Source organism: Polypterus senegalus, chromosome 2, assembly GCF_016835505.1.
Source record: "Polypterus senegalus isolate Bchr_013 chromosome 2, ASM1683550v1, whole genome shotgun sequence".
NCBI lineage: Eukaryota > Metazoa > Chordata > Cladistia > Polypteriformes > Polypteridae > Polypterus > Polypterus senegalus.
In genome coordinates, this window is record NC_053155.1 from 120,182,558 (window position 1) to 120,243,505 (window position 60,948).

Consider the following 60,948-nt stretch of genomic DNA (forward strand, 5'->3'; position numbering starts at 1 on the left):
ACTGTAAGTTTTAAAAATGAATGTTTATCTGACCCTGAGTGAGAAACTTTATACATTTTCAATTAAGTTAAAGTCGAGACTTATCAGTTTTTGCACTTGCCTGCTACCAGTTATAGAAACCTTATTGTGAGTATGTTAATCTAAAATGTTTTCTTTCTTTTTGTTCATTTGGTTCATTTGACAGAGTTGTGATTGAACACACTGACATGTTAATATAGCAGAGGTTTTGCATGTGGAGGTACGCAGCTGCATAAATTCCTGTTTTCAAACAATAGCTATTTTTGAAGAAACATAACTTTAATGTCTAGCTTAATATTTAATTATTTATGTGTAGTTTTTTTAAATAAGGTAAACATTATATAAAATTATTCATATTTAAATGTATAATAATAAAAATATATTGTTTAAAGCATGTAGACAAACTGAGTTCTTTCATTTAACTTGATTTCTGAAAATGAGGCACATACTGTATCTATTGTAATTGTTCAGCATTTCACATTAAGTTCAACTTCTTGACGTCATTAAAATTGAGAGAGAAAAGTTTAATGTTCTCATAAAGTGAAATTAATTGAGATTACATTTTTATGTAGTTTATAATACATTAGACTGTATTTTGTAGTTTAAAATAAAAGTAAGAAATTGTTCAAACTCCATACATCCATGCACTGAACCTGCTAATTACATTTTACTGTCATGGAAATGTTATATCCTTTTTAGAAAAAAAAGTCACAAACTTCACTATTCAGACAAACTACAGATTTCTTTTAAATTAAAAACATTTTTGGCATAGTTTTATTTTGTAGCTTGTATGTAAAACATTTCTTTTGCAGGAAACCTTTATATTTTAATAGACTTTCCTACATAAGCCTCAGGGAGAAGGCAGAGGTCACCTTGATAGGATTGGTGACTGGAGATCTAGGGAAAGCCCCTTCTTATCAGTGACAAATCTACATCTATGATCTCCTACTATCTGACAGTGCACAGTTTACTGGCACTGCCCTACAGCTGTCATTTGTGTTCTCACAAGAAAGTGATCTTATGTCCATTAATTTTCAATTTATTATTAATATCTTTGCAAAAAAGAAAATGTGTATATCACAGTTAAAAGGCTTTTACTTTCTAAATGTAGCCCAAGTGCCACAGGATGAAATTCACAAAAGTTTACTGTATTTAACTACTTCAATTTCATATTAAAATTATGTTTTTGTGGATTAACGTCATCTGTTAGACTAGAGGCAGCTTTTTTTAACTTGACTATATTGTAATACTAGTATAGTGTAAAATAGAAAACCCAAACTGAAACAGCCTGAAGCCAGCTTAATTTTTTCCACTTTGTATATACTGTAATTCTCTTATAGTGTTTATTTATTGATAATTTTTCTAAACATAAGTATTCTAAAAACCTAATTCACTTTCCTAGATTATACTTTTTCTCATGTAGGGAAGGGCCATAGGATTCACTAAAAGCTATTAAAGAGTGGCAGTATTCCTCTGCAAATGGATTTTGAACTTTCTAGCTGGCAAACCCCAGGATGTGTGGATTAATAACATTACTTATTCATCAATGCATTCTTCCACAGAATAGTGTACTCATCCGAATGCTATATTCCTTGTTTACTTTTGACTGTTTTGAAAAACACATCTCTGACTCCAACATTAAATTTAAATTTGTTTTCCTTCTAACACAGTGGTGCTTGCAAAATATTTTTTTCATTAGTGTTATTAAGAGTAAGAAGCTAGTTTTAGACCTCAGGAGGCAAAAAGCAGACTACACTCTCAACAACATTAGATGGGGATACAGTTGTGTGGGTATGCAACTTGAAATGTCTTGTGGGTCTATTTTTATTCAATTTTATTTTCAAAAAAACCAGAACATTCCAATGACATGCTACTCAAACAAAAAAATAATAAAAAACCTAAAAGGTACAACCATTTGAATTCAGAGGAGAAAAACAACAAAAAGGAACAATAAGCAATGGTGTGAAATATACAAAACATATCATGAAAGCTTATTAATGCTTTAGTCCCATAGTCATTTGAGTATGCTCCAAGGTCACTGTTTATGCTCACCACTGTGTATAAGTTTAAAGAGAAGTCCATAATAACTGGTTGCATAATATCCTTTTATGACATATGCTTAGTTACTATCTGTAAATAAATACAGAGAGCTATGAAGTTGGCACAGAATATTACTCTTCTATGGCTGTGTTCTGATAATAAATGACTTAGAAAGGCATACTGCATTGTATAGACCTTTGTCTTTCCATCTGGTGAGCAACACAGAACCGTTGGCACTTGCACCAGTAGATTTATTTTTCTCCCCAGCCACTTATAGTCACAAATACTTGGTCTTGTGTATATATAATATGTATATATACTGAATGTAAAATAAAATATATTTGTGGTATGTTATGATTGTTATTGTATTCATTGTGGTTTATTTCTGTTTCTGGTATCGTGTTACTATCAGTAGTCTGAGGGAGACTTACAAGTAACACTTTCATTGTACCTATGACAAACCTGTGGCTTCTCGTTGCACCTTTCTCTTCGTCTCCTTTCATATTATGTGTGAACCATTGATGTCAATCTAAAATCTGGTTTTACACTTAGTGTCTGTTGCCAGCCTACTCAAACACACACACATACACACAACATTCTACTAGGGTTAGATTCACCAGTTGCCCGAATACACACATCTTTGGGAATATGAGAGGAAAAAAGAGGTGCTCAATGAAAAACTCACATAGGGGTGGGAAGAATGTGTAAATTTCACATGGACAATGATAGGGTACAAGGTTGAAAACTGGACAACAGAGCTAACCACTGTCATTTTTATGTATAAACTTTTTGGTTTTTTTTTATATATATATATATGATAGTTTATTCAAAATGTAGTTGCTTATGCTGTATTCAAATTACCTCTGATGTCTAAGTTGGGAATGACATCACACTTGTGTTGACTGCGTTCCAGTAACATATTCGGGAAAACCAATTGTTTTTGTTGCTGTTTTTGAATAATGACAACTACTGAACAATGCATCATGTGGTATTTTGCACATTCAAACACTGCAGAAACATGTCCAGAAGTAAAAGTTAGATAGTGCTACAGCTTTCACTTCTGTTGATGTGCAATGCAGCCATTTTGGATTTTGAGGTCTGGGTTGGTGGGGCTCTACAGAATTTCTGAGTTGGAAATCTAATTTGTGAGAGCATTCCAGTTAAAACTTCCTACTGGGAACCCATAAATTTCAACTTCCCATTTCAAATGGACCTCAGCATTCTTGTTCTAACCTTTGTTATAATTATTACAAAAAAAAAAAAAAACAAAGATGGGGAATGATTGAAAAACAAAGATGATACGTTGACAAGCATTCAAATTCTAGCATAACCATTACTTTGTAGCCTCTTCATATTCTCCATACAGTGGTGTGAAAAACTATTTGCCCCCTTCCTGATTTCTTATTCTTTTGCATGTTTGTCACACAAAATGTTTCTGATCATCAAACACATTTAACCATTAGTCAAATATAACACAAGTAAACACAAAATGCAGTTTTTAAATGATGGTTTTTATTATATAGGGAGAAAAACAATCCAAACCTACATGGCCCTGTGTGAAAAAGTAATTGCCCCCTTGTTAAAAAATAACCTAACTGTGGTGTATCACACCTGAGTTCAATTTCCGTAGCCACCCCCAGGCCTGATTACTGCCACACCTGTTTTAATCAAGAAATCACTTAAATAGGAGTTGCCTGACACATAGATGTAGACCAAAAGCACCTCAAAAGCTAGACATCATGCCAAGATCCAAAGAAATTCAGGAACAAATGAGAACAGAAGTAATTGAGATCTATCAGTCTGGTAAAGGTTATAAAGCCATTTCTAAAGCTTTGGGACTCCAGCGAACCACAGTGAGAGCCATTATCCACAAATGGCAAAAACATGGAACAGTGGTGAACCTTCCCAGAAGTGGCCGGCCGAACAAAATTACCCCAAGAGCGCAGAGACGACTCATCCGAGATGTCACAAAAGACCCCAGGACAACGTCTAAAGAACTGCAGGCCTCACTTGCCTCAATTAAGGTCAGTGTTCACAACTCCACCATAAGAAAGAGACTGGGCAAAAACTGCCTGCATGGCAGATTTCCAAGACGCAAACCACTGTTAAGCAAAAAGAACATTAGGGCTCGTCTCAATTTTGCTAAGAAACATCTCAATGATTGCCAAGACTTTTGGGAAAATACCTTGTGTACTGATGAGACAAAAGTTGAACTTTTTGGAAGGCAAATGTCCCGTTACATCTGGCGTAAAAGGAACACAGCATTTTAGGAAAAGAACATCAAACCAACAGTAAAATATGGTGGTGGTAGTGTGATGGTCTGGGGTTGTTTTGCTGCTTCGGGACCTGGAAGGCTTGCTGTGATAGATGGAACCATGAATTCTACTGTCTACCAAAAAATCCTGAAGGAGAATGTCCGGCCATCTGTTCGTCAACTCAAGCTGAAGCGATCTTGGGTGCTGCAACAGGACAATGACCCAAAACACACCAGCAAATCCACCTCTGAATGGCTGAAGAAAAACAAAATGAAGACTTTGGAGTGGCCTAGTCAAAGTCCTGACCTGAATCCAATTGAGATGGTATGGCATGACCTTAAAAAGCGGTTCATGCTAGAAAACCATCAAATAAAGCTGAATTACAACAATTCTGCAAAGATGAGTGGGCCAAACTTCCTCCAGAGGGCTGTAAAAGACTCATTGCAAGTTATCGCAAATACTTGATTGCAGTTATTGCTGCTATGGGTGGCCAACCAGTTATTAGGTTCAGGGGGCAATTACTTTTTCACACAGGGCTTGGATTTGTTTTCTCCCTAAATAATAAAAACCATCATTTAAAAACTGCATTTTGTTTTTACTTGTGTTATATTTGACTAATGGTTAAATGTGTTTGATGATCAGAAACATTTTGTGTGACAAACATGCAAAAGAATAAGAAATCAGGAAGGGGCAAATAGTTTTTCACACCACTGTATATTCCTGTAGGTTTTGTCTAAATGCTCTAGTTTACTCTTACTTCCCAAAGATATGCAGATTTAAATTAGCCCAGCTTGATGGTGTACGTCTATGTGTATGTCTGTATACTCTGAGGTGACTGGTATCCCGTCATAGTATCTAGCTTGTGCCCAGCATTGCTGGAATAGCCTTGGGCTTCCTGAGAGGCAGTAATGGAAATTGGTCAGGTAAGTATGTTCTTGTCTCTAAAATTAAAGCAGTGTCCAAAATGTTGCTTTTAGTAGTTTACCATATTGTGTATTTTGATTAGGAATTTATGGTTCTTTTAGTGTAGAGCAGTTCAAATGCTTCTATTAATAGGTATAAATATAAATAGGTATTTATATATATGTTTTTAAATTATAAAGATGATTATTTAAATATGCAGTATTGCCAAATAAAAGTGTTCATTTTGATTGCATTAACAGAGGAATGAAAAAATTGACAAATCTGGTATATGGATAAATAAATTGAATTGATCAAGGTTTTTTTTTTTTTCTTTTAGTTAAATCTAGAACTGCTCAACTGGCGAAAATAAAATGGGTGGTGAACATTATGTTTTATGTGTTACAGGTAAGTTAATGTGTGTGAAATATTATACATGTAGTCAAAACATAATGGCAGTATTAGCCAGGTTGGCAGTCTCCTCAATAATTATTATTCACAAAGTTGATTTCAGTTTAACTTCTAAAGCAAGTTATCTTCCTCATCTAAATATGTTGATAATGAATATCAAATGTAAGAAACAAGATAAAAAGCAGCATGAAGTTTTGGGGCGCCAAAGTCAAACCCTGTATAAACAAAATAAAAAATTCTTTACTACAAGCATTAAATAAGTCTTCTCAGACGAGAGTGTACTTGTGACTGCCAAAAATGGCGGTTTTTTGGCTTTAGGTTTTTCCGGTAGGAAGCGGTGGGTCCAGGTGGGAGGACACCGGAAGTGGCATCAGTGGTTGAAAGGCTGTCAATCGTTCCAGTCTACAGAAGGAGGAACAGAAAAGTAGTCAATAAACTGTGCAACCTCCTGGACTGGCAGGGAATTACCAAAGTCCTTAAGCTGTTCCCTATGTGTATGCGTGGGACATAAGTACCGTAGATCCCCGCGTATAAGATAAAAAAATCTGCCTTAAAATTCATTCAAAAAAACAGGGTTGACTTATCCTTGGGGCAACATAATTTTCCATAGAATTTGGGTAATGGCACAGTGCACAGTGCTTTTATTTAAAACAGTCAATCAAAGTCAGTGTTCAATGTAAACAGTGCAGTGAGTCAAAAGAATTCATTAAATAAATAATCCATAAAGCAAACGTGGAGGTTTAAAAATCAATAAAATAGAGAAACAATCCCTTAAAAACCCGAGGTTAAAACGATGCTGGAAGCAGTCTTTAAAATCAATAAGCCTGGTGCCTCTTTTAAACTAGCGTCTCACCTGCTTCTCCCGGTTGGGCTTTACAGCAGGCGAGACGCTCTCTCAGCAGCTGTCCTTTCTCTCACACACTCAGGTCTGGAGTCCTCCTGATCCTGGCTTCGGTCTGGCACTCATCCCAGGCCTGAGACTTGGAACCTTGGCATCCAGGACGCCCACACCAAGGACTTCACCTCCAAGCCTCCCGACTCCCGCTGCCGTCCTGGCCTTACGCGGACAGTCTTTTCTTCTTTGGTCACTCCACTATACATGATCACTCAGCGGGAGCGACTTCTACTTCAACTCCCAGGTGTCGGCCTAACACCCAGGCTTCCACACATCTGTCTGTGAGCGCTCGTTTGCTCACTCGACCACTCGCACTGTCTCTCTCTCTCTCCTGCTTTCTCCAGCCACCTCCGTCTTTCTTTCTCTTCCTTGTTTTTTTTTTACTCAGATTTTCCTTCGTCTCTAACTGACTCAGGCTTCTCTTTATATGCATAGAGGACATAGCAGCTGCAGCACATTAGCCACAGGAACAATCATGGATGTGGGCAGTCCCTCACCTGTGCACTAGGTGAGAAACGCCCACACCGCAGATCGCCCTGCGGCGCGCTACAGCCACCATGCCCCCTCGCTAAGCCGCGAGCGGTGATTATTTATTTAAAAACTAAAACGGCCTTTGCTAAGAGAGCTGTGGACTCATAACACCACATAAGCCTTTGTTGGAATTTCAAGCATCGGCTGGCTGGTGTACGCGGTTTATGAACAGATATGGGCTGTGCCTTCGTCAGCGAACAAAAATTACGCAGAAGCTGCCGAAAGATCTAGAAGAAAAGGTCAGTTCCTTTCATAAATTTATTATCAAGCAAAGACAAATTTATGACTTTGATCACAGTAATATTGGTAACATGGATAAAACGGCAATGGCATTTGATATGCTGGGGAATCGAACTGTAGCAGGTATTGGTAAGAAGACCGTACTTATTAAGACAACGGGCCATGAAAAAACCCAAGTTTTACCCTCGACTTATACGCGGGTCATAACAAATTTCGTAATTTTCGGCTTTAAAATACACTTGACTTATCTGCGAGATCGACTAATACGCGAGTATCTACGGTAATGTGTTACATATAATTTCTCTTTGCTGTATTTTCCAAATGCATAACTAAATTAAAGGGAGAACCTAGTTGATTAAATATTTTCTGAAAATCATTTCCAATGCAGTAATATTGATGCACTGTTAGACCAGTAAAAATTGTGGCGAAAGCAGGCCATTCAGTCTAACAAACGTGTCTATCTTATTTACCATATTGTCTAAATTAATATCAGTTCAAGATTTTAAAGTCCCTAAATTCCAACTCTCCAACACGCTATTTGGTAATTTATTCCACATGTCTATGGTTATTTCTGTTAAGAAACACTTTCTATCATTAATGCAAAATCTGCATTTGACAAGTTTCCAACTGTGTCCCCTTTTCCTTGTGAAAGAATTTCTTTGAAAGTAACAACTGGTGTTCACTGTACTAATTTCTTTTATGATTTTAAATGTTGCAATCATGTCACCTCTTAATTTCCATTTCCTTAATCCGGAAATGTTCCAAGTCCACCAGTCTCACTTTATAGCCTATTCCTCCCACACCTACAGTGAATACGAGCAACACATACAGTAGCAGGGTCAATAATACATAACAAAACCCCACATCTTACATGACTTTGAAAGAAAACTGAAGCACGCTGAGTAAACCCACCAGAAAAACATGCAAATTCAAGACAGAAAACACCTGGGACCCCATTGCTGCAAGGCAGCAGTGCAACCACCACGCCCCCACATGCTTTAATACATTTAAAGTTCTGAAAACTCTGAGGACTAAGTTTATAACTAGTTTTAATTTCACAAAGACATTTATCGTGTGGTGATTGGTTATGTGGAGAAAGAAAAAGGAAGGATAGGAACTGGAGGTTTAGTACATCAGACAGAGACGGCACGCATGCAATAAAGAAAGCCCGCTCAGAAGAACATCCATTGAATTCTGCGTTCGTGTCTCCGATAACCACATTACGAACGAACATTTACACAATATTTAAGTTAAACCTGTGAGATACCCATTCCTATATCCAGTTTTTTGGAGCCTCGTCACATCTGCCATAAAGTTCTCTACACTGAACATACACCTAGGGACCCCTTAATGCAAAGGAGCAGCACTACAGCCACACCACCGTGCCAACCCGGCCCCCATGTTTAATATATGATTTAATGCATTTCATTGTGAAAAAGTAATCAAGTATTTATCTTAGTATTCTGAATGTTCATAGAGCCGGAATATCACGAAGTCAATGTGCGGTGATCGCTGCCTGCACCTCTCAGTGCAAGTGGAAGTCTGTTTAAGAAGCGCGTAGAGATTAACAACAGGGTCGAGGAACACTTAATATAAAGCATTTAATGCGCTACATTAATTTATGACGGGGTTTGAGAAAATCTAGTAAGTTAAGCCTTCATTTTAAGATTAGGTTTAGTTTGTGAAATTCTACTGACAAAATAAACTACTAGAATAAAGTGGAAATGTCGACTTTAATCTCAACATAAATGGCGAGAATAAAGTCAACATATTGACTTTAATCTCGACGTACATGTCGAGAATAAAGTCAACATGTCGACTTTAATCTCGACATTTAGATTTTTTTTTTCTTCACTGTGTCCGTATTTTTTATTCTCACCGTGGCCCTAATACGCTTCCATATTATGGTAATTTCATTGAGCAAAATTGCAAACTGCATTGTGTTTTGGTGAATATTGTATTACTTCACTGGTATTGATCAAGTAAAAATACATATCCAAGTAATGCTTGTTTAAAATATAAACAAAAATCAATTACTCATTCCTTTACAGGTGCAATGCAAATCTGGTAACTGGTATTTGTAGTTCAGTTTTAATGGAATTAGACCTCCAAAATGAAAAGTTTTCTTTGGAATGTGGAACACCACAACTCCCAAGAAAAGAGATGATTGTGATGTTTCCTAAGTGCTAGCCAGATATAGTTAGACTCACCACAAGCACAACACTGCATTGATCATTACTCTTAGAAAGACCTTAGAAAAGTTTGAAGATACTCTCAGATTTGCGACTTTGTGTGGTTCATTTGGATTTTATGCTTTTGGACTAAATAGTTAATTTAGTGTAACTTAAGGTAGCAGAATCATTTTGATTGTGGTTTGTGTGTGTACACCTAATATAAATATTCTACCTGTTAGAGTAACTGAGTCTGGTGCAAAATAGGTACAACATGTTTACTGTTTTGTTTTAATTGGAGGTACAGTATATGCTAATCTGGAGAATGGCAGAGACACTTTGAGGGCATGTGTAAAACTGTGAAGAATGGTACGTCTGATCTGAATTGAAGTTATGAATTGCCACAGGTTGTATGTGGTTGTCATGGACTGTTCTTAACAGATGTTGTGTTTAAATATGTTAAATGTTACCAGAACATTTTTGGTCAGAATACTGCAAATTGGGTTAAAAGGGTCCAGGTATCAGACGTGTTTAGTGAAGTTATGCAAAATGATTTTCAGATTGCCCAAAAAAGATTCTGGATTACCCTCTGGTTACTACAGCAAGGTACCTGGGACGTCTTTCATGTTCCCTTCCTAAAAAGTTAGATAAGCACTTAACTGAGGATATTTTTGAATGGTTGAAGGAGCACTTTAAGAAACAAATGTAGCTGGAAAACTGTCTCTTCACAGAGGAGGTACTGAGAGAAGCATTTACGAAGACTGGATCAATGTCATGGTTGTGAATTTCTGAAATATGATAAGGCTGTGAAGGTGGATAATGTATGACTAGAAATTCTTAAGGTATAAATATTATTGACATGTTTTAATCAATGTGCATTATCAAAGGTACATGACAGGTGGAAACAGCAGTTGTGTGCTTTCGTCAACAAGGCTTACACTTCTGAGCTCCTTGGGAAAGTCTGTCCTCCAGTCAGCAGGTCTTCCTGGGACTGAAATAAAACAGTTCAGATTCCATCCCTTCTGTGGATTTAAGGACCACTTCTTTGTCATACGACTTCTCTAAGTCCTCAGATGGTATTTTTAAATCCACAAGACCCCTCAAATATATTTGAAAAGGCACAGTAACCCAAGTAGGATATGTTGCCAAAGTATAGGTTTCCCAGGATCACTATTGTTTGGAATTTAATTTCTGTAGTTATGCAGACAGATTTATGTCTGCATAAAGATCTATTTTTTGTGGCTGCAATGCTATAACAAAGGTGTGTCATGTCTCCCCTCCTGTGTATGATTTCTCTTCAGTGGGATAGTAAGATACAAATAAGTTATTAGCAATTTGTATGTTTTCAGATTACGTTATATTTTTGTCTTTATCTGACTGTAATCTCCAGCATGTGCTGAAACAGTTTTTAGCAAGATGTGGAGGCGTGTGGATATGAATCAATATCTCAAAAGCATCAAGAGATCATTATTCTCTACTGGAAAAGAATGGCTTACATTCTGTAGGTAATAAAAGCAGAATTTAAATATTCCAAGTGTAGTTTAGTTGTTGTTTGTTCTAGGCCACAAGACTGTCAAATGGATTGCTACTGGTGTACTGTAGATATTTTACCAGTGGGTGATGGTGGTGAAACATGAGTGAAGTCCTTGAACAATGGTCTTGATTTACAATTCTACATCTGCCTCTATTCTTACCTTTGGCCACAATCTTTTCAGTTAGTGGCCAAAAGAAATAGATTGTGAACCTGTATTCATGTGGGTAGTTCAGAGGCATACTATAAATAATAGCAGCCAATTACCAGTCTGGAGGGACCTCACACAGAATCAGTACACGGCAGGCAGGCTGATTTAGTTATGTAGTAAGGAAGGCTCCTGGGCAACTCTCTCAACAAGTGCACTGGTCAAGACCACTGGTACACTTGAAGGAATGTACATTATCTCATAGGTGGCCTTGGAATTTCAGGAAATTATGTACATTTTTTACAATGAAATTCTTCTCATTATCAAGCACAGACTGTTGTTTTTACTTACGGTTACAGTATATTTAAAGCTCAAGGTAGCATTGAAAAGTAGGAGTAATGTATGTTAACATTCACTTAAACTAAGGTCTGCTTCCAGTAGAAAAGATGAAAATATAAATTTAGTCTTAAAATGCAGATTTTAAAGAAAACACACCCGGGACAAAAGGTATTTTAGAATAATCAAATCAAAGTCTGCCTGACATAGGCAAACTTACTGTACATAAGTATGCATCATAATCACAGCAATTACTGCTTTTATTAAACATCAGCCATTAACAGCAATACTGTCATGTCCATATATTAATTAGTGGTCTTTCTCCTTTAACTGCTGGAACAGTGAAGCATCTTTTATATGTAAATAATTTGATAAAATGTGGGGTACAGCATCTAATGCCTTTGCATCTCATAGTAGCTTTAGTTGTGTGTTGACTGTGTTATGATTTCCAGGACACACAAAACTCATATGAAGGCTTTAATCTTTCAAACTTTGCCTTACTTTCAAAAACAGTTCTGGCTTTCACCATTCAGAAATAGGTTTTTTAGCTTGCACACCAAAAGATAAGACAAACTTAATATTCTCAAAAAGGAAGAGGGCAACCTTTAAAAAATAAAAAAGCCAACAATGTAAAATAGTGACTTTTTAATGTGTGTAATGAATGTATTAAAAATTAAACACAAAAATATAGGAAGTCAAACTGATTACCAGAAATGCATGCCAATAAGTTAACAAATGTAATTCCTAAAATCACAATCCAAATATAAAAAGCAAAGTCTAGAATCAAAGGATCAAAAACAAAAGTACAAAATTTCACTGCCTATAATCCAAATTCAGTAGAGATCTGAACAAACAGACTATTAGCAACACTGTTAAGATTTCTGCCAACTTTTTTAAGAATTGAGGCCAGTGTCACAACTACAATATCAGGATAGCACATTCATTGGGGTCAACATACAGAGGACTAGGAATATATCTCATAATATAAGCCAAATGTAAAAACATATTAAATACAATAACATAAATGTACAAAATAGTGACTAACATATATGCAAAAAAGAGTGAAAAATAAATTGCAAAAAGGAGAAAACATTTTTAGAGACATAATTTACAAATGAGCACACAAAGGACAATAAATTGAACCCATAAAAATAAAGATAGATAGATAGATAGATACTTTATTAATCCCAAGGGGAAATTCACATAATCCAGCAACAGTATACTGATACAAAGAAACAGTATTAAATTCAATAGTAATAAAAATGAAAAAAAAAAAAAATGAAAAAAATTAAAATAAAGGACACTAGAGCCAGGGAATTGGAACCTGGTTACACTATAACAGAAAGTATCACATAACTATTTTAATTTTTTCTGTTAAGAGGGGCCAAACAGGTGATAGACAGTTTCTCATCAAATAACACCAACACTGTTGCTTAATGAACAAAATAATGCAATTTACTCATACTACAAGGATTATGGAATTTGAATATAGACATGTTAGAGTTTAACATAGTTTTTGGGAGAAATACTTGGACTTTAATAGTTCAGGCAAACCTGCACTCTTCATTTTTGTAAAACACACAATTTAAATATCAAGATGAAGAAAATTGTTTTTATGTTGTCTTAATACATATTGTTAAATACAGTAGCTTAGAATTAACAAAGCAGCCCTTTAATAAAGTCTGAATCAATTTTTTAGATTGAATAAACCTCTTTAAAGGTGAAGCCAAACAGACACAAATATGGCACATCTTTTTAATATCTAATGCCAGTTCTTTTTTTGTGCTAATTTCTATTTTCAGAATCTACAGTTATATTTTAAGCAGTCAAAATTAAAATTATGGGTGTCTTTACCATGTGTGATTTGATGATCTGTAAAGTTCCATTTTAGTTAACAATTATAGACATATCTGATCATAATTTGACTATCTGTACTAGTCAAAATATAAATACAAATATACCTACCTGAAAACTCTTTGGAAGTCTTTGAGTAAAGTCATATTGCACACTTGAAATGGCAAGCCATTGTAACATTTGATGCTTTCCTTTGACTAGTCATAATTAGATTTTTCAGAAGTCAAAATGACCTCTTCTCATCTGATCAAAATGTATTTCATTCATCTTATTTGGTAAAAAAAAAAAAATGGGTATAAAATTGAAGGACATTTGGAAACATAAATGAATGTTTCATTTTGAGCATTTTGTTAGCCATTCACCTCTTCTGCCTCATTTCCTTATCTATAGTTAATAATTGTTGCAGGAGTCATTGATCTTTCTCAGATTAATAGAATCACTTAGACAAAAAAGCTAAGATTAAGAAATTAAGTCCTCTCTTATAGTCAATCAGTCATTTTCCAACCCGCTACATCCTAACACAGGGTCACGGGGTCGGCTGGAGCCAATCCCAGCCAACACAGAGTGCAAGGCAGGAACAAATCCCGGACAGGGTGCCAACCCACTGCAGGGCACACACACCAACACACCAAGCACAGATTAGGAACAATTAAAGATCGCCAGCGCACCTAACCTGCATGTCTTTGGACTGTGGGAGTAAACTGGAGCACGTGGAGGAAACCCATGCAGACACTGGGAGAACATGCAAACTCCATGCAGGGAGGACCCGGGAAGCAAACCCAGGTTTCCTTACTGCGAGGCAGCAGCACTACTACTGCGCCACCGTGCTGCCCTCTCTTTTATAGTCCAAATTGATAAAATCTGTCATAACTGAACACACAGAGAAATCAAAAATATTCATAAAATGAGTAAGCGTAAGAAGAATGGAGCTCCCGTGATGATTAGGGGAGAGAGAGAGACATAAATAAATTCTAATGTGTTCTTTTTGGTTTTTGCAAGTTGAGTCTCTACCTCTACCTTGTATGATGAATGGTTAGTGCTGATGTGAAAACTAAAGATACAAAATCTTCTTGTATTATTAACAACACTGTCAATAATAGCTTCAATCACAAATTCTTTGGCTCTGTTGGGGTATTTTCTTTGCATATGGTGTATTCAGGATTAGCATTTTATCTTTTAGCATCAACAAAAGTAAAGCTGAATGCTGAACATCTAATCCATATTTAAATTAGTGGCCTGTGAACTGAGCATTAAACTTTTGATATATTACATATTAGTGTAACTCAATCACTCTGTCTTGTAAAACTTGGTCTTTTGCTGGTATAGGCAGTTTTCAAACACCAGTAGGAGCTGGGGTTTCTGAGGCCACATAAAAATTCTTCAAAGAATGTTGCCTGCCCTGTTCAGTGTATTGTTCCAAACCCCAAGAAAATCAAATGACATCATATTAGTGTAGTAGCCAAACTAAGCCTTGAATAAAACACACTTTTAATTTTTTTAAAAAGAGCTTCTTTATTCCTTTGTGCATTGAATGTATAAAATAAAAATCAACCTGTAGTGTTATGGAGGCATTAAACCTGCAGAATCTGCTCTGCAAAAGACAACAATGTAGCACATTTACAGTGCATACAATATTTGCTGTTTCATTAGTGCATTGTTTATATTTGTGTTTTAAGCCCAGTGGCTCTTCATTGCATATTACCTGTTATTTTTAAAACTATTACCTGAGGCAAGCAAGATATAGAAAATACATAAGAGCAGTATGGTTTGTATAGTATATGGAAATAAGAAATAAACTGATATATGGAGCTAAAGTAAGGTTTCATCTGAAGTACCAAGGTCATCCCTACTCCAGGCAGCATTTCAAGCTTAACATCTTGTATAGTGTAGAGAGTGTACAGAGCCATTACAAAACTTGGTTCAGTGTGAAGTTTCATATTTGTAGGCTTTATACTGAAATTAGTAGTTGACACCTGTTAGACAATAAAATTGTGGAAGATCCCAATTAGACATTTTAATGACTTACATAATAAGTACCTAAGCACAATGAATCTTTTCTTTTAAATGGTTATGATCAGATTTTGCAACAAATTCCTGGGTGTCTAATAATCGATAATGCCTTGTACAAATATATTTTTTGGAAGTTTTAGTGGTCAGAATATTAACATATATTTAGCTGTCTGTAACATATATTATGAAATATTTTTGTGCATAAATGTTATATAAGTAATGTGCAAGAAATGTAAAACGTCATCAAAAGTTCTGAACCTGAAAATGAAAGGGGTCTTCAATGATGTTGATTTTGCAAAAGACCAAAGATTAGGTCCTGTTACTAAAATATGTTAATTACAAGTTTTTAGCATTTGTTGTTTTATAATATACAGTTTGTTGAATGATTAAACCATACAATTATTATGCTGTCACGGAGTTTGTAAGATTACAACAATGTACCTTCAGAGATTAATTCTCGGCAACCAATGTTTACTAGGAGTAGTCTCCTTCCCTGCTAGAGCCAGGAAAAGGAACTGCATAATTCTGTCATGAAAGGACATATTTTGAAGAAAATTGAAATTGAGGATCAAACAGTGACAGTGCATGAGGTAGCAGACAATGTATGGATTACTATTGGGACAGCTGCATCTATTTTTCAGGAACAATTTAACATGATTAAGGTCCACACTTGTTAGGTTCCTAAATTACTGACAACTGAATTGATACATTTTCAAATTCAGAGTTCGAAAAGAAATTGTTGAGCTAATAATTTGGGCTACCAAAAATGTAGGAAATATTTCATAGCTAGGAACAAAGCTTAGATGTCCTAAAGGACAACAATCATAACATTGGGAACACAGTGATTATGTAACACCAAAGGAATTCAAGGTCCAATACAGTGCTGGTAAAATTATGTACACAATTATGTATGATGTTGAGGGTAGTTGATATTTTTGATCACAAACGCATTATATCGATATCTTCCTATACAGTATGTGAGTAGCTATAACTTATCTGCACTCAGTCACGTCCGTCAGTTAAGGTTCATGCTTTGGAATGTTCATACCAATACATTTCACACTTGAAATGACCATGTTATACACTCTTGTGATATTTTATCATTTCATATGTATTTCAAAATGATAGTCAAGCAGTATTTTAAAAAGTGTGGAATTGTTCCAAGAAATAGAAAAAGATCCACAAAGAAAAAAAATACTGAGGGCAAAGTGCATTATTAAATAGGATTTGAATGGAGCTGGTATAGCCTTGTTAATTAGAATAAATAACATTAATTAGAATTTCGTGTGATTAGCTGTGTCATCAAAAAATAAGTTATTGATGAAAGCAGTGTAAGTGACCCTCATAGTGAGTAGGCAAAAATAAGAGTTATGATGTAACAGCAGAAGATGCCAGATGTATTAGGGGTTTGTCAGAATGCATATAGTGGTTTGTCACCCAGTAGAATAAATTTGTTTTTTTGATTTTCTGCATATGTGAAATCATGTATTGAATAAGTTTCACCATTAAATACAGATCAGCAAAAATAATGTCTGTTAGTTTAATATAATTTGTTTTTTGAATTATTATTAGTGACTTGTCAGTTCTACTACTACGAGAGATGTTCAAAAAGTTTCCACACTTTTTTTTTTAATTCTATTTATTAAGAACTAGCAAAATACCCATGCTTCGCAGCGGAGAAGTAGTGTGTTAAAGAAGTTATGAAAAATAAAAGGAAACATTTTTTTTTTAAAAATAACGTAACATGATTGTCAATGCAATTGTTTTGTGACTGTTGTTTTGGGACGCAGGCCGCAACACGCAACCATCAACCCCCAACCCCACCTCACACAACGACCGAGCTGCAGGCTATGGACGTATGTATGTACGTAAGTAGGATTCAGTTATGATCGTTACACTTAGGATTTCTAAATGAAACCTGCTTAACTTTTGTAAGTAACCTGTAAGGAATGAGCCTGCCAAATTTCAGCCTTCTACCTACACGGAAGTTGGAGAATTAGTGATGAGTGAGTCAGTCAGTGAGGGCTTTGCCTTTTATTAGTATAGATTTCAAAAACAAATTAGACCACTTTTCTACATAGTCACCATCATTTGCGATGCAGTTTTCCCAGCGTTGTACCAACTTTTTAATGCCCAATTACTACTTCTCCAACCTTCACCATTTCCAACGAAAATAATAAAGTGTGCAAATGTTTTGAACATCTTTTTTATCTTTGATTTATATTAACAAATAGTGTAGTTTATTTTGTATACAAATCCATTATTACTATGCATCTAGCTGTAAATGTCCCAACAATAGTATATTATTTGTTGTTTTCAAGAGCGTATTATTTCTTTTCTGAATGGAAAGTGTAATTTTATTGAATATGTTAATGTTACTATTTCATTTTTTTAGCTATACGTGTCTGACAATTACTTTGACTTCCCTAGGCTACTTTAATGATTTCTTTAATATGGAAGTATTATGCTGATCCGGTTACTGTTGTACCAAGCAAATGGATTGCTCCTCTTGAACGTCTTGTTGCTTTTCCAAGTGGAATAGCAGGTAGGTACATTTAAATTGGGACATGATGAAAAAAATGCCTGTTCAAATTGACTTTAATTAAGCAAATTATTTGAATTAGAGTATCATCTAGACATGTGTATGCATTTAAAAATACAATTAAAACCGCCATTGATGTTATTGCAGAGTAATAAATAATTGATTAATTATACACTTTGTACTAATTTTAGTTGTATTGTGCTTATAATAAATTAAAAAAGTGGTTTGCTATGCCTTATTGGCTATGTTTGACTTGCTTACACCCTATGCTGAACTGTTTTCTTGCCTTATTCTAATAAGTGAGTAGTATGCATACCAAAACTTTTGTAAGATATTGTAATTTAATTTGTAAAGTATTTACTAAATATGTTTAATATTTCCAGGTGGTGTTGGAATAACATGCTGGCTTGTTGTATGTAACAAAGTGGTGGCACTTCTCCTTCAGGCTTTTGGCTAAGAGGGGGTGAATGCCATGTTATCTACCTTCTGTATTGTATGTAAGGCAGAATACTCGAAAAGCCAAGAGTTCTATAGTTTGACAAGAACAAATAATTTAAACGGCAGTTGTTCAGTAAACACCTCTTTCTGGATGCATTTGAAAGGGAACTGTTCGCTAGTTCTTGATTTTGCTATAAAAACTCTAAACAATGAGTATAGTAATTCCATGTTTATCTTTATAAGGGAAATGGTCACAATAAAAATGTAAAATTAACTAGGCATTTTGGGGAATGCTTTGCATTTTTCATCAACATACAGTATAGTGACTCTGTACAGTATTCTGACTTTTTGTACTTACACACTCTGGACAAATGAACCTTACAATGTAATTTTTGTGTAAGTGCACTTTAATTTTGTTCTAAAAGTGTTATTCATTAAATTATTCAAAACAAATATACCATATGTTGATGAATTAAGGTATTATGGTAAAACTGCCTGACCAAATGTGCACTGTTACGAAGCAGTTCAGCTTTAGATCATTGAATTAATGTAATACAGACTACTATACTATATAATGATTCTAAGATAAGATAATTTTCAAAATACATGATAATATAGAAATATATACTAAAGCTATTAAACTTTCTATTTCTGTTTCTAGTGATCTAGCCAGTAAGTGCAAAGGCTATCTATACATATTGCAATGTTATATAAAAATGTTTTTTTTGTTTTTTTTTATATTTATGACACTTAGCTCAAATTGTGTTTGTGTACTGTGTGGCTATTAAATAGTCAAAAGTAAATTTATTTATTGTTTGTTTTGTTTTCAATAAATCTTTTGAATCCCAAAATGACTGAAACTATGTGAAATTGTTCTTTTGTCAGAAGTGCTTCTTTGATGCCAGGAAATTCTAGTTCTGCCATTAAGCATTGTTGAAGCATTGCATCAATAAACCACATCTAAACAGTGTTGACTGATTTGTTCTCCCAGTTTAGTATGGGATTAACTCACTATGATCCTTCTTTTTTTTATCCCCGGTGCAGTGTGTTAATTGAGTATTAGCAGTGCGTTTAGGCCAGCTTCTTCCTAGTCTTTAGTCCTTTTGCATTGTATATCTCCAAGCTGCCGGGCTTTCTCTGGGCAAAACAAAATGCATTTAATAAACATGCTGAAAATATGGTTTAAGACTGCTAGAACAGCATTTACCTCTGTGAAATTAAAATACACATCTATTTACCAAAATGTTCTTGCTTAAATAACTTAAGTTTTCTTGTGTAAAGAAAAAAAAGTGAAAACATTTTCTGTCTTATGATCTTATGCAAGCACATCATCATAAAAATATACTATAATATACAGCATCATCTACCTGAAATAATCATTAACGGGTCTAATTAACCATAAATATGTAAGCATTTTTAATACCTTTTTATTCCAACTACTTTCTGTACTTTCCACCAATTTAAATAACCTTTACAACACATAAATTCACATCATAAATATTAAATCTTGATAAACAGTAACAATTTAACGACAAATCAAAAGGTTGTCATAATTCTCTGGGTTTATTAATTTCTTTAATTTTATATATATTTTAATGGAGGCTGTTTGTTTACTGCTGCCATGGTGGTTGATCTGAGACTTTGGTTAACTGGAGTACTAATGTTCTGGCTAACTATATGGGTAAGTCACTGTCAAGGCTGGACTAAGTCCCCCTTGGACCAAAGCTTTCCTATACCTCACTACTTCTACCAGGACCATGCATAAACTCAGACATTATTAACATTACACATTTCAGTAATAAATAAGGTACAGATGTTAAAGCAGAAAGCAGAAACTCCAGGACTTTATATGTGGATCAAATATGATAATAATACATTTTATTTATGACACACCTTTCACAGCCCAAGGGTGATGTACAAAGCATAACAGAAATAGTTAACAATAAATAACAGGTGTTATGAACTTGGAAAGACAATTCCGCAATTCACCAAAGTGCTCCCTGGGGGGATTTACCATCAAACTCCTGCTAGATATAAAGAGAAACACAGGAACTTTCTAAAATAAAATATTTATTTTCACAAGAATGATCTTCAACATGAATGAAGCTCCATTAGAACACAATAGGCAAAAAGGATTTGCCTAAACCTATAAGGCAATCCAATGCAAACAAAGTTCACAATACAAGAATCCATAAGGTGGTCAAAAATCCAGTAATCTCAAAAATAGAGACTCAAGTAGACCTACCAACTCCCTAGCACATTTGAATGAACTGCCAGGAACTGTGAGGAAACCCGAACTTTTATAGCGCTGAGGACAGTCCCTGGCTCTGATGGGCAGGTGGTCCCATCTCTTGGGGAACCGCCCACAAGACACATAACAAAGACATAGGAAACAAAGCAGATATTTATTTAGGTTAATATTACTTTTGTTAATTTACGCAAAAAATGAACAATAAGGACATAAAGCAAGAAATTGAACCACAACCAGGAGAGGAACTGTAGCTGAAATATAACAAAAAGATAGCAGAAAAGTATAAAAAAAAATAGATTTGGCAAAAAGATAAGCTTTAAGTCTATTTTAAAAAAAACTGGAAGTGACTTCATTACAGAGTCAATGCCAGAAGATATTTAGTGGGTTGAGGATAGGATGCAACTGCATTTTCATGGGGGGCGAATTCATGATTACAGTACCAATAAAGCCCAAATTTTTGATTCAGAAGAAATATCCCTGAAAGTGCATAAGCAACAGAAACAAGAACAGCACTCAATATACAGCACTGTGCAATGGGGTGTAAGATGTGGAAATAAAATAAAATGCATAAAATCAAACACAGTAACAAATAAAGTAAAAAGAATAGTTCATCCTACCTCTGCATGCCACTATAATAAGCCTTAATACTTAGCTACCTAAACTAATAGTGTAACAAGGCTGTGATATTGCTTAGTATAAAGACAGTTGGTAAACCACTGAACTTACCAACAGAAGAGATGAACGTGTCAAATCAAAAACTAACCTCATCTGAAGTTATATCTTCAAAATCATGGTGCACAAACAAATAAGTGCAAAATAAACATGCTCAATACTTTTTAAACATTTATGGTCAGTTAACCGCCTCCCCTCCATAATAATTTCTCCATTTAGTGTAAAGCATGCATATAAATATAGTTTCAGATGAATACACCACTAATGAACAATGGCTTTACCACATAATCATGCATTGGAAAGATACTTTAAAACATAAAATGAAAAAATGCAAGAGGAAAAACAAATCCATGTAAATAAAAGGATACCTGTACTGCACATGCAATGTATAGTGCCACCTTTTGTTCAGTGTCTCTTATAAAATGTAATAAATGAGTGTTGCAGGCAGTGATTAAGCTAGATATATCTTGGTTTAGAGGCAGTGGACAAGGCATAAGACGTGAAGCAAATAGAATTTTAATGTGCAAGCAAACTAGTTCAGTGTTCACTAAATTAAATTCCTACAGTTTTCCCCACAGCAGCTGTTAGAGATTGATAAACCAAATTGCAAGCTGCACCTTTGGGTAGATGGTTTTGGAATTTTGGCAGACATAAACTGTGAAAAGCCGACAGTAAAAGTGAGGCAATGCTTTGAATGTGAGCATATTTGTTGTTGCATGTATTTTTGTCACAGTTTTATCCTCTGCTCTTAGTTCATGATCCCCAAAATCTCAGTGAATTGGTGTTCAGGATAAATGCCACATTTTACATTTTTCACTGAACAGTATTTTGTATTCAGTTTCTTTTTATTATTTTTTTAATGTAATACACATGCATTAAAATGTATATACGCAGTCAAAGTCAAATTCACTGAGCCATTTCAGGATGGTGAGAATACCTTTATTTGACACTTGCATGGAGTCACCCAGTGTCAAGAAGGAGGTGACTGAATTACAGCTGTTGATTACACTTCTTAAATACTCTGTTAATTACAGAAGTACATGATTAGTTTAATTTATGTCCTTTCAACTTACTGACAAACAGAGCCTTAGTGACAGAATTTTACTGTACTTGATTATATTGGTCCTATTATCAGCACTTAACCTTGCAGAGAAGTAGCAGCATGGCTGGTTCATATGTCAAGAGGTTTTAATTAAAATGCTTTCAACAGCTAACCAGGATATACGTAACAGTAAAAATCAACTCTAACAGTACATACTGTATATAAACTATTCTTATGAATTTGTTTATGGGAGGGGCAAATTTGGTTCATTAGTAGATTACAATGAAAGTAACAAATGAATTGATGAGTGCAGCATCATATCTACAGGAAGTAAACTTTCTTCTCCTAGCACAGTGAATATCAATTAAACATTTTTAAAAGGCGTATGCCACTTTGTAGTGATAAGGTAATATGCATTATGTTGTGTTTGGGTTCATATATTTAAATATACCAAAAATCATTAAAGATCCTTTAAGGATATCTTTGTTTAAGTTTAGTGTTGTTGGGTGCGTCATATCTCCTGCACTGGCCTCATTGTCTTCCACATTGTTGTTTATGTCACTGCTTATTGCTGCTATAACTACTAGAAGCAGCATTATCATCTTTTGCCTAAGTGACTTTAAGGTCAGGTTCATTAGACATCATCATTTACAGTTTGTTCGAATCATCATTTAGTTTTTTTTTTTTAAAGCTACAAATGTCAGTATAGGTATTAATTTCGGTAGAATACTATTTATCTTTAATTTTTCCTTTGTCTGCTCCACTGGGCTCTCGCATTAGATGACTATCCATTTTCTCTTTTGAGGCATGGTAAAACATCAAATGTGAATTCTCTTAAAAGTGTCCTATTAGACCATACCCATTCATATTTTTGTTTTGTTTTTGGTCTGATTGGGCAGGTTTATAATCGTCAGGATTGAAGTGGGGTAGAGATGGGTGATGCACAGAGCCTGTCGATGAAATCTTTTTCTGTTTTTTAGGCATTTTTTCTTAGATATGCAAAGGTACCTGCGCAAACAAAGCCCAAGGGTGTGCACCCAAGTCACCCTGATGGTAGATCCGGCCATGGTCACTGTTGACATTTTTGTCACATTTCTGGTAACACCTGTTTTTATTTTGGGCTCCAAAAATTTCAGAAAAGCTCACCGCCAAACTATAGACCTGAAAACTCAAGGTAGTTGGGCTCTGTTTCTCAAAAGTAAGTTAGGGGTCTTCACTCTCAAAAATGCCTATACAGTGATCCCTTACTATATCGTGCTTCGACTTTCGCGGCTTCACTCCATTGCGAATTTTAAATGTAAGCATATATACAGTAAATATATATTCACAGATTTTTTGCTGGTTCGCAGATTTCTGCGTACAATGGGTCTTTTAATTTATGGTACATGCTTCCTCAGTTTGTTTGCCCAGTTGATTTCATAAAAGGGACGCTATTGGCCGATGGCTGAGAAGCTACCCAATCAGAGCACGTATTACGTATTAAATAAAACTCCTCAATGATATACGATATGCTTCCCGTGCAGTGCTTCGCACACTTTAAAAGCTCTAACAGCCCGTATTGATTTTTGATTGTTTGCTTTTCTCTGTCTCTCTCACTCTCTCTGCCTGACGGAGGGGGTGTGAGCAGAGGGGCTGTTTGCACAGAGGCTGTTTGCTTAGAAGATACGGACGCTCCTCAAAAAAATGCTGAAAAGACTACCTTCACATTGATCCCTTCATTGCGGCCGCTTTATCGCGGTGCTTCGCATACATAAAAGCCCAACAGCCCTATTGATTTTTGATTGTTTACTTTTCTCTCTCTCTCTGACATTCTCCGCTCCTGATGCGCACTTTGAAGAGGAAGATATGTTTGCATTCTTTTAATTGTGAGAAAGAACTATCATCTCTGTCTTGTCATGGAGTAAAGTTTAAACTTTTGACTAAAGGGTGTTATTTCATGCCTAGAGGGCTCTAATAATGTTAAAAAAACATATTTAGAAGGTCTTAAACAGGTTTTCAATGCTCTAACTGCGAAAATATTAGATTTATAAATAAAGAAGGAAATTCTGTCTGGAGCGGATTAACTGCAATAAACAAGGGTTTACTGCATAACTATGCGGAGAATATTTATAAACAGTGTGGGAGAGTTTCTAAGGGCTTAAAATATTTAAAAATAACCATACAAACATATGGTTTCTACTTTGCCTATTTTCACCTATCGCGGGGGGTTCTGGAACGCAACCCCTGCGATCGAGGAGGGATTACTGTAAATTCCAAATAGAAAAGGAGAACCTGACCTCCAAGAGAAAAACTAATACTCTTAATAGAATATCTATTAAACAACAATTCCAAAAAAATATATATCCAAATAAAAGAAGCAAAATGTGAAAACAAAAAGCCAGATTCAAATAACCAAATGAAAAAACTCCCTAAAGAAAACAAGAAGAGTAAAAACAAAGTTTTTAATATCTGGAAAAGATTTGGGATTAAACTGCTTAGAGATCTTTATATAGACAACGTCTTTGCATCCTATGAACAATTAAATTCCAAATTTAACATTCCAGCTACAAATTTCTTTCACTATCTTCAAATTAGGAACTTTGTTAAACAGAACCTGCCCGATTTTCCTCATCTTACACCCTCATCCATGCTGGAAAAAATATTTCTCAATTTCAAGGATTTAGACACCATCTGTGCAATATATAAAATCATTTTACAGTCCCTCCCTTTCAAAGATCCAAGAGGTCACTGGGAAAAAGATCTCTCAATTAATATATCAGAAAAGGAGTGGAAAGTAGCAATGCAGAGACTTCACTCGAGCTCCATATGCACATAGCATACAATTATACAACTTAAAATTATATATCGAGCACATCTGTCTCGTCTAAAACTCTCCAAAATGTTTCCAGGGCATGATCCAACCTGTGAACGTTGCAACCAAGTCCCAGCCTCACTGGGTCACATGTTTTGGGCCTGCACTAAATTAACATCATTTTGGATCAAAATTTTTAAGTGCCTTTCAGACAGTCTTGGTGTCACAATCCCTCCTAACCCATTAACAGCTGTGTTTGGTGTTCTTCCAGATGGGTTTAAAGTGGAGAAGGACAAACAAACTTTGATTGCATTCACTACACTTCTGGCATGCAGACTTATTTTGCTAAACTGGAAGAATCCTAATTCTCCTCTTTTAAGTCAGTGAGAAAAAATCAAATACTCAGTTAGAGGATCTGTGCAGAATGTTTTCAAAACCTGGCAGGATCTAATCAGTAATATTTTAGAATAAGCTCTTAAAGCACTGAGGAAGCAGTTATCTCAGTATTTCTTTTTCTTCTCCATTCATCTCTATTGGTCTAGTAAACTCATCAATTTAGGTAAGTTTACAAGCCTTAAGTTTCACCCCATTGGCCTTGCTCTCTCTCTCAGGGATAGTGGTCAACTTGTTTTTCAATCTCAGTCCTATTTTTTGTAAAAATTGATCGATTTGTATGGAATGATTACAATAAAATTATTAAAAATAAATTAAAAGGGTCATAAAAAGTCAGAAGACCAACAAAAAATTAAAGTTTCAACTAAAAGAGTAACAAAACTGGGGACCGGCCAACACATGTAGAATAGCTAATTCCTCAGCACTGGCCTGAGGTATCCAAGGCCTACATAGGCAGTCAGTTCAGCTGCAGTGTCAGGAAGTCCCACTTCCTTGGGCTTGACATACAAAAGGCAGGATAAACAATAAATAGCACAGAGATGATAAAAAGATAATTACATAATAATGAAACAATTTACGAAAATAATAAAAATGGACAACAAGGAACAATTCTCAAAAATATGATGAAGATCTGACAAAAAACTATGACAACATCACACTTCCTGGTTTCCATTGCAACAAAGACCTTTAAAAGAGGTGTTTGTGAGCATAACCTTGCCTAACATATTCAGACCAGATACCTGTATTTTTAAATGATTTAAAGATATGTTCAGATAATTTTTCATCTTCAAGGAGCCATTTGATTTAGCAGATTGTATAATCCAAGCTGTTATTTAAGGATACTGTATATTTGAAAAACTTAGCAGATGGCACACAAAAGAGTAGCCCTAGATATATTAAAGAACCCTTCCCTGGTTTTAGCAGAAACAAATGTGGTCAGATGACGCTAACAGTAAATCTCTAAGCCGGGGTTGTTTAATTTTGTTAATGCTGTAATCTGTTTGCACTGAAGAGAAGACATGCAATATTCAATAGGACAGTGTGTTTTTAATATGCATCTGTATGTTCACACAGACTACTTCAAGCTGACACATGAGGAATTTGTGGAACAGTACCTTGTTGCAGATGCTCCTGCAAAATTTATGATGCAGCACCTGATGAAAAAATGTCAAAACTATTGTTTATGTTAGCCATACGTCAAAAGCAAGGAACCCCTCTATCCATACCTCAGAAATCGTTGCTGCTCACATTGCAGATAACATGGAAGAAAAGTCCTCATAAATTGATGTGAAATTACTACAACAGATGGACAAATCATGAAGATCATGACAGTGTACACTATATGACTACTTTTTCATGTGCTGTCCAGTAGATGTCTTTACTATGCTTTTAAAGCCATAATCACATTTCACAATTTCTAGTCATAAGAAAAGTCAAACTTGACAACTGCATATCCTGATCTCATCACATACGGATGTCAGATTACACAACCAGCTATTGCAGGGAATGACAAATTAGATGACTCTGGTAAAGCTTTCCAAAGTATTGTGAGCTTGCTGCATGCTGACAAGTCAATTATTGTGCTGCCTGAGTGCTATAAAATGTTTTTTTTAAATATGGTGGGTTCAACCACAATATCTTTCTTTTTTTCATTCCACACAACATCAGACAGATGAGACTCTATTCTTTTTGTTTGGTCCAAAACACCAGTATTACTTACTTTACATTACTTTACATTGCTGCATTATATGCTTAGTACTTCCAACTGAGTGCTCATTAGCTCACAAATACACACAGGTCCACCCCTACAACTTAAGACAAAATCAAACCTGTTCAACTTTCTTGTGGAGAGTTGCCGAGTATGGAAGTCTTCCTGACCAACGAGCATGGGAGCGAGCCATGACTGCTCACTACGCTTTTATAAATGAAGTCTACAATTTGTAATCTCTGGAGAAATTGTGTAATCTGACGGAGTCTTAAGGATATCCTTGAAGGAATTCCAGATATAAAATGGAGCAGCGCTATGAATTCAAATGTAGCAGCTGCCCCAAGCATATTGCCCTGATTAAAAGACTGTAGGGGGCACTGGGCCTGCTCGGGACAAGAAGGGCCAGTGGCAACTTTAAAAGAAGGCCGACTAGGCTGTAAGAAAAAAAATGTCCATTGTTTTGTGTTTGTGTTCACTGTTCTGACTCTCCATCATCTGTCTTGGACTATCACCACCTGTATGGATGTATGGACTGCCTTGTGCCTGCCTGTCGTGTGAGTAGTGTGTCAGATTTATCATTGCCATCGTTGGAGGGAGCGTTTCCTGATCACACCACCCCTCGCTACATCAGGAATACATTTCTTACATAAATTATGGATTTTATCAAGTCACTGCTCATTTAGGGATATTTTAATATGGTAGCAGACTGACACTATTCCACATATTTCTCTCATTTCATGATTTATACCTCACTTATTATACATGTTAGAAAAGTTTGAAATATGGCTGGGTGATAAAACAATAAAGATAATTATTGTGAAATTACTTCTCCTTGATAGAAATACAAGACATGGTCAACAGAAAGACAATAGAACTTGTTCCATCCATGTTTTGACAGATAACACGAAAAGCCAATGATATTGAGAATAGGGCTGCACTGAACGAATCATGTGGCTGGAATAGAGTTACAGCCACATCAGGTTAGGTTGACACACAAGGCACGAAGAGTAGCAGCTGGCAACAGCACACGTGCTAATATTTGTGCTACAGCAGCCGCATTCACCAGTACGTCAGGACTGGGAGCGAAATAAAAGAGAAAATGATGTCAGAAAATATTAACAAAAAATGACACAGTTCAAGACTCAAAAGACGAGGACATTGTTGAAAAGAAGGGTCAGAGAAATTAAATAGTATGGAAATATTTTGACTATTTAAATTCCAACAATAAACAGAGTAGCATGCACTGCTAATTATGTCAATAGCATGTTCGCACAAAGACAGGCTTTACCTCTAATCTTTTGTACCATCTCAATTATTGCTATTCTTTGGAGCATGCACAATGAAAGACTTTGCAGTCCCAGGCCCAAGCAAGTGCTTAACTAATGGGGATTCTTGTGCCTTTCAATGGAACATAAGCTGCCCACAATTGAGTGAATATGTCAATTTTGTTTATGCTCTCCTTCATTTACTTTTGATATCTGCTTGGGTTTGTACTGAGGATATGTACAGAATGTTTTTTGTCTATTTGTGGCTTTGTTTCTCAACTATCTAAAACAGTTTGAATCTATACAAAGGAAAGGATACAGTATAGAGAGATTTTTTTTGAGATTTTATTTTGTAATAATACCTTCTTTATTTATTTTGAAATGACCAAAGAATTTACTTTGTGTTCTCCTGTAAAGCTTGAAAGCTTTAAGATTTTAGTTTCAGATTTAGGATTTTGGAATCTTAGATTTAAGTTTTATTTTATTTATTTGGAAATACGTGAAAGCTTTTGACTTAGAGAAATGAAACAGGATACATAAACCTTATTCAGAACTTTTCTTTAATATCATTTTTTTCTCTATGTTTGATGCTCTGGTTAGATATTGGGTTGCATAGCTTCTGTGTAATGGTGGACAATGAAAATAGAGTTGCTACATAAAAACGGGTAGATTCATTTACTCTTTTTAAATGGAGTAATGTCGTATCTTCTCAAGAGAAGCTGGAAGAATTGTATACCATAACCATTGTGGCTGAGTGCAGGAACAAAAGATTTCAGAAGGAAATTTAGGATGCCAACTGGGCTGTCCCATTTAATGAACAAGCAAAATAAACAAACAAAAAAAAACCCACCAGTTTTGTGTTGTTACCCTTGTCTTTGGACGAAAGAAAACATGGCTTCTTAGCTGTGGGGCCAGTTTGCTCTTGCCAAAATGACTCATCCTTCTGGGAAGCTAGGGCCCTTATGGACATAGTACCACAAGAGATGGAGTCAGATGCCGTCACTGGGCAGTTTCTCTGTGCTGTAGAGAGAGAAGGAGAAGACAATATTAGCAATAGCGCCCCCTCTCATCCAGGCGGGTTATTACAAACCTTGACACAGCCCATAAGGAGGTCCTTCGAGGTGCATATATGATAACACCTTTTGGATAACTTTGTTGTTGCTCAATCATATTTTCATTCAAAGAAATGATTCTCAAGCGCCATTGTTATTGTAGAGGTAAATTAAATTGACTTTACTCAAAATGAGGAAGATGCAGGGACTTATGTATTTATTTTTAGTGCAACTGACATAAATCTCTTGGATGCCGCATTAAGAAATACAATTTATATGGGAAAATATGAATTAATTTTATTGCTTCAGATGCCAGCATCATTTACAGAAATTATTTCTAGAATATATTATGTTATATACTATCTGAAACTGGAAAAAATCAAATTCGCACTTAGAGGATCTGTACAAAACTTTTTCAAAACCTGGCAGGATCTAATCAATAACATTTTAACAAAAGCTTTTAAATTGAGGAAGCAGGTCCCCTCCCCTCTTTTACTCCATTTATCTTTGTTCATTTATTCATTTATCTATTTACTTATTTTTACTAGCTTAAAGTTTTACACTGCTAGCCTAGCTCTCTTTCTCAGGGGTGTGGGTTGATTTGTTTTTGTAAAACTTGATTTATTTGTATGGAATGTTATTTGATTTTAATAAAATCAATAAAATAAAAATAGAGTAGAGTATATTGATATTACCCAGATGGTCAAAATGAACATGTTAAGCTTTAAAATTGATGTTGAGAGAATTTACCATGACACAGCTTACTTTAGGTTGATTCGACTAAAAATGAGAGTATTTGTAGGTTTTATGTACTGTAACTGTTTTTAATACCATTTACCTAATTCTGACGTCATTTTTATTGGATGTCATAATAAGTCAGTTTGTTTATGTTCAAGTCAAAAAGTCCCAATGGGCGGCACGGTGGCAGAGTGGTAGCGCTGTTGCCTCTCAGTAAGGAGACCTCGGTTCGCTTCCCAGGTCCTCCCTGCGTGGAGTTTGCATGTTCTCCCTGTGTCTGTGTGGGTTTCCTCCAGGTACTCCGGTTTCCTCCCGCAGTCCAAAGACATGCAGGTTAGGTGCATTGGCGATCCTAAACTGTCCCTAGTGTGTGCTTGGTGTGTGTGTGTGTGTGGGCTAGAACTCTGCCTGGGGTTTGTTTCCTGCCTTGCGCCCTGTGTTGGCTGGGATTGGCTCCAGCAGACCCCCGTGACCCTGTAGTTAGGATATAGAGGGTTCGATAATGGATGGATGGATGGATGTTGCTAGTTTCTTTCCAGCTAGTGGGCAAGGCCCTGTTATCCATGTAGCATTCTATAACTTTGCATGTATGCATGCACATGCTGCCTATGATCATGATTCTTTTTTTCCCATTTGTTCCTTGGCTTCTAAAATGATTTAAGTATAGTTTCTAGGGGTTTTGAAGGCCAGGGTTTATTGGTTATTTTTATAAGTTGCTCCCATGGATTTTTACCAGTGTTACATATTATTCACATTCTCTAGTTACACTATTTTGTTTTCTTTATGGGTGGCACCATTCTGGATTGCATGCACTCTTTTTGGCGTATGGAAACTGCTCAATTCTTTGACCACAATGCTGGCAACTTGTGCTTAACTTTTGTTTATTTAATATTAGTCTTTCCAGTTCTGACCCCTGCTTGAATTCCACATAATCTATCCATGTCATCTTCTGATTGCATTCTCTTTCTCTGAAAACTGCTGATGCCCTGTTGTAAGCATTACAACCTGAGCTTTCGATTAAGTATTGTAGCCTGTAGGCTCGGACGCCTTATTTTCAGCAAGAAAATGTGTGCTGCCATTTTTCGAATTGCATGTTAACACTTCTATTTTGAGTTTTTCCCAATCGAGTCCAGGTGGCCCAAGTCAGCATCATGAGCCCTGAAAACTCCTGTATTTTTTTTGCACTGTTGCCATAATAATTTGAGGGTGAAAAAAATCAGGAATGCTTTAAGCTTAAGATGACGAGCTGATCAGAAGCGGGCTGAGCATCATCTTTTGATCTTCACTCAGCGGCCTTACAAAGAAGGTCCACTGTCCCTGGCTGGTGGCACTAAATTTGAAAAAAGCCACCAAGGAATGCTGTACATGTTCTTGTTTCACTTCCTCAGAAAGAAGCCAACAGTAGACAGCCCCAACTCTTGAGTATGATGCCCGTTTCCATGATACACAGAGTCCTGATGCAGAAAGAACAGGAATGTATTGGTACAGAGTCTCAATGGTTTGCCAGCTTTATGCTGTCCAGCAAAAATCAGGCCTCACAGTGGTCAGGGCTATTAAATCCTATGTTCAAGTCATGCAGTGTTTGTAGTCTGCATGTTCTTTCCATGTTGTGATGGGTTTTCTATTTGTACCTGAAAGTCTTTTAAGTCTAAAATCCCCTGATTTATTCCTTTCCATTGAGAATGGTGATTCAGTTGCGATGGCACCTTTTGTCAGTCAGTCATTTTCCAGCCCGCTATATCCTAACACAGGGTCTACTGGAGCCAATCCCAGCCAGCACAGTGCGCAAGACAGGAACAAATCCCAGGCAGTGCGCCAGTCCACCACAGGGCACACACACACACCCACCATGCACACACAAGGGACAATTTAGGATCGCCAATGCACCTAACCTGCATGTCTTTGGACTGCGGAAAGAAACCGGAGTACTCGGAGGAAACCCATGCAGACACAGGGAGAACATGCAAACTCCACGCAGGGAGGACCTGGGAAGTGAACCCAGGTCTCCTAACTGTGAGGTAGCAGCGCTACCCACTGCGCCACTGTGCTGCCCAAACTAGCAACATCATGTACAAAAACAATTTCACATACCAGAAAAAAAGCAATATTATTAAATAAGAAACTACACTAAGAAATGACTAAGAAGAAAAAGTTAATTTGCTATAAATGTTTTTGTAAGGAGTTAAATTACTAAGAGAAGCTTATCGCTTATTTTGCATAACATCACAATCTAGTGGGCCATTCCCTATTTTCTAATATTCCTAAACAGACTTTATATTAAATGCTGTCACTGATACTTTTTTTTTTAACTTTGTTTCAGGCCTTTTAAACTGTGGGATGCATGCATCTTGACCTTCAGAGTCATCTGCAATAATATAATGAATAGACAGTATACTGTATATTTCTGTTTAACAGCTTGTGGGCTGTTAGAGAAAGATTACATTTACATTGGTGTTTTAATTGTATGAGCTTCACCAAATCAAATTCCATGCATCTGATATTTTATGTTGTTCAGTAGTTCAGTTCATTACAGAAAAAATCGTCTTTTTGAAGCTTATCCCAATGACACACAGTGATCAGTCTCATCAAGTCTGGTTTGATTTCTCATGCATGATGTTGAATTCTGAAGAGAAAGCCAGGTTAGAATGAAGTGTGTAGCTGTTTTTACTCTGTTGTTACCTTCAACACTGCAGCCGTTTTAGGTTTTGACTTTTTCTGTGTACATGAAAGACTAAAAGTGAAACTATATAGAGCAATCCCTGTCACGATGTTGAAATTAAAGACAAAACAAGGTGGTGTGTACCTGTGTCTGTGTTCAGTAATTCACCCACTCGGCTGCTTCTAGCTCCCCATGCTGTAGGATTCAAACTTGAGCATTTGAGTTATGGAACAGCCCTTTAAGCTAGTGGAGCTAAAGGAAAACTCATTCAGCCTCAAAGGCCAATCGGGCTTCTCCACTCGACCCTCCCATTACAGTGGTTAAAGGCATGCTTTAAAATTTCCTTTACCTTTGCAATCATATACTGTAGAATGTTCATTGAATTGTCATATACTGCATTCTATAATGTCACAAAAAATCAAAAAACAGCACAAAGCATACATATGAGAATGCTGTTGCAAGGCTGATAACAAAAGCAGTTTATTTAATTTTTTTTAAATTTTCTTATTCATGTTCTAATGCTGTAAGCAGTATTGTAATGTTTTTTTCTTTAAATGCATCAACACCAATCAAAGCTGCTTGTAACATTTAGTTATTTAATTTTGCTGAAGATATATATTTTTTATTTTCATTTTTGCTAGATGCAAGTGCATTTGACTTAGATAAATCTTCCTTCTCCTTTAATAGTAGTGTTTCCTAACTACTCACTTCCTTGTTTAATAGCTTCAGTTTTCTCAATTGTCTACTGTTCTTCCTGTTTCCACTATGATAAGATGTGGGTGTTCCATAGGCTGGTCGACCTTGATGCATATTCTCAAAAGTTTCCTTGAATGTGTAGTGCTTCCTGGGTTTTTCATGGACATTGTCATTAACAATGGTGGGATCAAGCAACTCTTGCACTTCTGATTCTTTGTCACTGTCTTGTCTTTCTTTTGTTAGACTAAAGTCATCCAGTTCTTCTTGTTCATCTTCACTTTCCTTATATATTTCTTCAAGGGTGTTGTGTGGAAAATTTTCTGTGTAATCTCTCTCTTCCTCTTCTTCTAAGTTGCTTCCTTCGATCTCCTGAAGAATTTCTTTCTCTTCATCAATGGCTGAAAAAAGGAGAGACACATTATTCACAGTATAATAGTTCTGAATTTTCTAATATACTAAAATCTATAATAAATTATAGATATAATAAATAAAAAGATGTTGATTTTTAGAGGGTGGCATGTTGGCCCTGTGGTTATTTCTGTTGTGTTTGAATCTAGACATGTTCATTTTCTTTGTGGAGTTTGCTCCATGTTTTTGTAGGATTTACTTGAATTGTGTGGAAGTAACCCTTGAGGAAGACAGGGATAGTTCAATCAATCAGTCTTTATTCAGTCACAGATGAGTACATGGATTCTACGTTTCATGGCAGAAGAACAAAGTTCCCCTGTTTCAATCGGCTTTTAATATTCATTTTCCTCCCTCCGCCTTACTTATGAAACAGCATCTAAGCATTTCATCTTATATTATGCAAATCGGCCAACTGTTTATTTTTTGTGTACGTATCAAGATGGGCCCCAAAGAAGAAAAGGTAATCTTTCCTGTGTCTAACAGACACGTTCCTAAAGAAGGAAATTGTCCAAGGTCAGTTTGCTGCAACCTGTCTTATGGCAGACGCCTGTATGAATAACCTACTGTTATAATAAAACAGCTTTTAACCCTTAGTAGCTTGCAAGCAGTTCATTTTTTTAAACTGGTACAGTTTTCCAACAGCATCCCAAAATCTCGTAGACTGGTTCAACTGGTGACTCTTAATTGGTTTGTAAATGTGCCTTTGTCATTCCAGGTATGGTTCCAGTTTTATATCAGATATTTAAGGGACAGGTCTCTGAATCTCTGTAACCCTGATCTGCATTAAGTGAGAAGAATATATTGACAGATCAAGGAAGGATGGACTGATTTGTAACAATGTTACTATAGAAACATATTTAAAAGGAATTAAGAGCTTTCTTTGTTTTAGCTAAAGATAGAAGTGTCATGGGGAGACAGGAACCTTTATTTTCTGTGCTATTTTTCTCAGTCTTCATTTTGACAGTTTGTTGAACAACAGCTGCAAAACATTTCCCAAATCTAATGATATCTGCATGCAACTGCCATACCCCAACAATAACTGGATAATGCTAATTGTATAGAACTGAGTCACTGGGCTCTCTGTTATTTTAAAGACACAAACAGGAGGACACACTTTCACAGAGACAGAACTGCCTTGGGACTGAAGTGAGTCTGCACATTGGCTGCCAGCTGCTGGACTTGAAGATGTCCCAGTAATTACAAAGATAAAACAGCAAGTGGAAATTTTGGAGTTTGAGAGAGGGAGTGCTAGATGTTGATGGAGGCAAATGGTGGTGGCCATTAGCTTTTTGGGGTGTAGATTGCTAGAGGAATGAAGGAGGCAAGCATTGGGATGCTGTGTCACCCACTGAAGTGAGTGTCTGTTGTCACGAGGAATGGTGGGGATGAGCTAAATGAACTTTAGATCACTAGAGCACGGAATAAGGCAAGCTTGAGGACGTTGGATCACTGATTGAGGTGAGCGTCCGTCAGCTGCAGGAATGAAATTTGGCTTAGGCAGCTCAATGAGTGAACAGAACACTGACCTTTGTGTTTTGACAGCCCACATTTTTATCATGAAGTTTTTTTTTTTGTATTGATTCATTTATGGATTGATTTTATCCCCTATGATGAGCACCTGTTTTCTCATAAAATATTTTTATATTTAAAGAACTGTACTGCACTTTTGTTTTTGACAGTATTTGTTATGGATAAATGCACCCAACTTCTTGTTGTTTGAATCCTCATTGAACTAGCTCATTTTGGTCTTTGACTATCAATATATATTTTGTATATACCACACGTACATATACAAGAGAGGATCCAAACATTCTAGGAATTATTAAAAAAACACATTTATTATACAACTTACAGCTCTATCCTCTTAGTCACTGTCAAATTACTCACTGTGAGATACAATTAACATGTCCCAGCAGTTCTTCTATGCCGGGAAACATTTTCCGTACTCATCTTTTGTTATCATGCTTGGAGCCTCCTGTGATTTCTCTTCCTGTATTTCTAACACAGTAGCAAGTCATCTTCCCTTCAGTCTCAATTTTAATTTTAGGAACAAAAAAAAAGTCACAGGGAGCAAGATATGGCAAATATGGGAGGTGTGAAGCGGCAACCACATTATTTTTGATCAAAAACTCTTTGACTTATAACTTGGTGTGTGCAGAAGCGCTGTCATCAAGCTACCTGGGAGTGTTCACCGGCATCTTGCTGTTGTTAGAAGGACCACATAAAAATGTAACTCACCCAGGTTGTATGATTCTATGTATCACTTTATATTTGCTGTTATTGGTTTTGATTGAAATATAGTTTGTGAGTGAAACTTGAAAGTCAGTTTTTCTGTCTGTTGCTAATGGCCGGGAGGTTAGATTGTTCATTCCTTGTTTAACTGTTATCCCTTAAAGACACAAAAGCACCTTTGTGCAGTCCTCTACTGATGGTAACATGAGATGAAATAAAGGTTTGAAAGTAAACGTAGCCCCAGTCAGTAATCAACATAGTCCCAAGGGCGAAACACATGGGGAGCAGTATGGACTGTGAGACCGCTAAGAGCATACAGGTAACATTACATAGTTGGTTACAATATTTCTTCCTATCCCCCATCTAGAAAAACACGTAAGAGGTTAGTTGGTAACTTTTGTGTTGGTGCATGTCACAGCTGATCTGATAAAACATTGACACAAGTACAAAAAACTTTCACAATCCTCCACAATATGCAGTAGGATCCCACCAGTATAATATGGGGACCCTTCCTTCTACCACCCACTGCCTGTCTGACTCTCCACTTTTTTTTGTTGATCTTTTGCTCTCTGCATAATTACTTGTGGGACACTCCATACACTTATGGCACAAAATCACTGGCTGCTAACTTCACTTTATCTTACATTGTATATCCACAGATATACAAGGTATGCAGCCTTCTGGTGACTCTTTACACATTACGTCTTTTGTGGGCTCCTTTAACAAAGTAAGGAAGGTACCCAGTCTGTTTCCTTTCTGTCCACTTCCTTCCCATTCTACCCTTGGCACCTTCTTGCCACCGTGTCAATCAGACAGAATTGCATCTTTCACAGCAAGAACAATTAATTTCATTCAACTTCATAAAGTAATGTATGGAGGTAAGCTTTTACTTATTTGAAACACATCAGTGAAATAATTAGGTTTAGCATTCTATAATTAATTTACTGTTATCTTGCTCACATTCTTTTACTTCTTCATGTAAGTATTCTTCAGCTTCTAGTTGCTCTAATTCTTTCATTTTCATAACATTGTATTCAGTGTTGGCCATCTTATTTATCTGTAAAAAAAAACAGTTGGCCAGACTACTTACAAGGAATCTTAATGAGAAATCCAGCAAAAGTAATTTATTATACAACAAAATTAGTTGAAAGGTCAACCCTGGTCAAAGCAACATGCGCTAGCAATTACTAAGTGATTTAAAATATGCACAACATATCAATTAGACTTTTTATTTTGTTGGCTATAACCCAGAGATAGGACATGAGAGGCTCCTGGAACATGTATATCATGAAAGAATCACGGATTATGAAGGAGCACCACACCTAAATGTTTCTTCACATAGGTTCATTATACAGAAGGTTACTTGGGTAGACTGACTGTACTTGCAGAAGGAGGGAAGAAAGTTTGGAGAAAGACTAAAGATAACTGTATCCTGCACTATGCACAATTTAACTGTAGTTATTGTTTTTGTTAAATGGGGTGGCAGAGAACCTCTGTTGTATTGAATATCATTCTATCCATTTTATAACCCAATTATCAATTTCAGGGTCTGAGAGCAAGAATCTGTTTTGCCAGCATTAGGTGCAAGGCATAAACCAACTCTGAATGGCAGGCCAGTCCATTACAGTGTCATTCACACTGGGTTAATCAGAGTCACAAATGAACTTAATATGCATTACCTTGAAATGAGGGAGGAAAACCCATACAGCTGTGGAGAGAACAATCTGCACAACAGTGACAGGGCCAAGAGTATGTAGCTCTAAGACAGCAGTAAAAATCAATGCACCACCCAGATGTCAACATAGCTTTCTTTTATTTTACAAGAAATACTGCTGACATGTTGCATGTTAGCTGGACATGTTAGTGAAAATTTCACTGTACTCTGTACATGTGACAATACTACAACTACTCCTGCTACAAGCACTGTTACAATGATGACGTGCACAACTGAGTCATGGTGCCAATAGTTAATTAATATGACAAAATAATCAGACTCTTGAACCAGTTTACATAAACCTTATTGAAATTATAAAAAATGAAAACAACTGAAATGCAATTATACCTGCTGATTTTCATTTTCTCCAATTATTTCTAATTCTTTCAAACCAGGCACTGAGGTTAAAAGAAGATGATACTCAAAAATATCTGTCTGAACAGATTTAGAGTCACAAGCAACTGATAGGAAAGAAACAAAAATGTTATTTATATACGCTGTATCATGTACCTAAGCTAAAAAGACATAGACAGAAGAAAATATACAATGAAACAAAAATTCCATATATTTATTACTTTAACAATAATATGTCATTAACAGTTTGCAGTTATATTATTATGATACACTAGGATAAAAGATAATGCAATATTCATGCTTGTTACAATTCTTCAGTTACAAAATTATTCTAGATTTCATTACCAATATCAATTTGCAAAGTCCATTTCTTTTTTACAGAAATATGCCCATTTCACACAGCTACTGTACAATGAAAAACACTGCAAAACACAGAAAATGCCTCCTGAAAACTGTTTTTATTACGTGTAGGCAAAGAGCTAGCATACTGCTGGTAAAGCATTACTTAGCACCCTCTGGAGGACAACCGCTGGAACTACACAGTTGCATAGTATAAAAAATACACAAAAAAAGATTTATTAACATTTTAAATGTTTTTTTTCACTAAAGCATAAACATTGATAATCAAAACTGAATTCTTACCCTTTGGCTTACTGTCCTTCCTAGGAGATCCCTTTATCAACCTGTTTGAGTAAATATTTTGAATTTCCAGTTCTCGTTCTTTTTCCTAAGATAATAATGCATTAAATATTTAAGAATAAAATATATATTCAAATAAAAATATCTAAATGAAAAATATGCTTTATTTAGATTTACTCAGAAATGTGTGGCTGCATAGATTATTTTCTTAATTTATTTATTAAGCATATAAATTTATACTAAATGAGTTAAATTCCAGTCCATAGCTGTAAATCAAGTTAAGTAACTGCATCTTTCAAAGTATTATTCATTAAACAATTTTAATATGTAAATCTCTAAAGTCAAGAGTTTTTGGTTCAAACTGTTGTGTAAAGTTTATCTATGTTTGTTTTCTTAGGGCCGATTTATACTTCACACTCAGAATGCGTACGTGCACACATCATGGCTGCCACGTGTTCCCAGCGTTCATCTGATGTGTCCTCTGAGCACATCCTCATTAATTAATGCAACAACTTGTGCGCAAGTTGGAACATGACGTCAGAGTCACTGTTTACTTTCAACATGTGACAGCGAACCACTTTGCTGATCATACTGGATCAATGTGCATGCTTCAATGTCTGATGAATGGTTTGATGCCATGAAGCAAAACATCAAACTTAAATGCTGACATACAAATGCATTTGGAAGTATAAACTCAGCCTTACGGGCACTTCTATTTTCTTTCTTTTTTTTTTAAATTTATTTTATTGTAATCATTCCATACAAATGGATCAATTTTTACAACAAAAAAATAGGATTGAAAGCAAATCAACCCCCACCCCTGAGAAACAGAGCATGGCCAACGGTAGTAAAAATTAATAAATTGATTAGGCAGATACAGATACATGGAGAAGAAATAGAAATGGGGAGAGAATCTACTTCCTCAGTGTTTTAAAAGCTAATTCTAAAATATTATTGATATGATCCTGCCAGGTTTTGAAAAAATTCTGCACAGATCCTCTATGTGAGAATTTGATTTTTTCCAATTTCAAATAATATAAAACATCAGTTACCCACTGACTTAAAAGAGGAGAGTTAGGATTCTTCCAGTTTAGCAAAATAAGTCTGCATGCCAATAGTGCAGTGAAGGCAATCACAGTTTGTTTGTCCTTCTCCATTTTAAGCCCATCTGGAAGATCACCAAACACACCTGTTAATGGGTTGGGAGGGATTGTGACATCAAGGCTGTCTGAAAGGCACTTAAAAAATTTTGGTCCAGAATGATGTTAATTTGGTGCAGGCCCAAAACACATGACCCAGTGAGGCTGGAACCAGATTGCAACGTTTGCAGGTTGGATCTTGCCCTGGGAACATTTTGGATAATTTTAAGCGAAACAGATGTGCTCAATATATAATTTTGAGTTGAATAATTGTATGCTTTGCGCATATGGAGCTTGAATGAATTCTCTGCATTGCTACCTTCCACTCCTTTTCTGATATGTTGAGTGAGAGATCCTTTTCCCATTGTCCTGTTGGATCTCGAGTCCTCGAAACTGAGCAATATTTTTTCCAGCATAGAGGAAGGTGGGAGTTGGGGAAAATCAGGCAGATCTTTTGAAATTCTGTAAGTACTGTTAAGACTGCAGGCACAGTATTTTGTGGGTCTGATATATACAAAACCATATCATCTGCATATAGAGAAATTTTCCGTTCCAGTCCTTCTCTGATAATCCCCTTTATCTGATAAGTATTTCAACAGTGGACTGCCAGTGGTTCAATGGCGATTGCAAATAGCAGTGGTGACTAGGAGCATTGTCTGGTACCATGTTCTAGTTTAAAGTAGTCTGAGCAAATGTTGTTAATACAAACTGAAGCTTCTGGATTGGTATACAGTAGTTTGATCCATGCAAAAATATTCGGGCCAAACCCAAATTTCTGTAATTTAATGAAAAGGTAGTTCCATTCAATCATATCAAATGCTTTTTCTTCATCCAACGATAATAATAACTCAGGGGTGTTTGACTTTCCAGGTGAATATAATACATTAAACAGGCGTCGGATATTGGAAGCTAAGTGTCGGCCTTTAATAAATCCAGTTTGATCTTGTGATATTACCGAAGGCAGCACTTTCTCCATCCTTCTAGCTAGGATTTTGGAGAGTATCTTAACATCATTATTCAGAAGTGAAATTGGTCTGTATGATGCACATTGTAATAAGTTCTTGTCTTGTTTAGGAAAGACGGTGATTAATGCTTGGCAAAGAGTTTGAGGTAGAATTTGATTGTTTCTAGCTTCTGTAAATGTTGCTAATAAGAGGGGAGCTAGCTGAGTGGAGGATTTCTTATAAAATTCGACAGGGTAGCCATCAGGACCTGCTGCTTTCCCGCTCTGAAGTGACTTTATAGCATCTATTACTTCTGATAGCACCAGAGGTTTATGCATTTCCTCTGCAATAAAAGTATCTACAGTGGGTACGGAAAGTATTCAGACCCCCTTCAATTTTTTACTCTTTGTTATATTGCAGCCATTTGCTAAAATCATTTAAATTAATTTTTTTCCTCATTAGTACACATAGCACCCCATATTGACAGACAAAAAAAAAAAGAATTTTTGAAATTGTTGCAGTTTTATTAAAAAGAAAAACTGAAATATCACATGGTCCTAAGTATTCAGACCCTTTGCTCAGTATTTAGTAGAAGCACCCTTTTGAGCTAATACAGCCATGAGTCTTCTTGGGAAAGATGCAACAAGTTTTTCACACCTGGATTTGGGGATCCTCTGCCATTCCTCCTTGCAGATCCTCTCCAGTTGTATCAGGTTGGATGTTAAACGTTGGTGGACAGCCATTTTTAGGTCTCTCCAAAGATGCTCAATTGGATTTAAGTTAGGGCTCTGGCTGGGCCATTCAAGAACAGTCACAGAGTTGTTGTGAAGCCACTCCTTTACACATGTAATTATAATTAAAACATAAACAAAAAGTGGCAGAGAAGAAAAAAAGATGTATAATTATGGTACCCGTATCATTGCAAGCAGATCTGACAGCAGGTAATATTTTCTTGCCATACCATGACAGGATGCGACTCACTTTTGTATTTCTAAAAATCAGCTTTCTTAACTCCCTTTCTGCTTCCTCCTTGGAGGAGAAGATGTGATATTTGCCTTGAATATCCATTTTCAGTTTGGCAGGATACAAGAGGCTGTATCTGATATCGGCTTTCCGGAACTGCTGTTTAATATTGTAAAAAGCTGCACGTTTAGCAGCTGTTGAGGGTGAGAAATCAGGGAAAATACGAATGTGGTTATTTTCAAATATAATCTCTTGTTTGTGTCTGAGAAGTGCCATTACATGAAGTTTAAATTGTAATCTCTCGAAGCGGACAAATAAAGACCTAGGTTTAGAGATATTTGATCCACGTATGCGATAAGCTGCTGCTATCTCGGTATATGATTTAAAGTCTTCTCCAATTATTTCTGAGAATAGTTCAGCTACGAATTTCACTGTGTTTGGACTTTCACGGTTCTCAGGTAGACCTTTGATTCTAATATCATTCCTTCTGCATCCATCTTCTAGAGCCACAAGTCTGTCTCCAAGATTTTTGCATTCGGAATTCACAGCTGTAGCTTTTCCATCGTGTTAGATGCCAATTGTTCCACTTTTTCAAATCGAGCTGTGAATGTCTGCTTAACATCTTCCAGCTGATCGGGAAGTTCTCTCAGTTTAGATGCATTTTCCTGAATGCGTTTCTCAATTTTTCTCAACATATCTTTAAAGACTGCATCAAAACGATTATATATATGTTTTTCCAAGTCTTTATATTCCTGCTGCATCTCTTGCAGCTCCAGCCGCAGCTTCTTGTTTATCTTCTTGATTGTCTTGAGCAAGCCATTTATTTCTTTCTTCATATTTTTCTGAATGTCTTTTTGAATGTCTTTCTTGAGCTCACTTATGGCCGTGGCCGTGGCCAATTTTGCGATCATTTGCTTCAGTTCGGAGAAATTGTTTCGGCTTTCGTGCTCTGCAGGTGAAGTAGCAACCGCTGTTACATCCAATGCTTCTGGGTCGTGAGGAGTGAGGAGGACTGCAAGGCCATTTCTAGTTTCAAATGATAATAAGAAAGGATAATAAGAAATAAGAGAAAAAATAAAGCCGCTGCAATGGAGCTCTGCTTCAGACGTCCATCTCCCGTAACGGTCAAGACCAACTCATCTATTTCTTTCTAAATCCCAAAGACGGGTGGGTTAGTTAAATAGCCAGTGTGTATGAGTTTGAGCGTGTGTATGAGTGTACACTTGTGAATGCCAGTCTGTCTAGGTTTGGTGGCTTCCTTGTGTCCAGTGTTGCTAAAATATGATTCACCCTTATGTGTGTGTATAAATCTCATTAAATGAATTATAGAAACAGCTGGCTGTATGAATCCAAATTTGTCACCCACATGCTCACCTTGCAAATACCTTTAAAATTAGTGGCTGTTTACTGTTTTTTGTATTTCAATGGTAAAGCCTTTCTGTGTAAATTCACCCTGTTGAGAGTTTTTCTTAAATTTGAAAAACATGAGATGTTGTGATAACACTGTTCACAGATGTGCTCCCTTGCTTTCACGTGTATATATTAACACCTCTCTTTCTGTCTAAATAGCTGTTAAATACTCTACAACAGTGATGTTCTTGTTACTAATGGTAGTGAGATTGCTCAGTGCCATTGGTGAAATATAGGCCCCATTTTATCTAGAGAAAAGTAAACAGAACTGAGCCAGTAAAGGGGCCTCATGCATAACACTGTGCGTAGAATTCACGCTATAACATGGCTTGAGGACAAAAGCGGAAATGTGCTTACACACAAAAAAATCCAGATGTATAAATCTGCGCGCTCGCCAACTTTCACGTTCTTCCACTCCATAAATCCCGGTCAGCGTGAAAAGTAACGCATGTGCACGCGCCTGCTGTCTAACCCAAGCTCCTCCCAGAATTACACATCTTTGTATAGGCAAATCAAAATAAAAAGACGTTAAGCTCAGCCTTCTGTGAAAAGACAATGGCAAAAGCACAATGGAAAATAGAAGAATTTCAGTAAATGCCAAGTGGAGGCAAGAAAAAATGTACACCGATTCTTCAAAACTTTTAAGGAACACTGAAATATCTTCATAGTACGTGTTTAATTATTCTATCTATCTATCCTTCCAGTGTCACGCCAGCACCAGCAAGAATACAGCGTGAGGCAAGAACAATCTGTGAACGGAGCGCCAGCGACTCGCTAACACTGCAGCACCGTGTCACCACCTATTTAATTATTAATAATATACTATAGATTATTTAAATGAAGTTAAAGTTTTCTATCGGTATAATATAATAAACATATTTTGCTGCATTTCATCTTAAAAAGGATATCGTCATCATATGTAAATACGTGCTTTATAAAGTGGTTCAGGTTGTACAACATTATAACTGTATCGCAAGTTTACAGTGAGGTAATTGCACTTATAAGTACAAAGCATTCTACAAGGAGCACTTGATGGACTGATTGAGTGCATTTATAGTTCTTGGGATGAAACTGTTTCTGATCTGTGAGGACAGTACAGGAAAGGGTCTGAAGCATTCGCCTTACAAGAGCAGTTCAATAGACAGCATGGCTGAGGCAGCGTGTGCTTGATGCTGTATACCGATGATTTTCTTTCTGGTCAGCTGCTGTACAGCTGTGATTTCCCACTCAGATACAGTGATATAAATACCCCGAGTGGTGCAGTGAGAGTAATATGGAAAAAGATGATCCGCTGTGGCAACCCCTAACGGGAGCAGCTGAAAGAAGAAGAAGAAGAAGAATGGGCAGTGAGAGTAACAACGCTAAAGTAGCTATTGTATTTAGAATAGTTTGACCATTCTGTGGACCATTATATTGTTACAGGTTAATTACAATCAGATGCATTAAACTAATAAACAATAATGTGGTTAATTTCAGTGTATTTATAAAGCCGTGTCAGGGATGTGGATCTAAAAAAAGAAAGGGAAACCACACTGGAACAGTAGCACTGCTTTGATGCTGGGTACCGCCTGTCTGCAACACCGAGTGCAGAACTTGCGTACAACAGGGTATGAGCTACCCTGTAGCGTGTGGCTTTACGCTAATTTTAGGTTTTATACATCGCGATTTGAATGTGGAAACATTCTTACACAACATTTTTGTTTGTACGCACTATTTATAAATGTGGCCCTTGGTGATCTAAAGTGAAAATCATAGATAAGGCTCCAGTGGCTGTCAGAGGGCATTGTTGCCAGATGGCCCCAGTAAATCTAGGAATGCCATGAAAAACAACCTGAAGACAGGATATGAACAGCCAATATGCATTGAGGGAAAAATGATGTTTCTTCTATGCTGAAAATAAGAAAAGAAGGATACAGACACTTTTCAGCCACGTATCTTTCATCAGTCTCTCTATCAGTTTACTGGACGCAAAACCTCTTGTTTATTGCAAGCCAAGTGACTCATAATTCCTTTATTCAGAATTACCTTCTCTACAGCTCCTTTCATCCCTGGCACACAGAAAGCTCTCATTCTTTTAAACAGAATCTCAGACTCCACTGTTGCTTGAAGCTTCCTTTCATAATGAAGCACTCAAAACATTTTTCTTCATTGATACTGGATACCATTCTCATACTGTAGGAAATACAATATGAAAAGCAGACCTTACAGGGTCCACCTTAAAAAGGAGCATCAGAAATTAAATCTGAATTTCACTCGTCCTACATTCTCTATATTACACCCACAGGTCAATAAATAAAATTCCTCATGTTACAGATGGATTATTCCTAAGATGCTCTTTTTCCTTGATACACTTCTTCTGATATGCTTCCTTTGACCACCTAAATCATACAAAACTGCTTTCCTGTAGCACACTTTACAAAGCACAGCCACAAAAGAAGCTTGGATCACACATTATTTCAGCCCTAAATGACTGACTAACCTTAAACCTTTTTTAATAATAGATTCCACTTCACTCTCTCTGGTCTTTCACTCCTCTCATCCTCAAAGGTTTTTTGCTTTGTTTGCATTACTATACATACAGCTAGTTTCTTTGGCTGTGAAGGCAACACAGTCAGCACAACATGTGAGGGCTACACAACCTTTTGAGATGCTTTCATTGACTCCAATGTATATTCAGATTGAATGTGAAATGGCTCACAAACAGGGGTGGCCAGAAAATGGAGGAAGAAAGGTGACAGAAGTGAGAGAAATGGTGGCACTTTAGTCTGTCACAGAATAAAGGATCTGGTGAACTGTGAAGGAAGGGCTGTTTAGACTGACTAATGTTTATTATTTTGAGGTTGCTTAGACTTTACTCAGTCTTTTAATTAACCTTTGTCGGGATAAAAAAGGATTTTGTGGTTTGAAAGCTGTGGTCTTTGCATAACCCTACGTGGTTGAAGGTATAGTGTGAAGCCAGGACCCATCCCACCACATATTCACATGTTCAAAATTACCTCTATCTTCTGTGTCACTAAATCAATTTCTGTTTGAAAACATGCTATAAGTTCTTGAGCTTCTGCCATCTTCCGTTTCTCTGCTGCCAGTTGATGAGAAAACTTGCTGTTGCACATTTCCACATTTGTTTCCATTTCCTGTGAAAAATACATTATGTTATGCACCAAGCTTGTTTTGGATTAATTCATTGCAATCTACTGCAAATTTTAGTGTATATTGAAAATTTTCTTTTGGTATTGTTATGTTTATTTTGTTCATATTCTATGTTAGCCATACTGATCCTTTTGGTTCTTTATGTCCATGTATATTCTGTTGTGTTCCGTGTATGCTGTGCGTGGTTCCTCAAGACGCGGGACCACATGCTCATCATTGTGAAGAGTCTGTCCTCAGCCGTATAAAGGTGGGGACAACCCACAGTTTCTATTGCTGGTAATTTATTATAAAGTTGTTTGAACATACCCCTGAGATATTAAAATGCATTAGCTGCACTCCCTAATTTTTCACATATTCAACTTAAACAAGAGCATATATGTTATTCTTATAAAAGTCTGAATTCTTCACTTCAAATGACATCTGCACTTCTTCAATAACCTATTCACCACAGCCAGATGTTTTCCCACATATACTATCCTTTGACATCTTCAAAAAAGTGGAAGTCTGAGAGAGCAAGATCCTGGCTGCAGGGCAGATGGGAAAGAACAGTCCACCCAAGTCATGTGATTGCTTCCTGCCTTCTCAAACTTGTGTGAGTATTGTCTCGAAGGAAGATTTCTGCAACATTTCTGTGAAGTGAAACTCCCCTTAAAAGCATCTACAGCTATTAAAAGTCTGAATATGCAGATCTGACTGAAATAATTTTCACCAGAATGACCAATTCTGCTTCCTTAAATAAACAGTGGCCATGACTGTCCCTGCTGAAGGTGTAACCTTAAAGTTCATCTTGAAAGGACAGGTTGAGTGATGCCAAACTGCTGTTTTGTGATCTCCAGTATAAAGTGATAAATCCACATGCCATTTCTATTTATTATTCATAAAAAGTCTTTCACCATTGGTCTTGAATTTTTTTTAAGTACAGTATTTGGTACACTGTATTAATCCCAAGGGGAAATTGTCATTTCACGTGACCTTTGGGATGGAAAAATAATCCCAGGCAGCCCTCTTTCCATACAATTTTGTAATTGATAGTTAGGCTTCACAGAACCTAATATGTACACATTTTTTGATATCCCTACAGTGTTACAGTGTAAGTTGCAGACATTTCCTGCTAATTTTGGCTGAAGTATACAATTTGTATGGGCAGATCTTGTATGGAAAGATTTTGTTATGGTCTACACCATAAACATTAATTCATTAATGATCCTGCTTAATGAGTGGCATGGTGGCACAGTAGTAATGCTGCTGCTTCACACTAAGGACACTGGGGTTCACATTCTGGGTGCTCCTTACATGGAGTTTACATGTTCTTCCCATGTCTGCGTGGGTTTCCTCCGAATCATGACTTGACATTGGATTTTTCCTTCCTTGTGCGTGGTGCTTGCTGGGGCTAGCCCCTGTGACCATGTAGGTTTAGAAGATTGATTTAGAAGATGGATAGGGCCTGCCCAATCAACATCAGGAACATGCCTTAACAGTATAGCCACAAGGTAGGAAGCAAACCTAGAAGGGCAATCTATTCATCACAAAGCACACTCAGGCAGCTGCCCACGTTCACTCATGCTAGGCTAGTTTATAGCTGACAATAAGACTAGCATACATGTCTTTAGGAAAATCAGAGAACCTAGAGAAAATGCAAGGCCACCATACATATTGCCAGGCCAGGCCAGGCCAGGATTTGGATCCATGACTGTGGATCTGTGAGACAGCAGTTCTAACCACTGTGCCACCTAATAATTAAATATATTTTTGTATTTTATATCTGTGGAGATATCACTAGCAATATGTGTGTCACATATTTCTTCTCTTCTCTGATGTTGGTTTTACACAGCTGTCAGGTGTAAATGATATGTAATACTGTAATTGTTCCTCCACTTATAACATGCTTGTTGGAAAAGAAAATATTTTATCAGAAATGTCTGGTGACATACACTTCTCAGATTTATATTTACACTTATCAAAGCCTTGGTTAAATCACTGTACAGATACAGTACCTTCACTATATAACTAGTGACATGCTAGTACTGATTATTAAGTGACTGCTGAATACTTAGTTTCAATTAAGAAAACTGCAAAAAACTGTTAAAATACACTATAACAACCTGCTTGGCTCAAACAACTGTATACCCAATTTTGTTTTGTAGATTTTGTTTCCCATAACACGAAAGGGAGACCAATCGGGGCAAGGAAAGAAACCCTGCTTGTGTCAATTAATTTTAAGCTTCGAACCATGAAAATGTGCGGAGGTTTCTGGTCTTTAATTTTTTTTACCTAATTACATACTTTTGCATTCCTTTACTTGTCTTAACTTGGCGTAGACATTTCTTAGTAAAAAGACAAAATGTAATGACGTTTCTGCTAACATGTCATTTGGGTTTCTAATAAGTTGGCTGCACAGTGTCCTAAATCAATATTTGTGATGTTTTAAAATCAGCAGCTATATAATAACTTTGAAACTCTATGAGTGCACGTGCAAAAAGTACTCAGAAGGATTGCCTTGAATAGTGCAATATACATTAAACCAAAAATTGTGCTTTTTGTGCAACAGACACTGTGAATACATGAATATGTTGTTGGTCTCTAATAATAACTAATAACTAAGCAATAGGTTGTTTCTTAACCACTACCACTGTCTTCATACGTGATCCTGAGCATTTCTGTTAATTAAAGGCATAGTGCAAAGTAAGTGTAAACAGTATTCATTAGATGCACATGAAATAAAGTGAATATGTTTGTCTGTGAATATAAGGTTATTTGAACAAAACAGGTAGGCCACATTGCCATATTACCTTGATTTTCTTCTCCTTCATGTCCGCCTTCCCTGTAATAATTGCTAACTTATGTAGAAGTTGTTCCCTTCCTTCTAGCTTCCTGTCATCAGACAACTTTTGCAGCCCCCGAAGAGAGTCCCTTATGCCCATCAGCTCAGCTTCGGTGGCTTTCAGCTTTTGGGAAATGACTCGGTTGTGTGCCTGTGATCTAGAAAGCAGATCCTTTAGGTTTTTCACTTCAGAGTTGTGCTTGAGGATCAGCTGAGACAGGCAACTTTTGCTATCTTCAAATTTACGGAGGGCTTGAGTATGACGGCCATGCAGACGCTTTAGGAGATTATTTTCTGAGCTGGCGACATTCAGTGTCTGGTGTAGATCACATATTTTGTTGCTCAGTTCCTTGATCTGGTGAAGGCACGCTGACATAATACGCTGGGTTGGACCACTTTCAGCCGTATGACAAAGTGGATTTGAATGTCTGAAACTACAAGCTGTATGTTTTGTACTAGATTTGTTCCACTGTTTAACTCTCACGGTGGGCACTTTTTTTCGACCTATGAAAACAAAACAGCCATGTTTAGAGTCACATTTTCATCAGCAATGTCCAGCTATAAAAAACAACATCTGAATTTTTAGCTAAAAAAATACACACATGCAAAAACACCAAAAACGTATATGTAACTTCTAAGCCTTTTAAATGTTAGTGCCTGTAAAGGATGTACCTAAAACTAAGGAAAAGAATCCTGTAAATGAATAGCATTTTGTAAATATTCATTTAAAACATCTGAAGATATATAACTGAAGGTGCATTCATATTTCCTAAAACTGGAGGGTCAAACATGTCATGTGAAAGTACCCTGAAGTACCCAAAGAAAATCCACAAAGAATGTCGTAGAATGTACCAACTCTACAAAGGCAGTGACCACATAAGGAACGAAACCCAGGTCTCTGAAGCTGTGAGGCAATAATGCTAAAAACTGTGATGAACAAACTCAATTTTTCATACTTTAAAGTGGTCATAATAAATGAATTTCCAATCGTGAAATGATCTTGTTTTATCTTGATCTGATGTAGTTGCTAGCAAGAGATACCCTGTTCTTATTATTTTGGGCAATGATACGTCCTTTTAATTACAAAAATTATAGAAATATAATATAAGGTCTCTTTCTTTAAGAATTATATATACCAAAGGATGTATCTGAAATACAGCATATTCAACCAAAACTGCTTTTCAATATCAATACCTGTTTCTTTCTCAAAAATAAAATCTCATAAAATTTTGCTTGTGATAATGTCATACTTTTGGTGGGGAATTCACACTTTCTCTTGATGCATATATTATTTAATATTTTAGCATGTCCAAGATCAGCAAAAAAACTTTTCATTCATCCTTCTATTATTAAACCCATTTAATCCTGTTCAGGATTACATGGAGCCAGCACCTATACTGTTTGCAGAAACAATGTCAAGGTACCAGTCCATCGCAGAAAATAATTTTCATGTGTCACTTGCCTGTAGACATCTTTAAAATGTTTGATTCCTATATTTCCTGGATCCTCTTGGGGGTTTGTGTCACTAGAAAGACAAAAAATATACAGTACATATATACTGAGACAGAACAATGGTACAATACTTAAAATAGGTATACACCAAAGTCAGATGATAAACTCTGCTTTTTAAGTATGAGACTGATTTCCAGAAAATATATACTGTAACTGTTCACTGTAATGCAGACTCAAGCAAAATAAGGTATTTTCTATGTATATATCTTAGTGGCAGCACAAAATAAACATACTTCTATTCATTAGCAGACCATGGATGGTATTCTAAAACTGCTAGTTTGTAAAGATAGGAAGAATTAGTAGTGTAACTTGGTCACAAAACCAAGAAACTACCAGGCCTCCAAAGCCATGGGTCTAAATGTGGTAGGTTGAGAGGGCTTGATAAAGAGACAGCATCAAGAAAGGGTATTCAGGTAACTTAAAATAACATTAACTAGATTCCAAGAAGAGTCAAGTACTGTATAAATATGAGGAGAATATCTTTGAGTTTTCAGTTTCTAAAATGACTTATAGAGATGCTTAATCTAAATGGTGCCATAATATTGCCATAAATAATATCTTTATGTTTCTATAAGTTTCCCTTGTTTGATTTAAATTAACAAAAATCTCTTGCTTGTCTGTCTGGATGCATGGATCAAAGCATCTCCCAGGGACTGTTTTTACTGAAAATTTCAACTTATTCTTTGAGGAAATGTGTCAAGACAGTTCCATTTTCATTGAGATATCTTTAATACAGCACACTCATTTTCAAAATCTCTCTTTGAGAAGTGCTGACAAATTTGCACACTTGTCTGTGTTAAACATTGAAACATTCTGTGTGGCTTCAACTACAAATTTCTTCACTGTTTCAATTTTACCCTGAGAGCAGTTACTTCAGCTTGTACAATACATTCCATCCATCCATTATCCAACCCGCTATATCCTACCTACAGGGTCACGGGAGTCTGCTGGAGCCAATCCCAGCCAACACAGGGCGCAAGGCAGGAAACAAACCCTGGGCAGGGGGCCAGCCCACCGCAGGGCGTGCATACACACACTAGGGACAATTTAGAATCACTAATGCACCTAACCTGCATGTCTTTGGACTGTGGGAGGAAACCGGAGAACCCGGAGGAAACCCACGCAGACATGGGGAGAACATGCAAGTTCAATGCAGGGAGGACCCGGGAAGCGAACCCGGGTCTCCTAACTGCGCGGCAGCAGCGCTACCCACTGCGCCACCGTGCCAAGTGCACCTTGCTGCAGTACACAGAATGGGGTGGGGTTAGATTGTGGGCAGGTTGACTGACTATTACCATATAAGGAAAGTTGGATGTGTATTTATGTATTCACTTTGCTAATAGTGATATTCTTTATTGATTTGCTCCCTCCCCACCATAATCTATCATCTATGGGAGACGAGCGAAAGTTTTAGATTCGTCAAAAATTTTAATCTCTGGTTTTCGAAAGATCTCAACGTTTTAGGGTCCCCTGATACCAAAAACATTGATATCTCTATGATGGGTGTGTGTCACTGCTTCTGGAGAATGATCTAGAGCTAAAACGGCTGGATGAAACAAAATTTGTCTGTTATAATTTTAGAGCCAAATCATGCAAAAGAAAGAGGCACTCTAGAGAAACCGCCAAATACCATAATTCTGTAATTAATTGTGAATTCTTCTTGTCAATTGCTATCATAATGACCTTTTTGTTCATCAGAAAGATCAGCTTCAGGGCTATAAATAATTACTGAAATGTTATAGAATAAAATTTGGTTCCTACTGATGCTCATGTCTGAATTTGTATTCAATAGTGTAGTAATAATAATGTTTATATATTCATCACCATACAAGGTAAGTACAGTTCCATTCTATGCCAGGATGAAGAAGGGACTCATTAAATACTAAAAGCCTGTCTTCCTCCTCCTCCACCCCACCCTGCACGGCTATGCAGCATCTTATATGAACCTCTGTTGTTGCTTCTTGTAATCGATGTAAGTGAAATGATGTTAATGTCAATAAAAGTAAAGAAAAAAAAAAATAAAAGCAACTTAACTCCTCTTGATATGCATGAAACCTGGCTCATTGACACTTTACACTACAGTGACTAAAACTGAACTCATTATTTCCGGTACACAAAAAAAACCCTCAACACTACATTGTCTAAAGATTATAATGATTAAGTATGTCTCCAACACTGTAACTTACGGTGAAAGCACTACATTGATCTGCAATCTGTCATGTATGCATCCAGCCAACAACTTTAACTTGAAACTTCTGCATAGATTTTAAATTTCCATCGGGTACTTCTATTAAAAGATTTATATGTTTAAGATATTTGAACTACAATTGGCCATAGAATCTCCACATCCAAAAACTAACAATAGCACATGAATTTTTTCAACACTTCAGTTGGAATCTTCCGTTTATTAAATTTCAGCTTCATAAAATTGTAAAATGGTATTAAAACATTTTATGTATACTTCTAGTACATGTAATTACATTCTGCTATAACTGTTACAAATATATGCCAATAAACAAAATTGTGGAAAAAATAAAACAAAAAACTGAACTAGAAAACTGAAAAACGCTCCAAATTTCAAATCAGCTAGGTCTCTGAACGCACCTGAATGTTACACCACGTGCACACTTTGTTTCTTTTTTACTTTCTCTTTATATAATAAAGAAGTTGCTGCAGTACAACCAAACGTCTGACTTGACGTTTTCAACAGATTTGCCTTTTTTTATTTTATTGTGTTCATAAATCACATTATAATTATAAGTAAAGCACATTTCCTTGAAATATACAATTAACACTACATTCTGAAGACTTACGTTTAAAATGAATGAAATTAAGTCCAGCGCTCAACACCAACGTCAATAAGAAATCCATTTCAACAGTGATTGTCCTATATAAGGTACATCACATGTATACTGAGACATCAAAGCACAATTCAAGATCCGTTTATCGTTCCAAATGCTACGCCCGTCTTTGTGTGTATGTGCGTGTGTGTGAGAGAGTGTGCGTCCCTCTATGTTTTCGTAGCATGAAACAAATAAAGAAATCATGAAGACATCAAGATGTGATTACAGTCTTTGCATGCTATAAAAATATTGATTCCGAATCAGTTCAGGAGAATTTGAGTTTTACTAAGCATACATTCCACTTATGATAAAATTTCTACTAGGTCTACAAATTTTCAGGCAGGGTGGTCCAGATCTAATTATGCAACTCTTAATGCAATGCAGGAAAACCATACAATTTCGGGTGATTGGCGCTACCAGTCCGGTCAAACATTTCGTTGATTTGGGAGATCGTGTTCCTATGCAGTGCAGGTGGTCCAAATTCCTCCAACATCCTGCGTTGCACGTTGTTACAGCGTAATGAAAATTGCATAATTAGATCAGGATCACCCTATAGTTCTAGAAACTGATCCACACGTTTAATTCTGTGTACTCGTTAATGTGAACTACCATTTAGTTCCATTCTAGTCATTTGGAAAAGTTTTACGGACTATAGAAATGTAACTTTGTTTTTTTTTTCTAAATGTGGTGCACTGCAAGAACGAACCTTGACCAGGTTGCCAACTTCGTCGCAGGGCAACCAAACAGAATTCACATAATTAGGAATAAAGAAAATACTAATACGCACCGATTAACATTTCACAGTTCGCTGCCAGTAAAACAAGACGGGGAGTTTCACTTTTTGAATTTCATTTTACAGCCCCAAAGGTCTTCACAGACATGTACCTTTGTTATTAGCGGTCTCCGTGGTGATTGGTGGTACTTCCGTTGCGGTCCTTCGGGCTCCAGTGTGCTTTGTATTTATCAGAGAAGAGCCGCACTGAGAGGGTGCCTTAATGTACTGTCGCTTGTGTGACTGAATGCATTATTAACATCTTTAGTTTTATGAGATTTTGTGTCTGTTCTCTATAAACTACATCTACCAGAATCCTTTGCGCCGCAGCAGCTTTTCTCAGTAAAATAGATTGAAGGGGTTATTTGCTTCTTTATGTTATTCCTTACTCTTTTAATTTTAACATTTAACACTTTGTAATTCTTTAGGCATAAGCTTGTTTTATTATATTAATAAACTGTATTGATCGATTGCTGCTTATCTCTCATATCCCAAGAACGTGCAGGATATCCAGCAACTTCAATACTTGAGGGGGGTGTGAGGTGGACTGGTGGCTACTGGGGCTGTTTTACTTCAAGCATCGGTGGTCGGCGTATCACACGGAGGAGGCTAAAACGAGCCAGGGAGCTAGCTGCCTGAGATTAAAGCTCACGTCATTCTTTATTTTTACATCAATAATCTTTTCTATTTATCTTATATTAGTCCACGATTTTCTTGCGCCATACTGGATAATACAAAAATATAACACGCATAACGCCTTTATTCATCATTTAAAATACAGAAAACAATAATTTACATTTTTTCAGCTATTTTTATTTTAGCATCGCTTCCGTTCACCCACATCAGTATGTTTATTTCTTAATGTAACTACGGAAGACAACGTGCGCCTTTTAACATTGCAAGTATGATTTATAATATAATGTTTAACCATCGCAAATAGGCTTACGGGCTATTCAAAAATGTTTTTGAGTTTAGTGCTTACAGATGGGAGAGCAGCATAGTGTTGTAAAAACAGAATTGATACGTGTTTTGCTCGCGTGCGTGCGTGCGTGCGCGTTCACACAATTACTCGATTTTTGGACGAGGTATGACTGTACCAGTGGCGTAGCGTAGTGGGGGCGGCATTGGCGGCCCGCCCCGGGCGGCACTTTTAGGGTTCGGCAAAGAATTACTTTATATTTTAGTCTTTTAAATTAAAATACCTAAATAAGTGGGCGGCGAAATTTTCCTCCGCCCCGGGCGGCTGACACCCACGCTACGCCACTGCTTTGTACAAGTACAGCATTCTGAATGATGTTTTTTTTAACTGACTCTTTTTACATTTAACGCAAAAGGAGTTGGTAATATTTTATATTCCAATCAGTATTCGAATTTCTTTCTTTTAGACATTTCTCTGCTAACCAAATTGTTTTACGGTGATTTTTCAAATGCTAAAAATAACGCGTTGGAAAAAAAAACCAAAGAATGCAGATTTCAGACGTACTGATTTGATGTCATTTCCAAATTGCCAAACTTGCACAAGAATTACAAACTTTGATTTTAAAGATAATTTTAGTATCATGAAAAACTGATTTTATAAAGATGTCAGTTCATTAGATTGTGTATTTTCTGTGTTTTAAGATAAAAAATGCCATGTTAGGTGCGATAAAATACACGTATTTCTGTAGTCAATTACCTTCACCATGTTTGCTTGTAGTAAATGTACGAATACGATGCTATAAATACTTTTATAATCCTCTCACGTATCTTATGCTGTTTTTAAGGTGAAAATCTCAATCATTTGAGAAGAGTAAGCGGGGCATTTGTGAAACTTGTGGAGTGACAGAGCGACAGAGCGAAGCTGACGAGTACTTCAGTAGTTCCACACAAGCCTAAATAGAGCTCACTGTGGGAGAACTAACACAATCAATATTACTCGTCAGGAATGTTCAGTTGGAGCATGCGCTGATTTAACAGCGCGTTGCCGCACCCATCACACGACGAACCATCCAGATTGATACCCGAGTGCAGCCTTGCAACGGGTGACACCTCAGCACCACTGGAACAATGTGAGTGTTTTTACGGTAGCTGAGTAATCGAAGAAAATCAATGGATGATTACTACCCTTTCAGGAAGAAAAAAGAAAACGTAACTTTTTATTTAAGGTACTGAAATGCCCACATTGTCAAAGAAGCCCATTATAGTCAAAGCATTCACTTGTACAGTATATTGTTCAACAATGGTAATAATTTCTGATTGTGAGATTAACTGAATGCTTGTGTATTAGAATTTTACTCAAATTTTGCTATAGATGCTGTAATTACAGTACACGTTTTAAGGATATTGTTCTTAGACCACAATGTATACCAATTTCAAATTTCCAGTTGTTTTGTTTAATCAATTATCCTATAGACTTGCTTTTCATGCATGAATGAGTTGAATATTTAGGGCTCCAGGCTGAATACAATAGCATTAAAAATATTTTTTCATGAAGTTATTGAATTTGTTTTATTATGACTTCATGAATCATGAAACATTTCACAATATGAAATTTAAGTTCAAGCTTGACATTAGGTGTCAATAAATGGTCTTTGTGTTTAGTAGAATGTTAAGATGATATACATTTGTTCATGATGATTATTTATTTCCATATTGTCTATACTGCATATTAAAGTTTGCTTTTAATGAATCAGATGCAAGAACTATGAAACCTCACTGATATGGATCTCATTGGAAAACTTACCAAACCCAATAGAGGCCACAAATACAGTTCTATAATAATTGATTATTACGCTAAGTGGGTTAAAGGCATCCCATTGAAACCAACTCTGCTGCTGAGGTTTTTGAATATATCATGAATATTTTTTATTGCCAGAAATAAATTTGTATTGATTAAGGCAAAGAATTTGTGAATGTGGTAATGGACAAAAGAACTAGTAATTTTATCGTACAGTTAAACAATGTTTCTTTGTAGGTCTATAGCAATAACTGGAAACACTTTTGATCTGCATTTCAGTCAACATAAAACTGAAATAATATATCAAGTATTAATGCTAAACTAAAAGATTTTGTGGCCTTCATTTCTGTACAGATCAATGAATTTTTAGCCAGTTCTTAGGAATAAATAGGCCTCTTTCTACACCCTATCACTCATCACTCCCTCACAAATGGCCCTTTGGAGAAGACAAATCCAGCTTTCCATAGATAAATACAAAACAAACATAGATGAAATGATATAGTCCAGTTCAGTATTGCTGAATTGTAGATTATTATATGCTAAAACAGACTGTTTTCTTAGTTAGAAGAACTACAACATGCCAACATGCCCATGCAGCATGGCTTGTGTAGAAATGGTTAGTTTCACATGAAATCTAACAATGTGAAGACTCTTCAAACAACTGCCCTTTGTTTCATTTCTGAGTTTGAAATGAGGATACATATGTTTTTCATGGAGGCACACTTACAATACTTTAAATTGACAAATAAAATATTTTTACTTCATATTTAAGACAACAAACAATCAGCCACAGCAGAGCAGATTTTGATGGCTTTCTAATGTAGATGAAAAGTTTAAAATATGTTTTCAGTGTTCAGCATAATTGTGGTTTCGTTGCTTGTAATCTTGGCCTTCAACTATTTCTAATACCATGTAGCAATACAAGCTTTTAAGTCACAGTGAGCTTGTGGACTTTGTAAAAATGTATTAAAAAGTAGTTGATTGCTTTTGGGGTAGAGTATAATTCAAAAGTCTACTTGATTTTTTTGTGAGATTTAGGTAAATAGAGATTGATAAGCTATGTTGGGCTGAATTGTCAGTTGTTGGCATAATTGCAACATGTCTTTATAGTTGTTTCTCATTTATTTAGAAAAAAAATTCCTCTGTCTAATAATTTTTTTCAACCTTTTCTCATAGTGTGTGTAGCCATCAAAGAACCTAATACGTGTTACAAGACTTTAAATTTAAAAAACAAAAAAGTAATTAAAATTTTAAAGATTTAAAAAAAAATTAACCACCTACTTTATCATAAAGGAAATGACAGCCACAGATAGATGGAACTGAAACATTTATTATATAAATATGCCCCTGACCCTGCCCTTACAGTGCTTGTGAACAACAAGGTTAAAGACTGGGATCAATATTTGGATTCATCATAAATCAGCCCATATTTTGTTATGTTTGGACAAGTAATACGCAGTCCTATAGAGATTCCAGGAAAATTTGAAGTACTTCTTGAATTTCAAGAATATATTTAATAAAAGAAATATAATATTTTGAAAATGGTTTAGTTTAATTTAAAATGAGATTGCAGTAACCATTTTTTTAAACTGTGTGGTGTAGCGGGTCCACAGCTCAAGTCAAAATGGCCACTTTTTAAATAAATAGTCGCCGCACTCGCGGCTTAGAGAGGGGGCGTGGTAGTGTGGCCGGAGCAGGTTCCCGGGTGAATTCGTGATGCAGGCAGCTCTCACTTAAGTGCACAGGTGAGGAGTCGTCCACATCTGTAATTGATGCAGGGAGTTGCTAATTGCCCCACCTGATCACGTCCCCCTGATAAATAATATAAGCGCGAGGCGGCTAGGGGAGAGAAAGAAAAGACGGATGGCGGTTAAGAAGGAGAGAAGGCAGGGAGCAGAAAGCCTGTGCGTGAATGAGCGAAGGTGCTTGTTGTAGAGAACAAACGCAGCTGAGCAGTGAGCCTGGGTGTTTGGCCAGCACCCCGGGAGCAGTCAGTAGTGGTCGCTCCCATTGAGCATTAGTGAGGAGCAGGTGTGACCAGAAGGAGGATGGCTCGCCTCATAAGGCTGAGAAGGTAGCGGGAGTCAGGACTTGGGAAATGAACCCCCCAGCGTGAGTGCCCTGGTCGCTGGGGGAGCTGATGTCACGGTCTGGTGAAGCCCACCAGAGCCAGAGATTGGTGAGGTGAACAGACCAGAAGAAGGTAGCAGAGAGAAGGTCAGCTGCAGGTGGGGGGACTCCCCTGGTGCATAGCCTGGACGGGAGAAGCAGGGGAGTCACCAGTAGAAAGAAGTCACCAGGCTTTGTTTTTAAAAGAACGGCTTCCAGCCATTATTTTAACCTCGTTTTTAAAGGGTTTATTGTGTTTAACCTCCACAGTTCACCTGTTTTTATTGGATTACTTATTTAAAAATTTTCAGACACTGTACTATTTATTTTGACACTGCTTTTGATTTTGTTGTTTTTAATAAAAGCACTTTGCACTTTTTGCATCATCCCCTGGCTTCATTGTTGTGCCTCACTGTCCAGCTCATCAGTGACATTACTGACGGTATCGGGTTCGAGGGCTCCCAGAAGCTGGATGGGAGCATGGAGCAGAACCCGCATTGTCAAACTGTCATATATTTCAAACTTGTTGTTGTGTTGTGACAGACATAAATATTTGTGAATATAGTCAAATGTATCTGTCTAACGCATTTTTTACGTTTTAAGCATAATGCAAAAACTGCACAAATGAGCCTTTTGTTCATTTCTGTATTTTTAAGTATGATGATACAGTAAGATTGTGTCCTTCTTAACCTTATATTACCATTATTTTATATACAGTTCAGTGATGTGGATCTGATATGAAAAAAGCCTTTCACTACATGACACTTTACTATTTATTGTGTAAGAAATACTAGAAAAACACACGAAAGAAACAGAACTAAAGAAAAATGTGTCTTCTCCAGCATTTAAGCTGGGTCACAAGGCACTTCATCAGAGCAAAAGATAACAGTAGCTCAAGGGAAGAAAGCTAGAAGAGAATTATCAAGGGCCATACACAATCCTGTATATTAATGGAAAAGATGTAAATTTTCAGGAGAAAAAAGAAATGTTCTATATAAAAATTAACATACACCATTTAAAATTTCATAGGGAGACACGTCAACATGTTTCCCAAAAGATTATGAGTATAATCTAAATAGGTAAATCAGATTTCATTGCAGTGACACATATATTAAACAACAACAACAACATTTATTTATATAGCACATTTTCATACAAAAAGTAGCTCAAGGTGCTTTACATAATGAAGAGTAGAAAAATAAACGACACAGTAAGAAAATAAAATAAGTCAACATTAATTAACATAGAATAAGTAAGGTCCAATGGCCAGGGTGGACAGAAAAAACAAAAAAAAAACTCCAGACAGCTTGAGAAAAAAATAAAATCTGTAGGGATTCCAGACCATTAGACTGCCCAGTCCTCTCTGAGCATTCTACCTTAACATAAATGAAACAGTCCTCATTGGATTTAGGTTTGTCACGGAAGGACTTGATGATGATGATGGTCACGTAGACTTCTGGCTTTTAATCCATCCATCATTGTTGGAGTATCATGATGCTTTGAGTAGGTGTTGGTGGCGCATATATTAAATAACAAATCACTACAGCTAAAAAAGGTGAGTTATTGGGACTCTTTTGATTAGAATAAGTAACTATCTTTCTAAAAATGACTTGTTCAAAACCATGATGGAAGTCT

General features: G+C 36.4%; 2 protein-coding genes across 4 annotated transcripts in view; one reads left to right on the plus strand and one right to left on the minus strand.

The window, feature by feature from the left end:
* The window catches only part of get1 (guided entry of tail-anchored proteins factor 1), a 56,338-nt gene extending 37,158 nt beyond the window's left edge, over window positions 1–19,180 (plus strand). Inside the window, exons 3-5 of the mRNA XM_039744490.1 lie at window positions 5,554–5,621; window positions 17,771–17,885; window positions 18,266–19,180. Of these exons, the coding sequence (XP_039600424.1) occupies window positions 5,554–5,621; window positions 17,771–17,885; window positions 18,266–18,339 (257 nt within the window). The 3' untranslated portion in view covers window positions 18,340–19,180. The remainder of the gene's footprint in view (window positions 1–5,553; window positions 5,622–17,770; window positions 17,886–18,265) is intronic.
* Window positions 19,181–33,224: 14,044 nt separating this feature from the next.
* Window positions 33,225–54,776, minus strand: LOC120523287 (lebercilin-like protein). Of its 3 annotated transcripts, none has more exons than XM_039744476.1 (8): window positions 54,602–54,776; window positions 50,824–50,886; window positions 49,330–49,865; window positions 46,387–46,524; window positions 38,938–39,022; window positions 38,290–38,402; window positions 37,188–37,284; window positions 33,225–33,985 (listed from the first exon to the last, which is right to left on the minus strand). In XM_039744476.1, the coding sequence occupies exons 2-8, from the start codon at window positions 50,831–50,833 to the stop codon at window positions 33,588–33,590; spliced, it is 1,377 nt and encodes a 458-aa protein (XP_039600410.1). In that variant the 5' UTR covers window positions 50,834–50,886; window positions 54,602–54,776; the 3' UTR covers window positions 33,225–33,587. The 3 variants fall into 3 exon arrangements, with proteins under 3 accessions (XP_039600410.1, XP_039600408.1, XP_039600409.1); XM_039744474.1 differs by having other exon boundaries at window positions 54,504–54,776; XM_039744475.1 differs by lacking the exon at window positions 54,602–54,776 and adding an exon at window positions 53,687–53,770.
* Between the last annotated feature and the right edge of the window lie 6,172 nt (window positions 54,777–60,948).

What these genes read in the sequence shown, in the direction of transcription:
- LOC120523287 (XM_039744476.1), bottom strand. An exon ending in TGAAGGAGAAGAAAATCAAG is followed by an intron (nt 46,525 to 49,329) that starts GTAATATGGCAA and finishes TATTTTTCACAG; the next exon opens with GAAATGGAAACAAATGTGGA. An exon ending in GAGAAAATGAAAATCAGCAG is followed by an intron (nt 37,285 to 38,289) that starts GTATAATTGCAT and finishes TTTTTTTTACAG; the next exon opens with ATAAATAAGATGGCCAACAC.